The sequence below is a fragment of the Dioscorea cayenensis genome, chromosome 4, assembly GCF_009730915.1.
Source record: "Dioscorea cayenensis subsp. rotundata cultivar TDr96_F1 chromosome 4, TDr96_F1_v2_PseudoChromosome.rev07_lg8_w22 25.fasta, whole genome shotgun sequence".
NCBI lineage: Eukaryota > Viridiplantae > Streptophyta > Magnoliopsida > Dioscoreales > Dioscoreaceae > Dioscorea > Dioscorea cayenensis.
The window spans coordinates 19988902-20051559 of NC_052474.1; the positions used below are offsets into that span (position 1 = coordinate 19988902).

Genomic DNA, 62658 nt, shown 5'->3' on the forward strand with positions numbered 1-62658 from the left:
CAAATATATATCCTTGTTATTTGTAACCCAGAAATCCATATATGATGATAAAATGAAATTCTCAAGCCAGAGTAAACTCACTGCTACTTCTTCAAATAGCATAAATGCTTGAGTGAAAAATTCATATGCAACTTGTTCAAGATCACAATCATTAGCAGCCTAATGTAGGGGAAATTATGAGCCAAAATGTTTCACCATCAATATATATTATTTAATTTTTACAGAAATATTTCTAATTTTATATTATTTAAAATATATATTTATGATGTCATCCGGTCCAACTGGAATGGGTCACCCGGTCGGACCGTTCAACCCATGACCCAAATCTGAGGCTGGTTCGCTTCCCGGTCCAGTTTTAAAAACATTCCTCGAAACTCAGCAAGTTGCTCAGGTTGTAACTTGAAGCAGTTCTAAGCATGATGACCTGTCTTCTTACAATGGATGCAGAAGGAGTCCTGATCACTCCAGTTTGATGAGAAGCTGCCAAAACAATGTGTGAGATCACTGAAGTAGTAGCAAGAGCATGAAGACGTGTCCCTCGGTAATTAAAGCTATAAGTGGTTCAGCAAAGGTAGGAAGGGGAGTACGTCCGAGAAGCGAAACACATACTGACTCAAACTTAGAGTGGAGGCCCATCACAAACTGGAACAAAAGGTTCTGTTGCTCATGCTTCTCCTTTGCCGCACAGTTCTTGCAACCGGAGCATCCCTTCGGCACCATAGCATCCATCTGACCAGATACTTGAGTGAAGACCGTATAGAATTAATCCACTGATAAATCTTGTTGTTGAAGACTATGCAGGTTTTGTAATAGGGAGAACCAAAGTGACTCACTGGTGTGTAGATAGTGTTGGTGCTGAGGTGGTGCCGTGATTGAAGCTCGGTGCAACGCTGTTCGTCATCCAAGTCGTGGGAAGCATGGTGGATCTCTAAACTGGAGCATAACGGCGGCATGGATCGAGGATAAGCAGCATGGAGTGAAGGAAAGGCTGGGCATGGTTGCTCAGGAGAAGCAAGAAGGCTTTCTTTTGAATTTTTGACTATCTTTTTATATAGTATTTGTGTTAAGGATGTTGGCCAATCAAGTTTAACTTAATGAATCATGCTGGACAATCAGATGTAATTTAATGGCTTAAGTTAGCCAATCAGGTTGCTAGTAGTGTTTTAACATTTGGGTTTATTTTTTACTATTAATAGTATGAAGACTGATAGCTCATTGATTGGATGAGCAAGTATTATTCATCCTTTTTCTCTTGACTTGTGTTGACTGAGAACCAGTGCTTGTTCTTCTCGTTTTCTTCACAGGTTCTAATCTCTTCATCTGTGTCTTTTTCTCCAGCAGGGGATACTAACGGAGGCTTACCGGCGTCGCGATCCTCAACAAATAGCCCTATTGAAGAGAGTCCCAAATTTCCTTGGCTGATAAATAGTCAACAAAGCTCATCCTAATGGAAACATCAGTACTCATGCACAAGATACCCATGACACAATCATCGGTGACCCGCCAAGCTTTGACAACTACTGTAGTAGTCGTTGCCTCATCAGGTGTATCTTTAATGAGATGAGAGGCGAGACCAAACGATCCTAAAAACATGCTTACAAAAAATGACCACTCACGATAATTACAACCATTAAGTCTAATATCCGTGAGAAGGAAAGCACCACTGCCAAGAAACGTATCAGAGGGCTGGAATTGGATTCACCATTTTTTTAGTGTGTTTGTTACTGTAGGGAACTATGCACCATCACTGTTGGCTGTCATTATGGGACTATGCGTAACTATAAAAAAGGATAAAGTAATGCACTTGGGACTTGATGTACACGTGATCCAAAGCTTGGTTGAAGAATTCGGCAACAAAGTGAGGAGAAAAGCGCTGAAATGATTCAAGTTTTGGGACTTGAAGTGTGATGACCGGACATGGAGATCTGGCATAGTAGGAGATGACTGGAGAAGACCTGAAAATGAGATCTGGCTTGGTTGGAGATGACCAGAGAAGATCTGAAAAGGGGATCTGGCTTGGTTGGAGATGACCGGAGAAGATCTGAAAAGCTGTCTAGATGAAATCTGGCTGGCCGGAGAGAAGATCTGATGGCTGAAAAGCTATTCGATTGAAGATCTAGCTGGCCAGATGAGATATGAAAAGTTATTCGATTGAAGATCTAGCTGGCTAGAGTAGAGATGAAAAGCTATCCGAATGAAATTTGGATGACCGAAGATCCAACAATGAAGATCTAGCTGGTCGGAAAAATGACTGAAAAACTGTCTAGATGAAGATCTGGCTTGCCAAAGATGGCTGCAGAAGATTTGGCCACAGATTGAAAGATGTTTGGAGAAGATCACCGGTGGTGGCGACTTGAGTTAGAGTTTCTCAACCCTCTTTGATACCATGTTAGGATCATGAAATAAAGAAAGAATAATCATGTTTTTCACATCACATTGTTTACAAGTACATATATATGTACACTAAAATAGTGAATAGTAATGGGCTTTATATGCTTAACAACTAGGAGGGTGAATTAGTAGAAGCAAGAAAAAATGGAAAATAAAGTCTTTTCATATGAATAATGAGTTATTGGAGGAATTCACATGAAAGAGAAGGTGGAAATGGAACTATTGAAATTGGAAGAGGTCCAACTTAATGCCCGGAGACTAGAGGATGAATTAATTTCTTGGAAATCTGTGCTTAGAGAGATTCTAGATGTATCAAACTTTAATGATGTTCTTGTCAAATTTGTGGCTTTACAGAATTATTCTTCCATCCCTTCAATATAGATTCAGTGCTATTGTGTTATTTCATTTTCCTCCTATCATGACCTTGTTCCATGTTAGATTCAGGGCTTCTTGAATTGCATTGTCTATATTTGACAGGGAAGTGCTTGAAAGCATGATGAAATTAAGCTGGTGAATTGGGTGGATGTGGGTAAGAGTTGGGACTTTCTTTGGAAATGGCTGTGCTTAGCAAACAATATGCTGAAAAGATTGTGCATTGGTCAAAGAAAAAGCAGAAAGCTCTGATTTGGATGTTAAGCATCTACAATTAGTTTTTGGTTAGTGTTTGGCATGCTTACACTCTTTACCTCTTTTTTGACAATCTGTTACTTGTTTTGTTCCAAATGTAATAGATGGCACATTTCTTCCATAGTTAATCACTTTTAGTCCTGGCCAGCTGATTGCAATTTTGGTGGTATACCATTCTGGGCAAGTGATATGTTAAATTCCTCATTTGCCAAGCTATAGGCTGTTGAAGAATTGTAAGGACAATCAGGTGGAAGCCACTTGTACTCAAAGGATTGGAGTAGGCAGCAATTGCATTATGCTTATTTTAATGCTTTTAAAATGGAAGGTGCTCCATAAGCTTCTAATTAAGTTGGTGCATGATCTTGATTTTCCGTTTGACTTAGCATCTACTTCTGCATATTTCTGGTATCCTTTTTGCAGGTTCTGCTCAGGTTACTGTACTATGTTTACGAATATTCATATGTTGTGCTTATTTTGTTGTTTACCAATTCTTCTAGCATTTCTTGCACTGTTACTGTACCATGATAACAAGCATTCATGTCCTATTTTTAATGTATGACATGTTGTTTATTATTGATCAGAATGGAATTCTAGGCTGACCTGACATAATCATTATATGATGCATTTACCACTAACCGCTTGTTTGCTGATGCATCTATGTTTACTTTTCTTAATATTGTTGTTGCACTTAGTTCTGATCCAATATTCAGCAGAAAGTTCTTTCGTATTAGTATGCATACTATTGTTTTTCTTTGAACATTAACATCAATTTTGTAGGCCTATCACCATCAAACTCAGAGAATGGCTATCTGAATTTGTTATCAGGTTCTGAAAAAATTAATAATAGATCCTCCGATATACCTGCAATTCTTGGATGACTCAAAGGACAAATTGTAACCCTGAAGAAGTGAGAAGAAAGGTGAATGGTTGACAAGTATACCATAGTTCTTTTAGTTCACCAAGTCCGAAAAAATATTGGCATGAACAAATTATACAGATACAAGCCGGTTTTTGCACTAAAAATTTTGGATTTTAGAAGGACTTGCTGCTCACTTTTGGCTATAAGGTAATCATTAGCCAATTTATTATGAATGACATATCTATAGTTCACCTGTTGAAATCAGAACAGTCACAAGAAAATAATTGCTGCATGCAAGGTGAGAAATTTGGAACTAGTTGGCCAATCATCTAGGGGAGTTGTATACAGTTAGAGAGGCGGGAGAATGACAAATTCTATCATATGCTTGAGCAATGTATGTTTGTACTTTTTATACAATTGCATAATCATGACAGTGATTGCTGGTGTTCGATCAGGCATCGAGAATGTTCGCATATATATTGGACTTTTTCTTATTCATATAAATGTGGGCTTTTTCATTCTGCATTAACATACAATACTTGCACAACATATATGCATGCATCATGAATATTCACACATATATTGGTCTGTTCTGCATTAACATATAATATACAATACACCCAGAATTTGCATGTATCATGCATGCTGAAATATTGGTTTTTTTTTTCTTTGTGTTAACATACAAGACGTGCTTGCGTATTTGAAGTGTGTAATACTATTTGTTTCTTTGTTGTAGATTGTAATGGATGATCAACAATGACCTAATGGATTAATGCCTATGACAAGTTCATCTATGCTTAAAGTGATAATGAGAAGCTTGAATTTGACCATGAATATGGAACTGGAATCATGTTGGTAGGAAGTTCACTTAAATTAATTGTTTCCTCTTTATTGTTTCTTCTTGTTTTCAGACTTTCAATCATCAGTTATTTGGATTTTATGTTGGATTAAAATACTTTGTTGTGGCCTTCTAGATTTATGACTACACTTAAGCCAGAGATCTTTCACTAGATATCACCTATTCTCCTTCCTTATCTGCATTTCTTTTAAAAAGTATGCACATTGTTGTATAATGACACAGTTAAGATTCTAATATTGTCTTAGTTTTGAAGATATATAACTATCGTTATTTTCGCGAAACATGCAATTCATTTGTATCAAAGGAGCTTGCCATTGTTTTCTCCTGGATCATAATAACCCATTTTCATAATCCTTTCTGAAAATGAATTAGTGTTGGATTGAGTTTTAGAAATAGCTCAAACAAGATGTGTTGAGTGTGCTTGATGTTCATTGTACTGGTTGTTAGTGGCTTGATTTTTTGGGAATAGATTATTGTCAGAATTTGAGCTGGGAGAAGCTTAGTTTGATATGACTCTGATCAAGGATGCAAGTGTTTATAGTGGTTCGCATCGAACTCAACATCGATTACATAACCAACCACACTATTTACTGTTTGTGTAATTTTATGTTGTTAATGCATGATATGATTGTGGAACTAATTGCTGTTGAATGGAAGAATTAGAAAACCTTTATGTTTTTGCTCTCAATTTGTTTAGTTTTTAAAAGTCATGGTAAAAATTCACTTCTAATTATTTCTGCTACAGGAGAGTTTTGTATTTTTTTTTTTTAATACCTCTAATAAGAATTCTCTTTGTATTCTCTCCAAATCCTATGGCTTGGAGAGACATAAGTTAGTAGTTAATGGTCAAAATAAAAAATTCATATTGATGAAATAGTAGTTTACTCTGTATAATAATGAGTGGTAGTTATTACCTAATATATAATTTGAATGAGCATACACAAATATTAATTCTTCTTGCTGATTTATCACCAATTTGGATTAACATATAGCACATATAAAACCTCACATTTAAAACAAAAATGACATGGTACTCAATTTTTCATATAACATCTCTATCCATTTTTTTGGCCTTACAAACTTGTCAATAATTAAATTTAAAAATTTACTTGTCCACCGGGCATTTAGCCTTACTTACATAACTTAGATATTATTTAAATTCAATCAACCAAAAATATCACATATAATTTGTTAATCAAAAATGGCAAGTGACAATTTCCAAGATCATTCAAAATCATCACAAATCATCTCAAACATCTTATATCAAGTGTGTGTAATGTGTATATATATATTTAAAAATCTAAAAGAATATTTATTTATTAAGAAACTTAAAAACAAACAAAAAAAAATAATTATGTAAGCTTTTTACATAAAATATTATTATTATTATCATAATCATCATTATTAGTATTTAGCTTCAAATGCCTAATTTTCTTCTATATCTAGTGAAAGGTTAAAATTATCATAATCATTTATTTATAATTATTTAGTTACAAACGGCTAATTTTCTTCCATATTTATTACCATTGTTTATTTATTATTATTATATATTTATTATTATTTAGTGTAAAGGTTTGAGTAATTATTAGGGAAAATTACTGTTCACCTCTCGTAATTTTCAAAACTTCCCAAAAATCCCCTCCTACTTTTACACACCCCGGACAACCCTTCCGTTAGTGTTTAACTTCCCTTTTACCCCCTACCGTTCACTTCAAATGGGTCCATGTTGTGAAATCTCATTTTTGGCCTTGAAAATGGTGGGAAAGGAAAGCGCCAAATAACATCATGTTCAACCTTTTGAAGGGCTTTCTGCTTGGTTTCTGATAGACAATGCCAAAGAGTTGCATTACATCTTGTTGTTCTCCTCATTATCATACCCGAAATATATAAATCGGTTTCTCAAATAGAAAATGAAATTGATTTCCATCGGATTGGTCAAGTGCACTTCATCTTCAAATGAGCTGTAGTCGATTTTATTGTCGAGGCACAACATGTGCCATTGTCGTCTTCTCGTTTATGGTTGTAAAGTTGTATTACGACGAGAAGAACTATTGTTTAAATAATGTTTAACTATTTGCTATTATCCGTTTAAATATATTACTAATATGTTTAATAATTGTCATATCCGTTTAATACTTGCCATCTCCGTTTAACATTATCTTTACATGTATAACTATTAATATTAACGTGTAAATTATCAAAAGTCTCGCGTAAAGCGGAGATCTTTTTCGCTTTGATCTGAATTGTTGGCGGTGGCACGGGCGGTGGCAGAGTTTTGGTATCCCGTGCATAAGAATTAATGCCAGTCATTAATTCTTATGCCGCAGTAACATAAATATCCGAACACCCGTTCGTTCTCATCGATCGATGTCGGCCATCGTATGCGTTTAACTTTTTTCCGGATATGAAGAGTCACCGCTTGTGGAATTCACACCATAAATAACCCGGGGAAGAACCCTCCCATGGACAACCACTCCCTCGTCGTCCTCATCATCCTCAGTCCTCCTCCTCCTCCTCCTCCTCGTCCCTCCCTCTTTCCCATGGACAACCACTCTATCTCGAAAGGATGTTTCGTGAACCTTCTTCCTTATTTTTGAGAATCGTTTAGCGCATGATCACGCAACAGTTAAACTATCTTTTTCACCTGAAGTCGAAATGCTCTCATAATCGCTCGAATCGCAGAGGATTCTTGATTTGGTGGATGACGGGCAAGCAATTGAGCGAGCATTTCGACTTGGGTAAGAAAAGAAAGTTTTCACGTATTTCGTGATTGCAGAGGATTCTCTAGAGGAGGAAGATCAGGAAACATCCTTTAAGACGGGGTTGATATTTATCACTAGAGACTTTTACGTTACCGTTTAAGAACATTACGTTGAGTGTACAACTATTACGTTACGTGTTTAACTATCAGGATCTTCGCTTAAGTCCGACGATGACACATTGATTAATAGTCGTTTTCATGAATGTGTTTGTTTAACCTTTTTTTAATGTTGTACGTTGTGCAGGTTCAAGTTGATGCGCATGTTATGCAACCGCTGTGAGCATTCGAGTATACAGACACTTGTTTCGTTATACGAGGGTCGAGTCGTGAGTGATCAAAGTCCGAGAGGACGTTGTAAATGTTGTAAATGTTGTAAATGTTGTAAATCTTTTATAAATAAAACGAAACAAGCTTATTTGAATGTGAACTTCTGAAATTTAAACAGAGACTTAGTAAAAACAATGTGGGAAACAAAAGAACGTCATTGTAAACAATAGAAAATATGTAAATATGTTTAAACAGTGACAACGGTGTTTAAGAAAAAGTTACTCTTTAAACAATGACAACGGTGTAAACAATAGAAAAAGTTAAACAATACTCTAGTTACTCTTTAAACAATGACAACGGTGTTTAAGAAAATACGTAAAGATGTTTAAACAGTGACCCAGGAGGTACCCATCTTCAACGCGATGTCAGTGAAAGCATTCAATTTAAACAATAACATATATTTTAAACAGTTAAATAACTTTATTTAAACGGTTTACGTATTATTTACATGATATAGACTTTATTTAAACCGGTAATCGTTATGTTAAACACTATATCTATCCGTTTAAACATAAAATACTGTACGTTTAAACAGATACTCATGTCGAGCGAATGATATATGTCTTCATCGTGATAGAGTGACATATATTTTTACTTTTTGCCCTTGGGATGGAGGGAAAAATACCGCCCAATCACATCACGTCCTAGTCTAACCTCTCATGCACTTTTTGTCTTCATCGCTGACAGAATATATATATATATATATGCACTTTTTGTTTGCCCTATCCGATCACATTTTGTTGTTTACATCTTCTTCTTCTTCTTCTACTTCTTCTTCTGACTTTATTTTTTTGTTCTTCATTTCATTTCTGGTTTGTATACGATTTGGTTTTCGCCGATATATATTATCTAGAGTTTTTGTGGTATTGCTAGATTCGATCGGGGAGGAAGAGTGTTAATGTTCACGGCTCGAGACTTCTTGGGAGTTGGTGTTAGCTGAGATTTGTGGCGATGGGGTCTCGAAGTTTCTATTGTCGAGGGTTAAGTTCATCACACGGATGGATATAAAAACGGTTTGCCCAATAGAAAAAGATGTTGACTTTCCAGTCGGATGTGTCACGCTGCGACTCCATCTTCAAATGTCTTGTAGTTGATCTTGTCGTCGAGGGACAAAAATGTGCCATTCTGAATCCTAATGAAAAGCGAGTTTTACTCGTTGTAAGTTCCTTCTCTTTTTAATTGTTCCAGTTATGCAGGGGTCATTAGTGTTTAAATAATGTCCGCTCACTAGTTAAAATCTTGTACTAGTCGTTTACGTTATTAGTTAATCGCTAGGTATTTAATTTAACGTTTAAATATTGTCATTATCACTTAAACATTATATTCTCAAAAGCTTAACGTATTGATCTTTTCATTTGAGTGAAGTGTTGAGCGAGAATTCGATTACTGCGAGAGTGCTCGATTCATTCCCATGAGTGACCCCGACGCGTGGGATGTCTTCCTTCCTCGCCGATCATTCGAAGTGCTTTACGTTTGGATATTGGACAGCGTTTTGTGGGATTGTCGAACATTTTCGGGGATGTACTTGAAATCATGCAATCAAAAGGAATTTTGACTTCAAATTCATAAAAGAACGAAAAACATCAGCTATCGTGGAATCTTGCTGCCGATGGTTGTCATCATGCCTTCATGCATCAAAAGAGTATAACAAAAATACTTTGAATCAAGACAATCAACCACAGTCACATGCGGTGGTGGCAGTAGGTTCGCCGCATCGAAAGCGCCCAAAAATGGAGGTTGAGCCTTCGAGTGATTCGAAGCTGAGGACCAGTCCCTTGTATACGAGGCCATCGACATTCGGAAGGACATGTACGGGAACACTGGTGTCCACATACCATACCGCTGGCTCGAGCTTGGTTGGGAAAATAGCATGCGGTGGTCCTCGATGCAGCTGACATCTCCAGCCACGATCTTTGCTTTGGTATGTGGATAAGGTGCATGAGACAAATCCGTAAGTAGGCGATCTTGGAAGAGACGTGATCGCTTTTAAACGTGCATTCTTTCTTTGGTGCGTGTATTGTGGGATTCAAGAGGGCACACGTGCATTGTCTTTCATGGTACCCACCTCCTTGGAAAAATATCGCACACTCGGTGCCACAGGAAGATGGAAACAATGGTTTTTCCACGCCGCCTTTCGGTATAGTCGACAATCGAGACCGTGCCAATTGGACTTGGTTCATATCTAAGTTGAGGCGATGCCTTATCACGAGGATGGAGATTATCATGAGATAATCACCTTCGTCTGTGGACATGTCGAGGCCTGGCTGAGCGCCAATTGATCGAGAGTCTTCCCTTCTTCGCCACATCGCATACCGCTCTTCGACATTTGGAGGCCAATTTTATGAAAGCCAATGTCGACTTGGGAAGGCATTGAGGAGGAGGTCTGGTCTATATGCTTCCGCATTGCGTGGCATCCGCTGCGCTAAAAGATTTCGTATCGACACCGTGAACTGAGCTGCAGGCCACATCACCTCGAAGCTCATCAACCGTCGATTAACATCGGATATGGCACACTGGTCGAATTATCTGTTCGGAGGTGATCGTTGGGGTGAGATGTATTCAAGACGTCATGAGTCGTTCAATGCTTGGATCAAGGAAGCTCGCCATTTCACGGTGGCGAAAATGGTCGACCTATAAGGTGCGCATGAATGGTGGTTTCACACTTAATATTTAGTGTTACCGCTTTAAACATTCTCAATCTTTGTTTAATTAAACTTTTCCCGACTTTTAAAAATATTAATCCTTTTCGCTTAAATATTTACAATAATGTTTAACCATGTTTACTGAATTATTTAACCATCAACATCTTTGTTTAACCTTATTTGCAGAGTTCAAGTTGAGTCGCATGTTATGTAGCCGTGAGCAAAGCGAAACAAAATGGGAGACCTGCTTTATGCCCGGAGCATACATTCGAGAGGTAGAGATCATTGTTGAGGACAGGCAAATCTTAGAGTGTTGGTCGTTGTGTCGATGATCGTTACAGTGATCGACCGGTCGCGACATCTCTGTGGATCTACGCCATCGTAGAACTTGTTCAGTGTCGAGATGTGCGCGAAGTTTATGGTATCCCTTACGAACACGCTTGCGTTGGACAATGCAGAACAAACACCAACGTGACATCGATTTATTAGCTGGTATCACGTCAACAATTACAAAGCGGCGTACAAGGAGCTATATTCCCCATGCGCAGCGATGACGAGCCTTCAGCGGAAAATCACGAAGCCCGTTTGCGCTAGCACAGCGCGAGAAAGCGCACAGCGGCTGGCGAAAAAGAGGATCGAGTCATGGCGTTTGATGTCCGCGAGGTTACGTGCGGTCATTGCCATGGATCCGGTCGCGATCGTAGATCTTACGGTGATGAAGCGCCGCCCAGTGATAGGCATGTTTTAAATAAACCGGCGATGCGGAAACATTGTGTATTGATGGGCAACTTTCTATATTTAAACTCTTACTCTGCTGCGAGATTGAATGTATTTAAGCGAGGACGTTGTTATTTTAAGCGAATCTGTTTATAATTTGAAACATTTTCAAGCGATGTTTAAGCGATATATAGTATATTTAAACAATCAAAAGTGAAATGTACACAATTAGACGTAAATTAAACAATGAAATGAAACCGAATGGAATTTAACACCTTTACAATTCAAAAGACAAAACAAAAATTTTACATTAAGATATACAAGTCATGCTCTTGAACACGAAAACAATGAATTCGAATTTGTCCAGATTACATTCGAAACAAAATTGACATTCAGGATATACGGGACATGTTCTTCAAAAACAAAATTTAACCCCGCTTGTGACCACCCCTTTGTCATGGACGCATGCCCTCCCTCCTAAGTATCTGGAGTAACATACATGTCCGAGGTGAGGAACGTCATGCCATGCAGTGGCCGTAACTTCTCACCCCAAAGTAATTGCTCGATAAACGCGCATGGCGTAGAGCAGGCGCAATCCCGGCACGCTTCCTTGTTTTGTAGTGGGGTTTCTATGTCGTGCGAGTGGGTACTTTGCCGTCGCCGACTCGCCGAACTCCATATCGACCAGAAATGTCGAATAGATTCCACTGTCGAGATATGCAAGTCGAGATTAGAATACCCGATTTAAATACAAAGCTGGATATTAATCGGACATAATTAAAGAACTTACCATGTCAAACCCGTCCTTATCGTACCGGACTACGAAGAATAATGCATGTATTCTTGTTTATCATTGTCGGGGACTGCACGCATCGAGAAGTGAGTCGTTCATGATTATCGGGAGGATGACAATTTTGAACTTTCATGCGATTTCGCACAGCATCCTCGATCATGCTTATGCGTAATTGTGTCATGTGCGTCGTCCGCTTTGGCATAAGCAGTATAGCGGTCACGGTGATGGGCGGCGCTTCTTGTAAGGATATGGCTCTTTGCTCAGACGACTTTTGTATTATGCATACGAAAGCGTCCCATCACATCATCAGTGACCATCTTCTTCCCCTCAAGCAGCGTGTATAATTTGTCGCGTGTGGTGCTGACAGCGTCATTCTTCCACACTATTAGGGATATAATAAGACCATATTGTAAATATTTAAATGATATTATCAATTGTTACATGATATTATATATAATTAAACGTTAAGTAGAAAAATTAAATGATAACATAAAGGTATTAAACACTATTAGGTAATAGTTAAACACTATAATAAAACCTTTAAACAATATCATAAAAACTTTACACTTACCCGTCTATAGAGCAGTTGAGGAAGATCCTTATCAACTCCTGCTCGTATTTATTAAAACGACTCGAGGCCAACCCATTTCTTCTTCTTGAATAAAAGCTTTCCGAAACGTCGGTCCAATTTTTGATTGGCCTTGATCATCTCTCCCGTTGCTCGGTCGGGGCCTTAGTGACATCTTCGCTCGATCGCGGGGGCGATGGCCGAGCATCAGTCTGCAGAACACATCCTTACATGGTTGTTCTTGTTGTGGGATTGTGTCAAAGCTTCGATGCTGGAGGATAATGACAACATCAATCGCAGGACACATCCTTACATGGTTCTTGTTGTGGTGGGATTGTGTCCTCGCTTGGGCTGCGTACTATCGGCCAGCGGCGCGACCGCTAAAGCCAGATTCGACACGATCTTCTCAACCGTGGCCATGACAACAACATCATTTGGAGACACACCCTTAACTTGTTCTTGATCTTGGGATTGTGTCCATCTTTGATCGCCATGATCTCGGCCAGGTTCAGCGGGTCGAGATTTCATCGAGAAAGAGTCGGCGACCTTCTCAGCGGTGCAGCTACCACATTATTCTACGATGTCCTTCTTAACATGACATCGACTATCGATGGTGTTGCTATTATTTCATCGTCAGCCGGCGGTAGAGACAGAGGCAGTATTGTTCTCCTCTTTTTCGTAAGTCTATTCGAATGTGGCCGCCTTGGAATGACCTTCCCGATGATGTCGATCGTGCGTCGCATTCCGGCGCCTCGTTCGTCCGGGTGCTTCGGTTCTTTCGAGGGATGGCGCGGCGAGGTTGTGAACGTCCTTCCGGTAGCCTCGGCCACGAGGCGACAAGCCGAGAAACTTCGGTCGTCAATATCTGGCGTACTGCGTAAGAGTTCGTGGTGACATCTTCGCTTAATGTCACCGGTGGGAGTCGCCAGCGGTCGGAGGGGACTGCCCTGATCGGGGAGCTATCGTTGTCGTGGTAGGGGGTTGTTGCAATGCTAGGGAGTAGGGGAGAGCTTCTCTCGTCGAGGAATGCATGCGGCGTGGTGGGGTCGGAAGTAGGGAGAAGCAGGGCGTCCAGTAGCGCATGCGATAGGCTGCCTCTCATCCTGCGCTCGAGCAAGTGGTTCGGGGCGATGGCATCCATCCGTCGGTTAGCTGACAAATATTTTCTTCTTAGGCGTTCGCGGAACCATTTCGGGAAACTAACATATGTAAACCAGAACAATTTTTAGCAAAAATCATTCATCTTAAACTATAAAAACTATATTTAAGCGTTATAGAATATAATTAAGCGGAGAACAAAAAATATTTAAACCCAAGTATGAATAAGTTTTTAAAGCGAGTAAATACTAAAGTTAACGCTAAATAAAATGTTTAAACATTAAAGACTTATATTAAACATTGTCCATGATTTATTACCTCTTTTCCATCGAGCGATGACAAGCTCGTTTCTACCGTCGCTTGCTTCAGGTAAGTACTTTCACCATGTACAGCATCCTTGGGATCTTTCGCGAAGCGGATTTTTCTTCCCCGTTCCGGTCACTCGTAAAACCGGACGTTAAGCGACCGAAGCAACCCTTAATATACCACCGTGTTGGTCTTCTCTCCAGCGCATCTATCTTGCACTCTCAGGGCGTCTGCTTGTGGAATATCCTCCATAAGCCACTTGTCGTCGCTGCGCCTACGTGCGTATCGCCCCCATGGTCGGTAGATCATCGACGTAATCAACGATCCGATTCGAACCGAGCATGATGTATTTGGGAAGAGGGATCGTCCCCATGAGGTACACCATCGGAGTTTGACAAAATTATCTTCTTCTCCCTGCTGTCGAACAAGTTGCACCTTTGAGTGCTCTTTGATGTAGTCTCGTGTCTCTCGTGAGGTCTTTGATGAGATCAGCCGCCCTGAGCGACCGGTTTTCTTCTTCGAAGACCACTGCGTCGCCATCGCAACGCAGACCAAAACGAGGGAGCCACATCTTGAGGTCCGAAACTCAGAGAAGCTTTTCCCCGATCCTGAATTTATTGGTGCGACCATCGTACCTTTGCAAAAGAGAATCAAGAAGGGCCCTCTCTTGGTATATAGCTTCCATCTCAGTGAACGCTGCAAACGGTGTCCTTGAATAATCTCCCGAGTATCGAGGGGTCATGTTATCTTTTCAATTCAGGCTAACGTCTCCACATTACCGGGTGTCAAAATAGCATCGGCCATTAACTAGGTTGACCGCCATAATCACAAGCCTGCGACAATAACAACACATTCAACATGCGATGATTTGACAAAAAGTTTAAGCGAAAATATAAGGTTTTTAAACGGTAAACTCTCGGTTATTAAACAAAGATATAACATGTTAAAGCGAGACCCATTTTTAAAGCAGAGACGAGAATACTTAAAGCAGAGACAACAAATATTAAGCTGTAACATCTCATTTCTTAAGCGTCAGACCTCCTTTGTAAAAACGCAACTCAGTATCAAAGCGAAAGTGAAATGTACATTATAAATATTACACAAATCACTAACAATCGAAAAACTATTTCGATAGTGTATACATCACGAAAATGCAAAACAAAACAAAACCCCGACCGAGAAATCTCCTGCAGACTAACAAAACCCCCAGTAGAAATCCCCCTACGGACTTCAATATCTTCCAACAAAAAGCAGAGCACAAAAGCAAAACGGAAAAATCTTTCTTTATGTGAGCAGGTTAACATAAAACCATGCTCAATACCTTAGATCAAGCTCGGTGAAATGCCAACTAGTTGCGTGGGGACTTCTCCTTGAGATATCGGTGGAAAGGAAAAAGGCGATGAAATGCCAATTACGGAGGCTTGGCTTCGGGTAGAGACAACTCGGAGACGAGTCAAAATGGAAAAGGCGAAGGCGTGAGTTGAGAAAAAGCAAGTAAATGGCTCGATAAATTCGTCTCTGGGATTACCCTACGGAAAACCGCCCACTTCCTCTCAAATCGCCGAGATAGCTACAACCACGACTCCCATGCAAGGGCATTTTCGCCTAAAAATTTGAAACTCACTCCGTTCACATCCCAGTTCTGCAGGGTTTGGGGTTTGAAAAAACATGGAGTTTAAAGGAGGAGATTTTGGGGATTGCAAAACGAGCAGGGGTGTTTTGGCAATTTTACAAACTTAAAAGGGTTTTTTGGCAATTTCCACTAATTATTACCATTGTTTATTAATTATCATAATAATAATAATTATTACTATATATATAACAGTGGTTGTTATCGGATCCTAACCCGTTTGCCCGAATCCGCTAATGATTCATCCCTTTCGCGGCTCCTCGTTTTGAAGCGGAGCTCGAGCTCGGCATCGAGTTCAGAGGGGCGATTGAAAGAAGGGAGAGTAGAAACCCTAGAAATTCTCCGAGATGATTCTTCGAACCCCGCCGCAGAAGAAGAGACTGGCCCTAGATCCCTCCAGCCCCGTTTCCGATCGCCGTGTCGTTGTTTACAATGACCCCGCTCCCATCTCCTCTCTCGATCCTTCTGAGCAGATGGTCTGCACCTACCACTGCCGCCAGATGGTGATCCCTCTTCTTTCCTTTTCGTTTTTTGATTTGTTTTTGATCTTTTTTGCTCATCGGTTTCTGCCGTTATCTTGCCCTTTGCATGTGTTTATTTGGGGAATTTTGCGTTGCGGAACAAGATTAGGGTTTGAAATTGTGTTCTTTTTGCCTCAATTTACACCACTTTGCGAAATTCAGGTCTATATTGTGTTTGAGCTTGATTTCGTTTTCCCCTAACTTAAAATGGAGACTATTGTCTTGTTTTTGGTTAATTCTCAAATGAAGCTCTGAAGATCGGTTTAAAAGAGATTTGGAATCTCCGGGAAGTAATTTGGGCTTATTAGAGGACTGTGAGAATGGCACTTCCTATTGGAAAATATCAATGCTTTCATTCTTGATAGGTTTTACTTTCCATCAGTTGTTACATCATGTTGATTTGCTCTTTGTAAGTTGCGACAAAAAAAAGAAAAAAGGTTACCTTTGAACTGATGTAATGGGCAGTGATTGTTTTATATGCATGCGCATGCTATTTCTAAGTTGTTTCTTTTGTGATTAATGAGATAGGTTAAATCAGAATTCATGGTTGCATTGGACAAAGCAGAGAAGCAAGTGGCTGAGTATCAATCCAAGCTAGAGGCCATGAATAATGAGCTGACCAAGAGTGGTAAGCTTAATACATTTGGACTGGTTTTAGTTTGGACTTTGAATGTTTAGATTTTCAAATTATGGCTGTGAATTTCTCTTCTATTTATCCACATGGTTAAAATGCTGGTTATGTTCTAATGGAAAATGCTTTTATCCAAATGTCCATGTGAGAGGCTATATCGCTACTTTTGGCTTCTTTGTTGGTATCATGTTGATTTTGCCTGTTCTCTCTTTCTATTATCTATATTGATGTTGTACCACCATTTTCCTTTTGCTACAGAAGAACAGCAGCAGAAATGCCAAGCCCACCTCTTGTTTGTAGAACAGGAGCTTGAGGCATCCAAAGGGCGTGAACAAGCATTACAAGAGCGTATTTTGAAGGAGGTCAATGATTCTCAAGAGCGGTACATTACACAATTGAAACATTGCAGTGAACTAGAGGTATTCTTGATTCTTAGTGCTTCCCCCTTTTTTTTTTCCTAATAGTGCTTTCAACTTTGTACTGTTCTATGTAATGAAATATGAGTATACAACCATCATAATCCCTGATCATGAAAAGAGGTAGCCAATTTAGATCAATCCGTTGAAGTTTGGCTCAAATCTACTACAATATTCTGTTTGGTCATTGATTTTATTTAAGTATTAGGATATTTGTATCCAAGCCCACCTTTTTGTTTGATTTATCAAATGATTTGTGTTCTTGTATTCTATTAATGTTTGATTCTGATAAGCTGGCCTATTATTTGCTTGATACAACGCTAACCTTTGTTTTTATTGTGCTTCTTTAGTAGTTGTAATTCTAATTATGAACTGGTTGAAGGTTGTCATGGATGTTTTTGTATCCTTTTTTATGCTCTACTTTTTGCACACTGCTTCTTAGGACATGTGCATGATGTTATGACTTGTTGGACTGTAGGTACAACTTAAAAAAGAAATTGAGCTTCGTAAGAAAGCTGAATCTATAGCAACTTCAGCTAATGAGAGGGTTTTAGAACTACAAGGACAACTCACACGGCTTTCTGAAAGCACTGGAAGGGAGAAAGCACATATGGAGAAGGAACTCTCATATCTTCAAGATGATTCGGAATTTTCAATCTCAAGAATCAAAGTTGAAGTGTGTAATGTTAACTGTTCATTGTGTCAAAATTATTTACTTGTTTATTCACTTTTTTCTATGTGTTTCAGCTTGAAAAGATGAGATTGAGAGCCGAAAATTCTGAGAAAGAGGCAATGCTATTGGAAGTTCAGTTAGGAGACTTAAGGGATCAGTTAAATGAGGTAAATAGCACATGTTGATGTTCTCTCTCTACTTCAATGAAATGGAATTTGTACGGCTGCATTTCTTTTTCTCTAATAGAGACATATTACACAAGTAAACTTCTTCTTAAGCAGTGCCTTCATCAAAAAAGTGAGTTGGAACAAAAATTATCCAGTTCCAGTGCATCTTCACATGATGTTAATCTCTCGGAGAACCAAACTTTGGTGAAACATCTTCAAGAGGAGCTTCGAAGCTATGTATGTTGTCTACTCATATGCCAATAACTTGTTTTTGATTTTCTTATTTTATACCTGCGAATTTTGTGGTCAATATCTAGAGTCTCTTCACAAGCTTTAATTCTGTGTCTTATAAAACTAAGAATTTTTGGTGTGGATCTAGTTGCAAGGTCCTTTTTGTTGCAGTAACACCAAAATATTGGGGCATCGAGCCCATGTATGGGCATTTAGCTTGCAATGTGATTTGTCTACCTATGTGCTTGATGTTTCCAAGATAGTCTTACTTCTCACGGAATTTGGTCGATGCTCAATTTACTCCACCTTGAAAAAAACAGAGGCAAAAGTCTTGAAGTATATTTACTATGGTTGAAATGATATACTAATATGTCTACATGTCACACGTACAGATTGTGATTGAAATGATAGAAATTTAACTTCCTGTGGTCTGTTTTCCTATATTGTTCCTTTGGTCTGATTTGGTTACCAAGATTGTTATATATTGAAGATATTAGTCCAAATTAAAAAGCAGGTCAATGTAAGTCTGCGATACCCTAGATAACAGTGTAAACTAATAAAAAATTCTAAAATTTTAATCTATACTTTGACCGGATATTATTTTTGAGTGCATTTCATAGAATTGCTCTTGTAGGTTAGTGTGCTATGTCTAGAGGCATAGACACTCCTGCCTAACTCAGGTATTTACATTACCCAACAATCTTTTGTCCATTTTGTTTCTACTTGCTTGACATGTATAGGTCTTATAGTTCGTTGGCAATGTCTTGTTTGCTGCTCAATATAATGGGATATTTCTTGTTAAGCTTCTGTGTTTCTTGTGATGGTGAACAATAGCAGACTCTCTGTTCTCATTCTATTTGCCTTAAAAATTCTCTAATTTTTGTGTGAAAACTTCCTTGCGGGTTGTTTTACAGCATGATGGGAGGGTAAACATTTTTCAACAAAAATACCAGTTTTTATGATGAGCCATCAGTTGTGCTGCAGAGGGATATTCATGCTCTTTGCTATTTATGTGTCTAATGTTGTTAATGCATGATATGATTATGGAACTGATTGTTGTTGAGTGGGAATTAGAAATCCTTTTTGTTTATGCTCTCAATTTGTTTAGCTTTTGTAGATGCATTCATCATTAAGTATTACATAAATTTTTACAATCATGGATCTATCATCTAGGAGAATGGGTTCTTTGAAAAGATACTGTGTGACCACAATTTATTCTGTTGGCTATTAATGCACGGTTGCAATTCTGATGACATATGTGTGTGCTATCATTTTTGTGTTTGTTTATATATGATGGCAGGTATGCATTATTCTGGTCATGTGCATTTTCTTCCTTTTAATTGTTTCCTATGCAAAATTTAGGGAATTTGTGCTATTATTCAGGAATTTGTCATGTTAACTGGGTAAATTTGTTCTACTTTTTGTTTGTCCTATATGCAAAATCCTTTTGTCTTTCTTAGTTTGTGAGTTTTCTTAAATGAGTTCATGGTTTGTTTTGACTGGTCAATAGGAGACTGAATTGCTAGAAGCAAGGAAAATAAAGTCTTTTCACATGAATAATGAGTTACTGAAGGAGAAGCTATTGGAGGAAAAGACATGTAGAGAGAAGGCGGAAATGGAACTTTTAAAATTGGAAGAGCTCCAACTTAATGCACGGAAACTAGAGGATGAATTAATTTCCTGGAGATCTTTGCTCGGAGAGATTCCAGATGTATCATGCTTTAATGATATCCCTGTCAAGTTTGCAGCTTTACAGAAGTATGCTTCTACCTTCATTGTAGATTCGGTGTTGCAGTGTCATTTTATTTTCCTCCTATCATGACCTTGTTTTTCTTTCTGGTCTCATGGTCCATGTTGAGATTAGGTCATCCTTGGTATTTTTGTGGTTGCCCTTAAGACTGTTGAGCTTCTTGAACTGCATTCTCTATATTTTACAGGGAAGTGCTTGAAAGCATGATGAAAGCTGGTGAATTGGGTGCACGTGTGAAAGAGTTGGAAGTTTCTTTGGAAATGGCAGAACTTAGCAAACAAAATGCCGAAAAGGATTGTGCCTTGGCCAAAGACAAAGCAGAAAGCTCTGCTTTGGAGGTTAAGCGTCTTGAGTTAATGGTAATTAGCACGCAATCCAATCTGTGTTACTTCTTTTCGCTTTGCATTAATAGCTATTACTTTGTTCTTCACTCATTTGATATAATTTGTCACTGCATTCTTCTTTTTTCTGTTTAGAAAATTTTGCATGGAACATTTCTTTCTTTGTTAATTTGTGGCATCATTTTGATTTCTTCCTTGGAACGAGCAAGTAATGCATGATGTAGATGTCGCCTTTTGCTTCCTTGTATGACAGGCTAAAGGGGAATTATCATCTTTGTGTAACAGTCATTTCATACTTTGTGCTTTTTTCATTTGCATGGCATGGCTTCATGCTTGAAGTAGGTAACATGATGCACTTCGCTAAGTACAATGTTTGATTCATTAGATGATCTGTAATGTAACAATGACAAGTTGAATTGTGCTTTTAATTGATGACGCTAAGATACACTGAACCCTAGTATGGACCATATGGTGGGGATTGGCTAACTGTAATGCACATCACACATGCATGATCATATTAGACTGGATTAGAATTTTTGGTAGTAAATGCTCGTAATTGTGGACCAGGATTATATTTTGAGATGTGACATGTAATGTCATTCTTAAAACCCCTCTTGACTTTTGAAAACTTGATGTGCAATGATTACTTTTGATTTTATTTGCTATTTAGCATTCTCCTTGTAGTTCCATGGCACAATATGATACATTTGATGATAGAGATCTAAGACTAGCTCTTGCAATTAGGCTATTTAGCATTGTAAAACACTTCTCCAGTTTCTTAACAATTAACTTAATGGTCTCGAGATTTGCATGCAGGGCATGCATGTGGAAACTGACTTCACTTTTATATTTCCCTGTGCATTGCCCTTGGTTCAGCTTGTTATTCTTTGATGCCGGTATATTTCCTCAGATATTTTCTTGATCCAAGTTTTAATTTCAGATAATAATGCTTTAGTTTCATCATGTATAAATGGATTACAAGTGCAAATTGGTATCTATTGATTCTATCCTACAAATTTTTTTCTGTAATTTCTATTATTATATCTCTCGTAAATTGTAGCTTTCTTCAGTTACGGTAGAAAGAGACAATTTAAAAAAGGAAATTAGTGGAAGCAACAAGCCAAGAAGTGGGCATGAAGAGCACCAATTGTCAAATGATAGACTTGTTAAGGTCAGTCTTTGTTCCCTTACGTACTCTTTTATCAAAACTGTACTTTATATCCTAATTGCTGCCACACTTTGTCGTGAGGGTACAGGATCTGGAATCATCTATCACTGCAAAGGAGAATGCTATTAGAGAATTGGAAAACAATTTAAATGATCAAAGACAAATCATAAATCGTCAGCATAATGATCTGGAGCAAATGAATGATAAACTTGCCATTGAAGCAAGAAGAATAAAGTCTTTGGAGCGTGAAGGCGATAGGTTACGTTCTGAAATTTCTTTGCTAGAGTCGAAGGTGCGTGTTAGAAAGTTCATATTTTACTTTGTTGTTAAATATTTACTGTTTCCTTAGGGCTTTAATTTTCTTCTTTATTATGTTTACCATTTTAATTTGGCTTTTTGGCTGCAAATCGTTCCTTGGTTTTAATAGCAAAAGGATGCCGATAATATCTGCATAGTTTTGTTTCTTGTATATAATTTTGTCACCCACATAAAGATTGAATTTTAGTTTATTTGACAAAAACACAAGTGATTATTATGGTTTTCAATTTACTCATTTTGTTGTTGCAAAAGGAGCACATAATAATGTGGTGACGCAATTAGTTTTTGTTGGATGTTCAGCCTCTTTACATTTGTTACCTCTTCTTTGACAATGTGTTACTTGTTTTGTTCCAAATCTAATAGATGACCCATTTCTTCTAAAGTTAATCACTTTTAGTCCTGGCCAGCTGATTGCAGTTTAGGTGGTACCATGGTAGAGAAGTGATGCTAAATTCCTCATTTGCCTGTTGTTGTTTCAGATGATCTGATTCAAGAGGATTGAGCGATACTTTAATCCTTAAAGTTGTGTATACTTTAATTTATTAATTTTACCATATCACAGGTGGGCCATGGTGATTACTCTACAGCAAACACAAAGGTGTTGCGCATGGTTAACACTTTAGCAGTTGATAATGAAGCAAAACATACCATAGAAGCATTGCAGCTCTGAACTACAAAAAACACAGGCAAAGCTTCAGGCTGTTGAAGAATTAAAAGGACAATCAGGTAGAAGCCACTTGTACGCAAAAAGATTGGAGTTGGCAGCAATTGCATTATGCTTATTTTAATATGAATTTTACATTAAAAATGTAAGGTGCTCCATAAGCTTCTGATTAAGTTAGTACGTGATCTTTATTTGCCTTTAGACTTAGTGTCTGCTTTTGCAGATTTCTGGCACTCTTCTTGCAGGTTCTGTGCAGGTTACTGTTCTATACTGACTAGCATTAATATGTTGTATTTGTCAATGTCTATTATGTTATTTAACACGAGATGCTAGGTCAAATAATTGTTGGACTCTTGTAGCATTTCCAGCACAGGTTACTGTTACTGTTCCATGATAATTGGCATTCATACGTCCTAATTTTCAATGTATATTACATTGTTTATTACTTATTAAAATGGAATTCTCAGCTCACGTAATTGTTGGATGATGGATTTACGATCAACCGCTTGTGTTTGCTGATGCATTTATGCTTATTTTTCTTAATATTCTTGTTGCATCTACTTCTGATTTAATATTCCGCAGAAAGTTATTTGTTATTAGTGTGAATACTATTGTCTTTCCTTTGAACATTGATATAAATTTTCTAGGGGTATCACCATTATACTAAGAGAATGGCTATTGGAATTTGTTATCAGATGCTGGAAAAATAATGGATGCTGATATACCTGAGAAACTTGCACAACTCAAAGGACAAATTGCGACTCTGGAGAAGCGAGAAGAAAGGTGAATGGTTGATAAGCATACTAAAGTTCTTTGAGTTCATCAAGTCCAAAAAATGTTGAATGAACAAATTATACAGATACAAGGCGGTTTTTGCGGAGAAAATTTCAGTTTTTAGAAGGGCTTGCTGCTCACTTTTTGGCTACAAGGTAATGATTTCATAATTTATTAGAAATACAAATCTTTATGGTTCATATGTTGGAATGAGAACAGTCACTAGCAAAAGGATTACTGCATGTAAGGTGAAAATTTGGAACTAGTTGGCCAATCATCTAGGGGTGTTGTGTACAGTTAGAGAGGTGGGAGAATGGTGAATGTTATTGTATGCTTTACATATTGTATGCTTGTTCTTTTTATACCATTACATAATCATTTGACAGTGGCGTGCTGGTGTTCATGTATCATGAATGTTTGCATATATATTGGCCTTTTTCTTATTCATATATAGATTGGCCTTTTCTTTCTGTATGAACATACAATATGTGCACACCATGGTCATGGATATTCATTTATATATTGACCATTGTCTTTCCACATTAACATATGACATATAATACATATATAATATGCATTCACTTATATATATTGCCCTTTTTTTTTTCTGCATCAGCATACAATATGTGTGTGCATATTTGAAATGTGATACTATAATACTATTGGTTTCTCTGTTGTAGATTGTAATGGATGATCAACAACGACCTAATGGAATTCCAATAACAAGATTTACCCTCCAATCCATCTATGCCCAAAGTGATGATGAGAAGCTTGAATTTGACTATGAGTCTGGAAATGCAAGCATTTTGGTAGGAAGTTCACTTAAATAAATTGTTTCCTCTTTTATCATTTTTTAACGTTTACGGTCATCATTTATTTGGATTTTATGTTGGACTAAAATATTGTTTTGTGGCCCTCTAGGTTAATGAGTACACATCCCAGCCAGAGATATTTCACCAGGTATCACCTATTCTTCTTCTTTATCCGTGTATCTTTTGTTTTGTCTTTACATTATTGTGCAATGGGACACTTATGGTTAATATAATCCTAGTTGGAAGATGACAATCCATGTTTCTGTGACAACAATTGCTTTGGTATGTATCCACAAACTTCATTGGGGGACTCCTGAATTCAAAAGGCCACACAATCATTCTTCTTGTCATTGACATATTAAGCAAATATGCCCATTTTATGTCTTTTGCTTTCTTATACCAAGCAGGTCATAGCTAAGGTGTTTAATGACAATGCTGTGAAGTTGCATGTCATCACTCACACCTGTGTGAGTGATTGAAACTGAGTCTTTATGAGTAATTTTTTGGAAGGAATTATTGAAGACGTAGGGGATGGAGTTACCAACTTATTCAGACTATCATTTTCAGATAGATGGGCAAATTGAGGTGACTAATTAGAGTTTGGAGCAACACATTAGATAAGGTCAACAAAAGTGATGGAGTGAATTTCTTGCTTGGGCTTAGTACACACAAGTCCATTGGATGATGCCATTTGAGAGTGTTAAGTGAGTGTGTGTGAGGGAGAGAACAAAGTGATCCCAAAATATCAATCACTTACTTTCTCATTCACTAGATACTTAAACCATACAAAAACAGCACAAAAAAAGACATACAAGGCACGGCTATCTAGACTTTCATACTAACATAGTACAGTAGTATTGACTCCAAGTTAAAATAGCTGACTACTGAAGTACATTTCTCTTATTGGTACAATACCTTGCGCCCATGCATGATACTCATATCCCCATGTTGCAATCCATGCCTTACTTCGGTTGTACTCTGAATTCTAGTTCTAGACTTCATCATTGGACTCTTCTCTAAACAAGCACTCTTACCTGGTTGCCATCAGAAGAATTTCAATCACATCTCAACACCTTCCCTTGATTGAAAATCATATACACGAAGTTGTGATCGGATGAAGACATGCTTCTGCATTGGTATTGGCTTAGTGAATATGTCCGCAAGTTGCTTTTCATTATTGCAGTGTTGGAGTGATATCATCTCATCAGCAACAAGCCCTTGAATAAAATGGAATCTAATCTTAATGTGCTTAGAAATTAGAATGACCATGTATAGGATTCTTGGCAATTGCAATGGTGGAGCGATTGGCACACCATATCATAGTGTAATTCCCACGCTACAATCAGCCAACATTTTTCTTAGCCATTCAGCTTGACATGCTGCATAAGTAGAAGCTACATACTTGGCTTCGGCAGTGAAGAGAACTATTATGTCTTGTTTCTTGGTGAGCACCAGGTAATGTTTTCGGACCCCAGATTGAAAACCATGCCTGAGGTGCTCCTTCAATCAACTAATGGCCCACTCTAATCACTATTAGTGAACCCTTCTAGTATATAAGTTGCACTTCAAGTGTACCAGAGTCCGGGTAATTTTTTTGGTGGGGTACCTTATTATGCCCGTGCTTCATTTTGAGCACCTTTTTTCAATTCATATCAAAATGAGTACTTTAATTTAATTTGCTTTCACAGGGAGGGCACTGGGGCTATTCCGGTGATTAAATGCTGACGTGTCTATCAGAGATCTGACATGGAATACTAATTTTCACTTGACTTGCACAAGTGGAAAAGCCACGCGGACAACTTATCCACACCACCAAAAGAAGGACAAGTGGATGAGCCCCTTCTTCTTCTTTCTTCTTCTTCTTCTTTTGCAACAAGGCTGGTCGTCCATTTTAGGGCTAGCGAGTTGCTCCGATGAGCAAAAAAGAGCACTCGCTAGACTTGTGAGTCATGGAGGTCAGCTTTATTCTACTAGATCTAGTGGTGCCGACGGAGTTTCTACAGGAGAAAGGACATATATAGATGTTGAGCTCGAGTGTTGACACCACCACCAAAGCCGGAGCTGGATGTCTTTCTTGTCACACGGCTTCTATCGGACACTCGAAGATGTCTCTTTCGAGCATTTTGAAGAGGAAGGAGAGGACGCTGGAGGAGCTAGGGTATGGAGAGGATGGAGGGGCATAATCGGAGGGTGGGTGGTAGTGGTGGGGATGGAAAGAGAGAATGTGAAGAGGAAGAAGAACAATAATACTCCTTGCTTTTTCTCCATAGAAGGGTTGTTTACCATCCATGGTGAAGAGGAGGAAGAAGAACAAGCTCATCCGTGGTGAGAAAAGTTGGGTTCCAACATAGAAGGGTTGTTTACCATCCATAACTCAAACTCACAAGAGGAACAATACTCCTTGCTTTTCCTCCATCTGTTTTGCCTTTCTTCTTCTAAACTACAGTCCATCAACAAGATGAAGATGAAAATCAATTAAGCTGAGAAGATGAAGACTTATGTGTGTGTGTGTGTGTGTGTGAAATAATGGAGAAGATGAAGAGGAATTAATGAAGGGTTGGAAGGATGAAATATATGGAAAATGAGGAAGTGGTTGAGAACTTGAGAATGTGGCAAGCTTTAGAAGAAAGAGAGACACATATGCCTCAGTAACTTGGTTTCCGTGGTAATTGTGCTTTTCTTTTTGAGAACTTTGGGTCTGGAGTCATGGTTGATGGCAAACAAGTCTCACTCGTGGAGAAAGGATATCTCTGCTTTCTCAGGGAAGAAGAAGAAGAAGAAGAAGAAGAAGAAGAAGAAAAAGAAAAAGTGGAACTCTGCTCTTTCTGTGAATGTAAAAAGAAAGCGCAAGAAGTACAAGGGGAGAAAGAAGGGGCTAGCGTCCACGTGGCTTTCTTTTGGTGGCGATGGATAAGTTGTCCACGTAGCCTTTCCAGTGGGCAAGTCAAGTGGAAATTAGGATTCCACGTCATATATCCGGTGGACATGTCAGCATTTAATCACCGGAATAGCCCCAGTGCCCTCTTTGTGAAAGCAAATTAAAATAAAGTACTCATTTTGATACAAATTGAAAAAGGGTGCTCAAAATGAAGCATGAGCATAATAAGGTATCCCACCAAAAAAATTACCCACCAGAGTCCAAACCCAGTTGTTCCTGCTAAATACCTCCATATTCGTTTGGCAGCACCAAGATGATATTTGGTGGGGCAATTCATAAACTTGGACAACATGCCATCTGAGAATGAAATGTCTGGTCTTATGTGAGTTAGATAAATTAACCTCCCAATTAGGCTTCTTTACTTCTTGGCATCTGTTTTCTTAGCATTTAGTTCAAATTGTAGGTTGTCACTAATAGCAATTGATGTAGCTGATGCTTTGCATTGTTGCATGTTGAACTCCTTAAGTAAGTCTTCAACATACTTTCTTTGGGTGACAAATGCCCCGTACACTTCTTGCTTAACTTCCAAACCGAGAAAATAATTTAGTAGCTTAAGACCAATCATCTCGAAAGTGTTCATTATGTCTGATTTGAATTCATTAATAAGCTTTTGTGAAAAACTCATATTAACAATGTCATCCATGTAGAGACATACCCATAGCACCTTGTTCTCTCCATGAGTCTTTTTGTACAATGTATGCTCATTTAGACTCCTTACAAAGCCTTGTTGCTGAAAATTCTTGTCGATCTTGCTTTACCAAGCTCTAGGAGCTTGTTTCAGGCCATACCGGGCCGTTCTCAATGTATAAACTTTATGCTCACTGTCTTTCACTGCATAACCCTCCGACTGCTCGACATAAATGTCTTCATGAATCTCACCTTTTAGAAATGTAGATTTTACATCAAAATGGAACACTGGCCACTATAACTAAGCCGCAAGTGCAAGTAGGATTCTAATGGTCGCCATCCTTGCAACTGGTGAGTAGACCTCATCAAAATCCACTACGGGTTACTATGAGTAATCTTTAGCTGCTAGTCGTGCTTTGAACTTCTAGATCTCTCCATTTGCTCAATATTTTGTCTTAAATATCCACTTTAAGCCGATTATCTTCTTCTCTGGAGGTAGGTCAATCAACTTCCATGCTCCATTTCTTTGAATGGTAGTGAGCTCCTTAGCCATTATATCCCGTCATTCCTTTGTTTTCATAGCTTCTTCAAATGTGATGGGATATGTGACATTAAGGTGATGTTTGGTTAGATGTAATTGTAAATGTAGTGGATTTTCAGTTATAATTTAATTGGAAATACTTGTTTTTCAAAATACAGTGCAGTAAAATCTTGTGTTTGGTTGGGTGTAACTGGAATTACTGTATTATAAGATTTTTTTTGTTTGTTTGGAAAGATTTGTAAATCTGGAATTGGAAAACACGTGTATAAGTGTATGTATATGTGTATATATATGCATATCTATGTACATGTATATGCATATGTATATATGGATATATGTATGGATATATGTAGAAGTGTATGTATATATATGTACGTATATATAAACATACCTATGTATATGCATGTGTATAAGTGTATATATTTTTGTATATGTATGTGTATGTATATGTGTATGTGTGTGTATGCATATACATTAATATATATATCTATATATGTATATTCATATATATATATATATACATCACCTAAGAATTTTCAACTATCGAAATTTCGACTTATGCCCAATTTGGGTGTAATACCAAATCCTTCATTGGATGTAATTTGAGTTACATGGCTTTTTAAAATCATGTGAACCAAACATTGGATTTCTAAAAACCAAATAACTCAAGTTACATGTAATTCCAAATTCTTCTAAACAAACACTACCTTAGTAAAGGAACATTTATTATAAATTTCACTTAAGGATCTGATTTTTCTGGGAAGTGACCCCTCTGTTGGTGCAACTTCAAGGCTTAAATCACTTTCTAATACAACTGCATTCAATGCACATGTTGCACTGTTCCTCCTTATGAACGAGTCTTCAGCACTTGATGTATTGCTTCTGCTTGGAGTTGACTTGGACGATGTTGCACTCGTCATTGAGTCATCCAGAGGGATTAGTGGGCTTGTATCTGCACTAGCCTATAAAATTATGTTTTTCTGATTTCTCAACTTAAGGTGTTTTTGTGATGAGATTAGAGAAAAGGCAATGCACCCAAATACTTTCATAAGACTTACCGAGGTTTCGCACCTCACCAAGCCTCGTATAGGGTCTTGTTTAGCACTGCACGTGTTGCCTATATATTGATCAAATACATGGCTGTGGCTACTGCTTCAGCCCAAAAGACCTTGGGAAGGCCTCCACATTTCAGCAGGCTATGTGCTATTTCAATAATTGTACAGTTCTTTCTTTCAACTACCCATTTTGCTGAGGGGTATAGGGTGCTATTAGTTCTCTTATGATTCCAAGCTTCTCACAACAATCCCTAAATGCATGAGACAAGAACTCACCTCCCCTGTTTTGCGCATAGGGTTTTAATCTTTTGCCTTGACTGTCTCTCAACTAGAACTTGAAACTTTTGAAAACATTCAAATGTCTCAACCTTAGCTTTAAGGACATAGACTCAGCACATGCATCTAAAGTCTTCTATAAACAGGAAGAAGTACTTACTCCCATTAATCTATTCTGTATGCATAGGACTGCAAAGGTTTGTGTGAATGAGTTGAAGACATGCAGAGTCTCTCTAAGCTCCCCAGTTGGAAATGGTCTTCTTGTTTGCTTTCCAAACACAGTCTTCACATGAGTCAACTGTTCTTAGTCCGGTAGTTCATGTAAGATGGCATGCAAGCATGCATATTACATGCTTATTTCGTAGAATGTTAAACTGTTAAGAAACCATCTGCAAGAATGTTGGCACCTCAGCCTCAAAATCAACATGAGACATTATAAATTGTTTTTTATTCCAAGGCAGTGGAGAACATGCTGATTTTTTTGCCTATGAACTCTATAGCTTCTTGAGCAGCAGAGGCAGTGCCAAGTATATTTTTGGCAGTAATTCATCAACTCTCAAATATTAGTTCTTCATCTGATATCTTGCTTATATAAGCATATGATGGTTCCACATGTTAAAAACTCACTCTGTCCAATTCTCAGTACATGTCCCATAGTTGCCTTCTCCAATTTCAGATCATGCATCTGTGTTTCCTCTTGCTTAGGCACATGAAGGATTGCTGCATAACATACTCCCATTCCAAATTGACAAGTTATGCCATTGATCCTGAGTGTACCTGGTTTTACATACCTTTTTGATGCTTTACATCTTTAAACGAACTAATATGTCTTCAAGATATCATGCTTTCAAGCAGTGCATATGCCACTTTTACTTTCTGGTTTGTATTGATAACGTTTATTGATTATCATTTGATGTTCACTTGTATATAATATTGTCATCATGAAACATTGAAATATACTCAATGCTGTCAGGTGGAAATATTCGTCAAGAAATGGAATTCAATACCTGCTTTCACTGCTAACATAACCATGGAATCCTTCAACAAGCGAACCTTATCATGAAGTCCTTCCAAATTCCAAGTAACACAATAAACCATCTGGTGAGTTTTGTACTTCATTTTACTCTGAAAGCATGGATATGAAAATGATGGTACAATTCCTTTTGAGTTTTCTTTTCCTCACCATCATTGGTTCCCTGTGTACCTAAAATGTTTCAACTTGAGAAAAACATGTGTCTTTTATCTTCTCCTCCATTCATTATTACCTTTTCTTTTGTTGAATCTCTTGTCATTATTTAATTTCTTTTCCACACTCTATTAATTACTGTTGGATATCGTGTTGAATTTGAGATTGAGGTCTTTTTTTCCCAATATTATTAATTGTCCTCATCCTGCGGTCTTATTATGTGTATATATATATATGCACACACACTTGCGTGAGGTGTGTGTGTTGAAACATTGGCAAAGAACGTGTGGAGCCAACCCTTGCTTCATGGAGTGGTAAAGCACTTGGTAGTACAATGATATATTCGAGATTTTCATTTGATGTTTGTATTCTGTAATAGTACTGTTTATATATAATCATATTTTTCTTTTTTTTTTTAAATTATATATTAGAAAATTTTTATTATTGTAGAGTTATCATTATTGTGATAGATTTTTATTGTTTCATATAGTAGTTTGTTGTAGGGAGACATTAAACTACTGTAATTGTTATATTTTCATACATACATATAAAAAATTAAAATTAAAATAAATAAATAAAAACATGGGGAAAGATAAGTCAAGAAAATGAGGTTTAGTTTTGGACATTGGTGTCACTTGTAATGATGGAGCACAGACAGCGTGAATGAATTTGGCACCTGGTACCTACTAACCTACTACTACTAACCTTATCTTAGTGCCCTGTTTTAAAGTTTTTTATTTGGTTGACACGTGGTAAAAAAAAAAGTATATTAGCAGCCCTACAAATCTAGGAAAGCACGCCGCCTTACAAGCACTTGCTTAGCTGTCTCCTTGCTCTCTATGATGGATACCATTCTTTCAATTTTACCATTTTACCCTTCTAAAATTCTTCACATTTTATTTAATTGATTATTATATTAATTCATCCATGGCCTTTTCTTTTCTTGCAGGTGTTCTTTCTATTAAATGCCAAACCGATAAGCATATACGATGTGTACTTTTTTTTCCTTTTTTTACTTAAAAAAGTATTTGTTTTGAAGTTCTAAATTTCATTTAAAATGTCATTTGACCAATATGTACAATCTATTTATGTATCATGATGTTGAACTGCGTGCAGTGCCAGTGATGTTTATCCTTGTATTCTATTCCACTTCCAATAATTCATCATCACCCATCCTCTAAAGTCATAAATAATACATTTATAAAGTCAAAATAATAATAATAATAATAATAAAGAAAGGTCATAAATCCTGATAAAACCCAAGGGATAATTGAGTAATTTCATCAAACCACACTATACTAATCTCTTGGAACATTATAGTCTTTTCCACATCCATGGGCCCACCTGCCAGCTGTTCTCCCAATCCTCTCCACATTACAAATAGCGCGGGAACCTTTAACGTTCTCCATTGACTACTTTGACTGCTCTCCAATGCCACCCTCTAAGAGACCCAACTCCAACGATTCCCCTCCAACTCGGCCGAGTCAGCGCCGAGTCACCCTCCCTACCGTGGCGTTCGCCGCCGCGCTTGGGGCCGTTACGTCTCCGAGATCCGGCTTCCAAGAAAAAACACCCGAGTCTGGCTCGGATCGTTCAGCTCGGCCGAGTCTGCCGCTTTAGCTCATGACACCGCCTCGCTCTTCCTTCACGGACAACAAGCTACACTTAACTTTCCCGGAGCTCGCCGGTCTCCTCCCTCGGCCTCACTCTTCTTCTCCTCAGGCCATTCGCGCCGCCGCCGCTAAAGCTGCGAGCTCAAAGACCGATGACCGAGTTTTCACTGAGTCATGATGAATCGACTCAGTTTCTTGAGTGGGTTGAAGAGTGTTTTAGCTTTGATGACTCGGAAGACCTTGTTCAGCTTTAATTATGTGTTCTATGCTTGTGCTTTGTGTGTTTATTGAACATATCTTTACTTGTATTATTATGTTATGTTCATCTTAAAATTTAATAATTTGCATAATATTTTTTTTCTTTTTTTATAAATGTAGAAAAATCACAATATCCAACTCTCAGCCTTTAAATTATGAAAGGAATGAAGTATTGATAGTTATGAATCTTATGATTATGGTATCATGTGAAGACTTTCTCCATCCTTGAATTTTCTTGAATATTTCATATACTGAAAAGAAAAAATTATTATTATTATTATTATTATTATTATTATTATTATTATTATTATTATTATTATTATCCATTAGAGCTGTTTGTTTTGCCCATCGTTATTTATTTATTTATATATTTTTAATAAAATCCAAAATTTCACCTAACATTGGGAGATACAATTAATTTCTCAGCCAATCACTTGCCAAGAATGAGTTATTATTTTAATGTGAGGGTGCTTTCATATTTATTTTTTAAAAATAAAAATAAAAATGAGATCTAGAATTTTTTTATATAGAAATCAGCAGGTGGCAGCTGCCAAAATAGCCCACAGGTTCGTACAAGTGATTAAGATGTGCATGGCACACTAGTAGATATCTTGTTCATGCACTGTATATTAAGCCCATTGATACTATAGAATTCTATGTATAAGTCACTGTGAAAGAAATCTTATCCTTAACCCTAAAATTATATAATAACATGAAGATTTATTGGTGTGGGTTATATTTGTAAACGCACATAATATGTCTTCATTATTGTTAGCCCGATTCATATAGTAAATTTTAAAAAATTATTAAATTATCGTAATTTATATATTTTTATATATGTCTATTTTTTTAACAATATTTATCATTTTTATTAAAAATAAATAAATAAATAATATAGTATAATGTAGGTGACAAATAATGTAGGAGAATATAAAGAGATATGTGAACAAAAATGGAGCTCAATCTTCAATGAGCTTAGCTATGAATGATCTCTTTTCTCACTGAAAATAACTATGTGTTCAACTGTCACCTTAGAACATGACATGTTAATTCATATTCAGAACAAATGGTTTACAAGTTAGGCTTTCATCACTGTTAAAATATCCACCAAAAGCCTCCATTTTTGGCCTTCTCTTTATTATTTTGTTTGGTTTGAGTTACTTTCATTAATACTTTATTATTATATCAAAATATGTTTATTTAACATTTGACTTTTTTCACTCTAATTAATTAATTAATTCCAAAATGAAGCTACACAAAACTCACAAAAGCCATGAAGTAACAACTCTTATCCTTGTGATGAGACTAATTAAACACACAAAGAGTGTGACTTAACTGTCACATAATAAGCTCTTCAAACTCAAATTGAACACATTGCATACTATATTCGTTCAAAACATAACTAACACTAATGAGATGATTTTTATCACTACTCCATCTCAAATTTGTTTATCTTGTGATTCCTCCTCTTCAAGTTTTCTGCTTCTGATCATTCTGCTAATCAATTTGAATTTCCTTTTCAAACTCTCTCATCCCTTTTATAGCTTATATATCATTAATTAAAAGCACAAACTAAGAAGATGAAGGTATGCTTATTATATAAATTCATTGACATTATCTTAGTGTGAAGCTTCAACTAATATTCTAATGGCAGTCTTCACTCGTTCTGTATTGAAGGCTACGGTAGGCGAAAGGCCGCCACAGTCGGAGAAGAAGCTCCGGGGACGAGCAATGCCGGCAAAGGCTATCATGGTGCTTTGCATGCTTAGCTTCTTCTTTGGTTTGCTCTTCAGTGGTAGCATGTGGGTTACTCCATTGCAGAAGAAAGAAGAAGCAGCCAATGCCTTGATTGATCCTAAGCTCTCCCTCATAACTCATGTATGTACATGTGTTTTTTCTTACATGGATATTTATATACTCTTCATTCATGTCAATACTCCCTCTATTTATATGTCTCTCTTCTGTTTTAGAGGTTTAGTTGCAGTAGGTGATCAATATTATAATATATATAAATATATGTATAACTTGTGTCTGATTCAGAGTAGGTTTGGAGAGGGTGATTAAATATATATATATATATATACTCATTCATGCAACTTTATATATATATATATATATAGCTTCAGTCATTTCACTACTCTCTCTATGTTGTGTCTTTAATTTGTTTGATTTAGAGGTTCAGAGTTGGCGATCAGAACACCTTGTATATATGTGCTTCTTTGTTATCTATTAATACATATATTTATTCATGTCACTCTATTTATATATATATATATATCTATATATATGTATATCTCTCTTATTTTGATTAATTTAGAGGTTTGGAGAGGGTGATTAATTATAACTCGTTTATGTTACATATGTATGTATCCATGTATGCATATGTATATATGTATAGTATATCATTCATATCAGTACTCTCTATTTATATATATATCGTTTGATCATTTAGATGATTGGAGAGTATGATCAAACTCTATATATATATATATGTTTCTTTGTTATCAATCAATCTATTTATCTATATACACTCATTTATATCATGAGTATTGTTTATATACTGAATGAATTCAATGATTTCTTGTGCTTGAATAATCAGAGGTTTGGAGAGGGTGATCAAAGGGACATAATTGGAGAAGTGGCAAAAACTCATCAAGCAATTCAGTGAGAGCTTGCTTTTATACTTATTATTAAATATTTCATGTAGATATATATATAACCTTTATTTATATCTCTCATTAATCTAAAAAACTAATCAAAGTTTTTTTTTTTTCCTTAATTTCAGATCATTAGACAAGACTATTTCAGCACTAGAGATGGAACTAGCTGTGGCCAGAACTAGCCAAACAGCAACCTCATCTTCTTCCCTTGATGGCTCATTATCTACTAACAAAGTCCTCAAGAAAGCCTTCGTCGTCATCGGCATAAACACTGCTTTTAGCAGTAAAAAACGTCGTGAATCCGTTCGCGAAACATGGATGCCTAGAGGTACATATATATATATATATATATATATATACACATAAATGAATGAATGAATGAATAAAACAGTGTTTTTCAAGTGATAGGCATGCATAATTAAGATAAAGAGATGCAAATAATGTATATATATATATATATATATATATATCTTGGTTGCAGGGTCTAAGCTGAAGAGATTGGAACAAGAGAAAGGGATAGTTATAAGGTTTGTTATAGGACATAGTGCTACACCAGGAGGAGTTCTAGATCGAGCTATCGACGGCGAAGATACTGAAACAAAGGATTTCCTTAGACTAGATCATGTTGAAGGTTACCATGAACTTTCTATGAAGACAAAGATTTATTTCTCAACAGTTGTGGCTATCTGGGATGCTGATTTCTATGTCAAAGTTGATGATGATGTTCATGTTAATCTTGGTATAATAATTCATTCATTTATAAGTTCTTAATTAATTGATTAATAATTATAGTCCTCTCAAAATTAACTTATAAAACAATATTGCAGGGATGCTTATAACAACACTTGCAAGGTATAGAACAAAGCCCAGAGTTTATATTGGTTGCATGAAATCTGGACCTGTTCTTTCTCAAAAGTATGTTAAGTCTTTTAATTAATCAATTAATTAATTAATTATTATATATATTATGATGATGATGATGATGAAAATGTTAATATATATATATGATGGGTGTAGAGGAGCAAGGTATCATGAACCAGAGTTTTGGAAGTTTGGAGAGGAGGGAAACAGGTATTTCAGGCATGCAACAGGACAGATCTATGCCATCTCCAAAGACCTTGCTGCTTATATATCCATTAATGCGTAAGCTCCCTTTTTTTATTAATTAATAATTATATATATATATATATATTATATGTATTAACTATAGTAATGCTACCAAATATATATAATGATTTTGATTGCACATTTTAGGTTGGATTAAATTAAGTTAGTAATCATTATTACCTTAAACTTTTGGTTAAAGGATGAAAATGTTAATTTTGGTTAAAAAAATATTTATTTGAGCTTTTAAATTTTGTAGTTGTTTTTTTTTTTTTGTTCTGAATTGATGTTGCAGTTAACATGGACAATTACATGTACATAACTTTGCCACATAATTATTAGATTTTTTATTTTAAAAAATATTTGTTAAAATAAATATAGTTATATAACAGTTGGTGTGGCACATTCTGCCATGGAATATATTTTTTTATTTCTTTTATGATGAATATAATAAAGTGAAAGTCAATAGGACTAAAATGAATATTAATTCGTTAGAAACTTAGAATACAACCATATATATATATATATATATATAAAGAAATGTTGTATAATAGAATTTTAATAAATATGGTAATATTTAAATATGTTTTTATTTTATTTTTATTTTTATTTTTAATTTTTTTTGTGGTTTTCAGGCCAATATTGCATAGATATGCAAATGAAGATGTTTCTCTGGGTTCATGGTTCATTGGTTTAGATGTTGAGCATGTTAATGATAAGTCCATGTGTTGTGGAACTCCTCCAGGTTTTTTTTTTTGTCTTTTATTATTATCTAAAAAAAAATTTCTTTTCATTTTAAATTTTGACTACTTATATATATATATATATATATTCCTTATATATATTTGTTTATTTATAATTAGGTTTTATATTATTTTGTTTTTATATATAAAATTGTAGATTGTGAATGGAAAACACAAGCAGGGAATGTGTGCATTGCATCATTTGATTGGAGTTGCAGTGGAATTTGCAAGTCTGTTGAGAGGATGAAAGATGTTCACAATAGTTGTGGAGAAGGTGATGGTGCTATTTGGAATGTTCTTACTTGAATTCCCTTTTCTTTTTCTTTTTTCTTTTTTTCTCATTTCTTTTTTAAATGTTCCTTTTTTTATTTTTATTTTCCTATTTTTATTTTATGTTAAATGTATGATGGTGTTTTGAAAATGGAACAATGTTTCTTATTTGTGCCACTCTTCAATTGAGAATTGTGTCGTGAGGACATTTAGTAAACATCTCTTTTTCTAATTCTTTTAAGATCATATATATATATATATAATGTGTTTTCATTGTATTGATTTGAAATGAAGTTTAATGATTTATAACAAAATATTTTTTTTTATATATTTTTTTACAATGTTCTTGTTGAATAGGTAAATTTAATTATGTAATAACATAACAATGCCTTGGGGGGATTTTAATCCATATATGCTCCTTTTTTTAAAAAAATATTTTTATCATAGATATAAAAAAATAATTTCCAATAGAGAATAACAGGCAAAGAAACCAATGAAGGAAAAAAATTAAACATTTATCAAGATAGAATTTTTGAAAAAGAAAAACTTAATAATCCCTAAGGTTTTGACATTCCAGGTAATTTCTTATTTTTCAAAACCCCCATAACCCAAAGATAAATATTTTTTTAATTGCCATTTTTTAAAATTAGTAAAATTACTTGACACTTCCTCACTTTCCATAAATACCTACTAATTTTCATATTCTAATTTTTATATTACTTGGCCCATATATTTATTAATGTGGGTTAAATTTGCATGTCAATAAATAAATAACTCATCTTAACATAAAAATCAAGAGATATATAATTCATTAGAAATATGAAATTATAGATTTTTCTCTCATATTTTATATATGTATTTTCAAAAAAAAATTATGAACTATTATAAGGTGGTAAATAAAAACCCCAAATTACATCTACAAAATAAGATAAAAAAATCCCAACACACAAACAAATTAAAAAAATATATAAATAATAAAGATATTAAGATAATACATTGAAATTTACATTGAAAACACTTTTTCAAAATATGACATCATCATTGAAGATTGAACCAATAAAAATGTGCCACGTCATGGGAACAGCAAACTAAAATCACAGCGGATCCAGATAAAGATAATACGGGCCAAGCCCTTCCCATGATTTACTCTCCCGCTCAAATCCCCTGCCAACCCGCTCCAATTTGCGACCCATTCCCTCCTACTAATTCAAACCAGGGCCCTTTTCCGAATTTTAACATTCCCCGAGGATCTCCCTCGTAATTATACCCCTCTCGAATTCCCCAAATCACCCTTCCCCTCACCACACTCTTCCAGAACTTTCCACTCTATGCCCTTAAGGGTATTATAGTAATCTCGTATCACGAAACCCGAAATATCACAAAGCCCGAGGGGTTCTAAGTAATTCTGAAACAAAATTCCTAATTTTATCTGTTTTCCCGATATACCCTTGACACAACAAACTTCTCAGTAGATTTGAAGCGGTGTTGAAGGGTATTTTGGTACTTTCCTCGCAAAACCCAATAAAGCCATCCCCCTTCGCCTCCTCCTTCTCCGATCTCGCTCTCCGTTCTCCACACCAAACCCTAACCCTAACCCTAGAGCTCTGGAATCACTGGATCTGGCGATGGCTGTGGGAAGCCGACCGCTGAAGAGGGCGAAGCGGCGGGTCACGGCGGGGCTGCATGATTTCCTTGCCGGGGAGGCGATGGAGGGGCCGTTCCGGGAGTGCGTGCGTGCCTTCCTCTCCCGGCACGGGCTTCCATCCCCGTCGGCGCCGGCCGCGCAACACCTCTCTGTCTGGCGAGTCGCGTCCCGAGTCGGTGACTCGGTGGAGCTTGGTGTAGTCGAGGAGGACGTCGCCAGATCTCGATCTGTGTACTGCGATCAGTGCCGAGTTGTTGGTGAGACTTCGATCTGGAAAACCATTTCATTCTAGAATTTTCCGAGTTCTTCGTGATTATTGGCTGCGTAGTTGATAAATATGTTCGCCGGCGCCGGCGACCGGTGGTCGGTGAACCGGGTTCGCTTGGAAGTGGAACTTTTTTTTATCCTTTTTTTTTTAAAAAAAGGAAAGAAATAATTAAAAGTTATTATTGTCTTTTGCTAAAAGCACCCCCAAAATTACTTTTTTTTAGAAAAAGGTCCCATCTTTTGGGTGAAAGAAGTTCTTCTTGTTTGGTGGATATTACAATTACATGGACCACCTTAACATCTTTGAATATTATATTGTTGTTTTTTTAATTTTTTTGTGTGTGTGAAATATTGAACTTTTGTGAGGTGTTGTTTGTAAATGGGAATGCTGGTTTTGCAGGATGGAGTAGTCACCCAGTTTGTGGGAAGCGTTACCATTTCATTATCCGAAATGACAGCGGAAATCCTGCCTTCAATTCTCAGCACACTTGCATTCGTTGTGGATCCTTGATTTCCTCATCCTGTTGGAGGTGAGATGTGACACTTGTGGTATTTCATTTGTTTTTTTATTTTCATTTTCATTTTACAAGGTTTAGTTATTATTTTAATTGTTGTTTTGGATGTGAATGTCTTGAAGTATAATTAATGGTGGTTGAATGGTAATTGCTTTTTATTTTTATTTTTTAAAAGTAGTTTGAGGAGTTAGTAATGTAGTATTTGATAAGCTTAGAGTGTGAATGTTGATGTATTTATAACAAAAGCTTGAGGCTTTTCAATGGTTTTGAACTAAGTGATTCAGTCAGTTAATACTTGAAGATGTTTCTTCTGTGTTGAATCTTGCAAATTAGATTCCTTGGAAGGTAGTGAGTTGGGTCCTATTTGTTTGATGAGGTACTAGTTATAAACTTTTCATGTGGTTCACACTCTGCTTGTAAGGTGGGGCAGTTTCACAAGGATAATTTGGACATTTGTTGTTTTGTCTGGACGGCTATATCTACTTCACTTTGGTTCATTGCATTTTTTTTTTTCTGTGTGGCATTGGCTTTGCCTTGAAACCTAAATGTGTCTTATTTGATTAGGTCTTTGTTGGGAAGGATGTTTGAAGAGTAATAAGGTATTAACTTATTTCTTGTCTGATTGAAGAGTGATAAGATATATTAAGAGACTTGCGGATGAATAAGTATGTATTTGAACAGAAGATGTCAAGCTCTAGATTTATCATTTGTATGGTTTCAAAGATTGGTCAGATGTCCTTTTCATAAGTTATGACAACCTTTATTAAATTGTATAGAATTAATTGTCAGTGGAGACTTCCAAGCAAGTCCGTCATGGTTTTGGATTGTACTCAAGTGACCAAGACATTTACTTTGAGTTGTTCTGGCTATGTTGCTATGGAATTTACTTACTGTTAATTTTTAGAACATTATCATGAGCCTTGGTGTTGTGGTTTATTGCCATAGGACAATTATTTTCAAAGTAAATAGACTACTGATATTATCCCTTTGTTGATTGTTTTGGTTTTAAACTGCTCGTAGTTTATGATCTTCATGTGAGTTTACCGAGTCTTACATCAGTTTGCTTTGCAGCTTCAAGAGTGAATATAGATGAAGATTTAGGTAGGATGTTCCATGAATACCAAATCGTGTAGATTGCACTTACTTTGGAAACTGTGTGATGCATCTTTTATTTTATTTTATTTTGGAAAATCGTTGTGATAGATCCCTCATGTTGTTGTTGGTTTTTTGAAGATCGTGGAGTTTCTACTAATTTGTTCTGTGTTTTAGATGCAAATACCTCATTCCTCTGCTGTGCTTTCTTGTTTGCTTCTCAAGAATATTTTACTCTTTCTTTGTGAGTAATATGGAAGGTATTTTGTGTAACAGCGATGATGTTCAAAACTTGTCGATCGTAATAGCCCCTTCTTGTGATATTTTACCTGATAGAACAATGTATTGTCATTTCAGATGTTCTTCATGCCACTATGAGATGACATCTGATGATCTAGAAGACCAAGCATATTTTCAGTTGGAAAACACAACCCATTTGTTGCATGGTGTTGTACATGCCAATGGTTTTGGTCATCTTCTCAGAGTTAATGGTCGTGAGGGTGGTTCGAAATTTCTAAAAGGATCAGATATCATGAGCTTCTGGGATAGTCTCTGTAAGGTGCTCCGTGTCAGGTATGAATATATTTGGAATTGTTTTCCCAAGTTATCGGAATTTTGAGTAGTATCCCTTACTGAACTTATAGCAATGCTTTGCATGAAATGACAACAATTCTCACTGAAATTTTATAGCTTTGCTGATAATAACATAAGCTTTGGAGCGTTTTGGGATGAGATATTTGGATGTCTTAACCTTGTTTGTTTCATGAATCATAACCCTATCAAGAGACACAACCCATGTTCTGTCAATGGTTTTGAGAGATTGAAACAACTATAAAGTGTCAGTTCAATATTCTAAGGCTCTTTGACTATCAAAGATTTTTCGAGATTGAGAAACGTTATTTACATCTCAATGCATGATCATTGAGCCCATCTTTGTAATATATGACAGAAAGGTGACTGTAATTGACGTCTCAAAGAAACACGGGTTGGATTACCGTCTCCTTCATGCAGTTACTGCTGGCCGCCCATGGTACGGTGACTGGGGGTACCAATTCGGTGCCGGGAGCTATGCTCTTGATGCCAATGCCTATCAAAGGGCTGTGGACACCATCTCTAATGTCCCCTTGTCTTGTTTATATTCGCATACCCGATCACCACGCACCCAATTGCAGGACATTATCTCATTTTATCAGTCCCTTTCCGACTGTGATCTGGTTACTGTGAGGGACCTTTTTTGCTGTTTGACAGGTTTGATAAATGATGTCCAATCAGATATTTGTGGATCTCATAAGAACAAGAAGACCACAGAAGCCGGTGGTGGGGTTCTTTCTGCATGGACAAGAGATGACATTACACATGCAGAGGAAGCAATGATCAAGGTTCTTCAAGCAGTCAACGGATCTAAGTGGGTAACCTGGCGTGCTCTCAAGGGATCAACCTTCCGTAGTTTAGGTTCACCGGAGCTTCTTGACTACTGCCTCAAGGGTTTAGCGGGCAAATTTACAGAGGATGGTAGATTTGTGGCAATGCAATGCAATGCTGAGGCAAACACAATAGAGTTTCGGTAAATGAATGTTTAACCTTATTTGTGACGTATATCGATTGTGTAGTTTCTCTTTTATGTGATTGCCCTTTGTTTGCTTATGCAGGCTTGAATCCAATTCGGAACATGCATCATCAACTCAAAGTTCAAGCAAGCCTTCTCGAGATCACCTTCTCTGTGATCTCAGATATCTTTATGATGCACTCCTGAACCCTGTTACATCACAGGCCTACAAGCCGCCTATAACAAAAGAGACAGTTCTTGGTGCAGCAAAGAAGCTGTTGGACTGCAAGCAATTCATCAAACACTATGACCAGGAGGCTGAAAATCATATACCTTCTAATCCATTTGCGTTTCAAGTATGGTGTCATGTAGAGTTAGTAGACCAGCAGAAAGACTACACTGCACCCCCACCAGAGCTTTTGATTCTGCCATCGGCAGCCACTGTTTGGGACCTCAAGATCCAAGCAACAAGAGCTTTCCAAGAGACTTATCTTATGTTTCAGAGATTCCAAGCTGAAAACCTTTTAGGCCATGGTTATGTCAGAGACATGTCTGTCAAAGACACCATCCAAGTGCAAGCACTTGACCGGAGTAAACATGTCTGTTTGCATAAGAGGACGGTGCTTACTAGGAGAGGGGAGGACTCTTGAGCACTTTCGAATGGAGAGGGGGATTGAAATGTGGACAGTTGATTGCAGTTGTGGTGCCAAAGATGATGATGGTGAGAGGATGATGGCTTGTGATGTGTGTGGGGTATGGCAGCATACTAGATGTGCTGGTATTGATGATCATGATGAAGTGCCCGCCAAATTTGTCTGCAGAAAATGCTTGGGCTTGGGTAAGTCTACAGGTCATAGTGGTAGACTGAAGAAGGGCAGAAAGACTGTACTTTGGTGTAAGGAAGAAATGGCACCTACTATAACTGAAGATACTAGTAGATATGGACAGCTAACAACCGTAGGATAACCTGCCTGTAATTGTAATTGTATAGGGTTATTGTTTTTGTACAGAAGGTTCAATTTTTCCTGCAGCATGGTAAGAGGAAATCAATTTGTGGCGGGTGAGAGATAAATGTTCGACTTTTAACCCCAAAAATGGATGGAAATCTCACCCTTCTTGTCTAGTGAATCACTACAGATCAAATGTTCTACGGGAGAATTAAGGAGCTGAAATTCATGCGAAGAAAGCTTATGCAGGGTGTTTGATAGCTTTGTGTACCTTTTGACCAGCTGTTTGTATGAACATAGCAAGTCTTGCACTTCTGATAGCGTTAGATCCTCTGCCTCTGTCTCCATAAATGGATATTTGCCTTCTAAACCAATTTAAGACATCAGGAATTAGTGCCAACTTGACCAGCTTTAAGGCTATAAGGAAATGAAATAGAGTTCCATGCGCAAAACATAAATAATGTATCAAAGTAAAGAATTGAAAACCAGTAGATACTGATGGGCACTGGAATTTACCATCTAGTATAATCTCCTTGTCACAATGCATGGTGGAAATAATATCTTTATATGTCTCTACCTCCGCAATGGGTTCACTAGAAGGCCCATCAATGGCTAGTTTCGCTGATTCCATACTCTTCTGAAATTCTGTTTCTTCCATGGACAATGATCTAGCATCTATATTGATTATAAATAGCTCTGTTGAGATCATACTTGTCAGGTAAAATTCTATTTCCGATACAAGCTTTGACTGCCTCCTGAAGAGTTGTATAAATTTGAGGTTGGAATGCAACTGGGGAGGATTCGCCTTCATCATGTTGCAAAGTATACTGAAGTAATTAGTGGTTTACTTGGATAATGGAATGCCATTCTAAACAGAGCATGCTTAAGTCATGCAAGTTGACAGCATAATGAAAGCTCTTTATGGTATAGAATGTCAACTGGTAGACAAATACCTGTCCTGCTAAAGTTACATAACAGAAAATATGGAAATTGATAAAACTACAAACAGAAGATTCTGGTGAAATATGAGGAAATTTTTGGAACAAGTTTCTAGGAGCAACGTATAGATCAAAACCATAGTTTCTTCTATGACAGTGACAAAGACGGATAAAAATGTATTTGGCACATACAAGACCTAAGGATGTTATAAAAAATTAACTGATCATGACCACATGATATTGGGAAGCCTCTCAAAATTATAACATAATTTCACAACAAATGGTATAACCAAAAGCTTTTAAACCTTCAAAGAGAAATGGCTGAAAAAAAAGCGGCCTATCTCACAATGACCGTTACAGGATTCTAATAAGTGTTTGCCGAGCACGGGTTTATGTCAACCCAGCCCCTATCTGTGAAATGCTGATAACAACACTCCTAACTAGCAATTATTCTGTTTTAACAATTAGTGTGCACCTACAAGAAGACATCCATATAAAACATTAGAGGACATTAACCATAAAAGCCATTTGGCCCCTGAGAAATCTGCACCTCATTTCCAAAGCAAGGTTTGCCAGAAAACTGGGGAAAATTGCCAGCCAGAAAAACATTCATTTTCACAATATATCCCCTTACTTTTCTGAATCTATAAAATGCAACCTTATTTAAGTATCTATAGTATATCACAGAAATCCATTAGGTAATTAAGATAATGCTCTATACGATAGTATAAAAACACTCGCATTTCAAACTACAATAAACTACAATAGGACACTCGCATTTCTCGCTTACCATGAATTTCAATCACATAAAACTTTATAGCTATGGAAATACAAGGTCCATGGAAAAAATCAATCTCCAAAAGGGAAATGGTTACCATGACTGATGTCACCAAGAAAATCACCTTACCTTGATTGTAGCATATATAAGTATTGGAAGGAAAACATCAGCTCCAACAGGAGAGCTATTTGCTGACTTTGAAACTTCTAGCAACATATTGCTAATGGCATGGCAACAAGCCATGATGCACTGAAGCTTCTCATAAGGGGATCTGAAAGCATTGATTTTCTTCAATTCTTTTGCTGCATTCTGAACTTAAAAGACCTAGTATTAAGAGAGATGTAGAAACATTTCTTTTATGAACTATTATATTCAGAAGGCAAAAATTAAAACATATGATATTTTTCATCTTAAAAATTCATGAATTCATGCGCATAATAAACCTAAGTAGGATTTAATGGCAAGGAAGACATTATACCTCTAAGCAAGAGATTGATTTTTCCTTGCCTATACTAAGAGCAGGGCTATGTACGAGTAGGTTGTCTTTCTACTTCAGTAAGGGAATGAAATAGCAGTCTCAAGGAAAGTGTAACATACCAACCATGATGCTTCGATCTGAAAATTTCCAGGCAGATCTAAGTGATCAGGTTTGACAAAGTGTTGCAACAAAAGAATTTTCTTTGATATCCTTAAATCTGCTTCGGCATCTTCAGGAGAGGCAGCAAAGACACGGTTGAATAGTTTTAACATGACATACTTCTCTAGACCCTGCACAACACGTGAATATCTCAAAAGATTCTTCTGCATAAATTACATAACAAAGTTCAGAAAATCAGATAAAACTTATGAGATGAAGACATTAAAATCCACACAACTAATTGACGCCAAGCACTCATAAGCTAAGAACCCTCACCACCTTCACAATAGAAGGATGGTAACTCTACCATGGTCTTATTATTACTAAGTCTCTTTCTCTTCATGCGCTTACCCTTATAAAACCTAAACTATGACTTTGTAATAAATACATTTCACTTTGCATATTGAAAAATATAATATACTTACAAGCTCGACGTTTCTAAATTTTGAATCATGAAGTCATTTTCAAGGCAAATCAAACAAAGCCATTTTTAAATTGAGGGAGCAAAATACCACTTCTTCCATGTAGACTTATATCAACAAGAACATAACATTTTCAGTTCCAGCTGCAGTACATTTTCACATAACATGCTTATTTAGGTGCCATGATAGAGATAACTTCAGAAGAAATAACTCAAATAATGCCTATTTTCAAAACTTGAGGATTAAATAAAAAATATGCTGGTGGCATTTTGATTATCACAAACCATTTTTTATCATTATTTCTTGTCACATAACATGAAGGAATATAAGAAGAAAACCAGTAAATGCCCATTAATAAATAAATTTCCTCAAGTGCATTTTCGATTTCAGCATCAGAAGCATGAACCCACAACGGATGCTCCCGAATGATAGTTTCTATCTTTGCGAGAAATTCTTGTATCTTGCTGCTACCATTTTCGGCATTGGTCCGACAGAGAGAAAACGACACAATGAATCTGCAATGTAGATATGCAAATCATAAGATCATATTAACCTAAAATCCATCCACACTTCAAATTTCAAAGACAGAAAACACATGATCATAAGACACAAATGAAGAATCAAATCAGCATCACAGAAAACTTAAGTCATTCCTCAATTCAAAACCCCAAGTGCAACAAAGAATCAAGAACAATATTCTAAGGCCCTGAAATCTTGCAAAGAAACAATCTAACAACAACCATGAACTGCACTTGCAGCTAAATATTATCAGGATTACATTGGAAAATTCCATGAAACTAAAGCTAAACCCTAATTGTCAATAAGGAAAAGATTGCAAAAACACTAAAGGATTGGAATTACTTCAGAAAATAAACCTAAAAAGAAAAAACTAAACCAAAATAGGATTAAAATCAAATTCCACAAGAGAATCAAAACCCAATACCATTACTTGAATTCAAAAGGAACAGTTAAAAGATAAATATCCAAACTCTTTACAAATTCCAAGACATCATAGCTAACACACCCCCAATAATCAACAAGAAAAACGATAAAAACTAACAGCATAGAAATCAAATTCAATCAGAAAAAAAAAGGAAAACCTAAGAAACAGGGCGTGATCTGGGAGAACCTGTTAGTGAATCGAAAGAGATCAGCAGATGCAGGGTGGCGCATGCGAGTGAGGAAATCGGTGAAATCAAGGGAAGACGATGGCGAGGGTTCCATCGGAGAAACCCTAGATGGAGATCGATGGGGATCGGCATCGACGATGAGCATGAGACTGTGAGATATAAAGAGAGACCACGATGAAAGAATGTTAGGTACTTAGCATTCGCGCGTGTGCGGTTCTCTTTTTGTTTTCATAAAAACCCTCGGTTTTTATTTTATTTACAAATAAGTCCTTCTTCTTGAATTAGCCAATCAAACGATGCCACATGTACAACTTTGGAAAAATAAATAATCATTTAACTGAATTTTTCTTTTTATAAAGAAAATATATTTGTTAAAATTTAGCAAGCTGACCAAATCACATCTCAAAATATTATTTAAAATTTAGTAAAAAAACCAGTTTTAGAGCATTATTTTCATTATTTATTTTTCTCACAAGTCACAGGACATGATACATGATACATTAGAAAAGATGTGCTTTATAATTGAGAGAATTCAAACTTATGCCTCTCATATTACATCTCATATTACAATTTACTTTTTTATCATGTCAGATATTAACTTTTGACCTATATATATATATATATCTGCTGTATTAATTTTTTTTTAATTTATTTTGTCTTTTCAAAGTGCACAAGTTTTTGGACAAGAAAACACTGCATAAATTTATATATAACAAAAGTTTTTAAGTGTACAGTGAAGGTTCAAATTTATAAAATTTATATGAACCAAGGACAAAAAAGGGAAGAGTGAGCTCCAGCTTGCCAGAAGGTCTTGCTCAGCAACGGATCATATCTGTTCTCTCAAAACCCTAACTTTTGTTGCTTCACAAGCAGCAGCAGCAGCAGCAGAACCTTTGCATTGATACACTGAATAGAGTGAGAAATACAAGTCATCTAAATCTAAATAAGGTCATACAACTTACAATCTGAAAACAAAAAAAGCCAATTCTATCCTAAAAAGCCAATCCAATTGTGGACCATTCTGTGTCTTTTGTTCTTTCTTTTCACCTTCGAAAATTCATGCATCCTTAACAGAGCCTTTTGACTCGAAGGTTCGGAATCCTTGATCCGAGTCTCTATTATAACTCATCATCAGGTAATAACACTGTCAACAATGAATACTTAACGCGAAGTGAGATCTTGCCTCGATCTAAATGTAGCTTTGCGCCGGAGACCACCCAGTAACCGGGCAAATCCTGCGGGCCTCTTACCATCTCGGTAGTATCAATGAATTTTAGCAGTTTTGGCGCTTGCACTGGAACAGGAGGACCGCCGGGGTAAACTGCAGAGTTTATGTTGACATCTGCAGGTCGAGGGGGTGGTTTTTGAATGGCGGCAGTGAAATGAGTACTTATCAGGGTTGAGATGAGGCCTGATTTGCGAGCCAAGCCTGGAGATCCATCCCACTCTGGATTCTTAACCAATGCAGCATTGGAGACACTGGAGAAATGGAGGCGAAGGAAGAGGATTTTCTTGAGGCCATGGTGGCTGACATGTAATTGAGCCCCAGTGACAATGGAAAGGTCTTCGTCGGACTCCACAGGAGCAGTGCAAATGTGGGAGAAATGCCTCCACTGAATGGGCTCATAATACTTGCGATCATAAGATTCACGAGAATAACTGCTGCTGGGGTCGTCACAGAGCTGGAAGACTCGAGGAAGGGTTGAAAGATGTTGGAGGTGGATTGCCAGTTTGTTGCTTTTCCTCCCTTCCAGGTACAGTCGAAGACCAGTGACTGGCCTCTTGCCTACATCAACCTACATCATGACAAATGTATGAGATACATAATGATTAATGCCTTGAAAACTCGCATTAAACAGGAAACAAGACTTATGTCCTATAACAGAGTGTGTTTACTAAAATCTCTGTAAAACTTCATTTTCTCCCATACAGTGTCTTGACAAAGAAAAAGCTTGGTTGGTGGTTGCATTTGAATGTAAGGTGTGGACACAAAATAATGAGTTTTTGATACTCTATCAATAATCAACAAGTAAAACGTCTCGAACTGGCTATTCCAGCAGGAGATACACCTTCATTAAACATAAGGGTGAAAGTTCCAGCATTATGAGTGATGTGTGTATCTATGTGACAATGTGTGGCTTCCAGTTATAAACATTGCATAGAAAAGGACTGCTCAGAGAATAGAATAAATTACCACAGCAGTATTGACAAAAAGCTTGGGGCCCATGGGTGAGAATTGTAGAGATGCACTGCTATGTTGCTTTCGTTGGGGGCCGAGGGGTAGATCACTAAAAACTGGAGCCCACTGCCTTGGTAATTGGAATTCCAAAAATAAATGGAGTTCTTCAATCGGTGGTTTATCTGAAACCATGAAAAATAAATTTCAATAAGCAGTGAAAGGTTGCCTAGAAACAATCTCCTTGTCAAAGAAAAGGGAATGAACATGCACTGGCATATGGGCACATATGCACATACTAATGCATCCTTAGACAAACTTGAATAAGCTTGACTTTCACAATGAAGGATAAATTTTACCAAGGTATATTTTTTTGAAGTTGAGAATAAATTATAAATTGAGATTTCATACTCACAGCGGAGATATAAATTGATGGCATGACTTAAGAAGCCACTGCCTGGTACTCCATTCAAGAGAGAAGTGATTGGCACAAATGACATGGATATAACATCTGGCTCCAACTGAACTGTGTTTAGCCACTCATGATGTAACAAGTCCTTGTTATCATTTCCACCTCTTCTCTTGAAAATTCTCCTGATATCCTACTCGGAGAAAAAAGAAATTGAATGACACAGCATGGCCATAACCTTTTCATGAAAGCAACTTAATTTGGCAGCAGAAAGGCATGATATTTTTAAAAAGAATACCTCCTTTGTAGTGCAGGAGCTTGCTGGACTGGATTCAACGAATCTTAGGCGTTGCTCTCTCGCATCAAACTGCATTAGATTATATCACATTTTAGTATCAGAAAGAAAGATACCAAGCGACATTATCTAAATTGGTATGGTATAGTCAAATAGATGGATCGATGAAAATTTAGTATGAAACCATCTACTCAAAGAATATTGTTATCAAATATGCAAACCCAAAAGTATCTCAAGCTAGCTAATTGTAACTTGTCAGACATAGGAATTAGCAGAATCAACCATTTTCTTGCATTCAATGGAGAACAATATTATGGTATTACTATCAAAGCACAATAGTCAATAACAAAGACATATACTAGATATCTAACAAATTTTCCTTGGTGTTGCATTGCAAAAAACAAGTTGATAGCACCAATTCATAAAAATCAGCTTTGGATCTACTTGTTGATATAATGAAATTAACAAATCAAGAAGAACTGGACTAGTCTTTTCCTGAAGCAATTGTCTCCTTTCAGAATGGAATGACAAGAATGGCTAAATATATGGAAAATAACCTTGTCATTCCCATGAGCTTCTTCGGAATTCACACCATATTGGCCACTTGCATCGAGAAACCTCCTATCAGCCATCTCCTTTAACCTTTTCTGAACTTCAACAGGTTGGAGATTCGATGAATGTTGCTGTCTAATATAAATCACATCTTTCCCTCCCATCTTTATACCAACAATAACATGGGTGCCAAATCTTTCAATAAATCTGAAAGTTAAAATCAATAAAAGGTCATCAAACACTCATTTTACTGAATGATATCATCACGGGGAAATAATCAACATTAACTTTGCCATCATAACAACAGGAGGAAAAATAAGAGTTTTAAATCGTAAAAGGTTATGAAAAACTTCAGCTCAAAAGGTTTACTGTTCAGGGGTTACATATAGCATGACATCATTCTTGCACAAATATGTAAACTGTAATCAGGGTGTCACATATCACTGAATAGCAATAAGCTGGAAACAATAACCATATACAATAGCATTATAAGAGTTCAGAAAATGCTGAATAAGTACAAGACAATCACAACCACATAGCAACAAGAATAAGTTCAAAAAACTTGTTCACGTTTGTGTTTGAGAGGTAAAATACAAGTTTAAAACAGTAAATTTAAATTATAGCGCTTCTGCTATAGTAGTAAGAGCAAATTCAAGCAGTGATGATTCAATAAACAATACACAAAAATAATTAGAGCCAGCTAAGCTGAAACTCTGTCTCTTGTTAATCTAATGAGTAATGCATACTAACAAACCTGGCCAGAGCTGCTGGATCCCACGCTGATGGAACAGCTTGCTTGACATGACCACGAAGCACAATCTGGGACTTTGCTAGAGCTATGGTATACAAAGTAATGAACCACCCATCAAATGCTAGAGATTTGGTGTTTGCTGCATCTTTTTGCCAACTTCCAGAAAATTCAAACATATGATTGAACAAGCCTGACGGAATTTTGCCTGACAATGATAACTCCTGGTTGAATTGCTCTGACATCTGTTCAAAAGTTGATAAAGAAGATTTAGGTTTGATCTACCATACAAAAAAAATTATCTTAAGTGAACACATGAATGTGACATATAAGAGCAATAGAATATCAAACCAAGGAGCAAATTCAAGTTGCTGAATATACCTGCTGAAAAGAGAGAACATCAGACCTAAATCGCATCCTCTCTCCCTTGTCACATTTGATGGACTTGGGAACATTTGCAACCGATATGCCACCGGGAAGAACCAGATCCTGGACCTGATCGTGATCAAGCTCTATCAGACATGGATCTGCACACTCTTTCTTGCAGTACTTGAGCCTCAGATCAGCGCTGATGTCGTACCCCAACCCAATGGAATCAATAGCAATCTGAGCTGCTTTCAGAGGTGATGCCCTCAGTGCCATTACTTCACATTCCGTGCCAAACCACCAATCCAATCAAAAGCCCCCAATTCTCTCCTCAAACCCACAAATCCCACATCAAAACCCTACCTTTCTATCAAAACTCACAGAATTAAAACTCACAGATACCTCTCCCCGACCAAAAAATTCCCGCTTCCTCAAAACCCTAGTATCACAGCTAAGCGATTTCAACACGAACCTTGAATTAAAAACACGCAGAGAGATTCATCAACCACCAAAGATCACAAACGTTTCCGAGCAAAACACTTCAAAAATTTCCAAAATAAACCAAGAAAAACAGAGTAGAAACCCTAGATCGGCCGGGAACTTTGAAACGGGCACCAAAAACAGCGAAATCTCCGGAGAGTTGCGGTGAATGGGACTAATCAGAAGCACAGGAAGGCTAGAAATGGATCTTCTTGGGTCTTTGCGAGGGTTTGTCGTGGCTGAATCGATGGAGTGGCGTGCGGGATTGGGGGAATGGATCAACACCTCGCTCTTTTTGCCCCTTTTCTCTCTTCGGTCTATTTGCTGGTGGGTCAAAAGGAGTGCTAAATGCTTTTCAACGATCAATGACGTCATCCGTTGACCATTGATCTGTAAACGCGACCACGCTGCCGACCTCTTTTTTATTTTTATTTATATTTTTAGTTTTTTTTTCTTTCGTCTTATAAGAAAAAAAAATAGTGACAATGCACCTACATTTGATACCATAAACCGAAAAATTCATTTGTGACAAAAAGGTTCATTCCCCATCAATCTTGACTTCGGTATGAGTTCGAGTTCAAATTCCATTTGATATAATAAATGAAAATTTAGAGGTTCTCTGTTGTGAATATGGATTTATAGTCCAAATATTGTGTTATCAGTTAAAAGATCCATGATATATTGTATGAATAATTAAACTTTTAAATCTGAGCACACCGGATTGTATTTATTTTTATATTTGTAAAAAAAAAATCACGCCTTTCCCATGAAATTATCTTGAAAGATCTGGCTTTGTGAAATAAGAACAAATGGAAGAATTTATATAAATTGTTTTTTTTTTAATGAGATAGTTTATTTGTAAAAAATTATTTACATTGAATATATGTTCTACGATATTAAAATTTTAAAAAATGATTTAATAAACAATTTATTATTATTATTATGGGTCAATTGCAATTATTGATGTGCAACTATATTAGCCAAATTAGTATGTCTCAGTCACTAGAGGAGATTTTTAGTAATATTGTCGGTATTTGCAGTTAATAAATATTAAACTCACAGTTACATAGAGAAAGAGTTATTATGTTACCAAAAATTGTTATTAAATCTTTTGTATAAATTATATTAGTATCAACCAGTGATACCTAACTGGAAGCTACATATATGCTGCGTTGGGTTATATAATGAATAAGGAAACACATATGTAAAGTGGATATAGAGAGTGCCCATTGATAGTCTAATCATTTCACTTATATTGAATATTTATTGATAAAGGGGCTACTATGTAAAATATTATATTGGGATCTCTTATATAAATATCTATAATTTTTGGATTAAATTACAATTTATTAATTAGTATAATTGTAATTATTAAAATTAATAAAGACTACTTTGCTAAAGATGTAAAGATTTAAACACCTCTGACATCCCACTCTAACCTTATCAAATTACTCCATACATATATATATAAGCAATAATTATTGCTATAAAAAAAGCTACAAAAAAAAACACTAATATTCAGATTAGTTGTTTGAAGAAAAAACAACCATCACTTCTTCCAAATCAAGAGTAGAAAATTCAAGACCATCTCTTGCACACTTGTAAAATCTTGGTGAGGTAATTTTGATCTATCACATATATTTATGTGTTCATGTAATCAATAACCTGATATTAAATATCAATTAATAATAATTGATAACCCTAATTCAATTACAACGATTTTTCCAACAATTATATCTATTCAATCATGCTTTTTGTAAAATTGTTGTTGTTGTTGTAACATATTTGTGGCATTAGAAATCTGTTAAAACATTCAATGTAATAGGCACTTATTTTATTTTATTTTTTTACAATATACATAAACTATATTACATATATTTTTATTTTATTACTATCATGCATTGAGAGAGCATATAACCCTCAACCACTCAACCTCCCAAGTTAATACAATGCATGTAAAACAAGTTCCATGTGTTTCTAAGGTTGACTCCATTCCAAGTAATACTTTGATTCATTTGTATATTATTATAATTAGTAATATATTATATGTCCAGTGATACATGCCAAATTGGTTTAGCTTTCGTCTTTATATTTTATATAAGCGTTCAAAATTTGTGACCCTTTTCTATTCTAGATTTTATTTTATTTTTAATAATTATTTTTTAGTTTTAATTTATTTTTATCATATACTATTTTATTTTTTACATAAAAATTCTACAATTAGTATCCAAATTATACCAAATTAGTTTTTTTTTACTTTAAAGAAACAATGTTTGTTTTCAAATTAAGAGAAAAGGACTTATTTGTACTTCTAATGATGATTGTTAAGTCCACTTAATTACACACGTACTTACAACAACATAACTCACTTATCACTAATTAATCATAATTAAAACGACACGCCACGTCATACATGCAAAAGCCAGATTTGCTGTCAAGACCTTTGCACCAAATCTTTTATATATATATATATATATATATATTTTTTTAAAAAAAAAAGGCTGCTGACGTGGCACGCGCTTCCAGATAAAGCTCAAGCTTTGTCGGTCCTCAAAGCGCGTTTAATTTTCACTAATTTAATACTAAATCTTTAATTAGTGTCGTCCTTTTTTAATATTTGTTCATTATTGACCTCAATGTTTCAGTTCAAACATATGTTTTTTTTTTCCTTAAAGATATATTCTTGTAAAATATATTTTAATAGATTTCAGTTCAATGAAGCAATGTAATATAAAAAGAAAAAAAATAGCAATTAATTAGTCTAACAAAAAAATTATTCAACAATGGGTTATACATTCTGAATCTATGTTTCAGTAAAAAAAAAACTACAAAAAAATACAATAAAATCTCAATATCTACTTACATTCATCTTCAAACTATGAACCGTTGATAGTAAAACAACAATGTTGTGGAATTTGAACATCTGGGAAGCATTCATGGAGCTTCAAATTCTCTCCTGATCATCTCCACCAGGATTTCATTCCATGTATCAACAGGCCCTGGCATGCACCAATGCAGACAGTCCTGCGGTGGGGGCTCGCCGTTTGGTCCCCGCTTCGTTATCTTGTTTGGGTCAGGGCTCCGGTAAGGTCCCGGGTGGCCGTCGTGACGGTAACTGAAAGCCTCGGTGATGTCCATCAGTCTCAACTTCGAACCCGGCCTTGCTTTCTTGACTGCATTCCTGAATCCAGCCACCTGTTTTTCGTGCATTATATCGGTGAAACCATTCCTTTCGAACTTATCAGCCGGTCCGGTCTTTCCGGTGCATGATCCTCCTGTATTCCAAGCACCACCTTCGTAATGATCCGGTGAAAATGAGCGAACGATAACTAAACCGGTGTAGTTAGGGTGTGCTGCTATGGCAGTGAGGGTTGTTTCCACTGAAATGCCAAAGGCTTTGATGTTGTTGATTTGCATCTTGCCGGCTCCTTTAGGCCACCAGAGCTGTCCTCCGACGATGTTACCGTTGAGAACATAGGCAGATTGTTTTGCGAACCAGTGGCCGGAGGAGAGGATGACAACGTCAAACTTTGGGAGATGGTTCATGAAGGTCTCGTCAGGGATGTCTAGGTGAATCTTGACCACTTCCTTTGGAGCTAATTGGAGAGGCTCTGATGATTGGTGGACGAGCCATGAGGACCATATTCGACAGAGAAAGGTGTTGGTGGACTTGAAGTGCCATCGCTGCATCAATCTGTTGCCACGGTTCCGGGGAGTTTCAACCTGCAGAAAGATCATTCATGGTCATTTATGAATTAGATGAAGAATGGTCCATTCTACGACAATTGATGAGCAACTCTCTGATTCAAACAGAGTACTGTAAGTGTTTTCTCAAAAGGGACCAGTTAGGCAACCAACTTCAATTTAGTTCAGAAAGTGAGCAGTAAGACCTGCTTATCTAGCTCTTAATTAAAATCTAGAAATAAAAGAACTCACAAACGTGCTAGATATTCAGCCTACAAGTAACTGTTAGTTACATGGTAATAACTCCTAAGCATTCTTGAATGTTCTTAGTTTAAGTGTACACACAATGCTTCAAAGGTTGTCAATGATCACATTTTAGGTTTCGCTTGATCTCCTCCACAAGTTGGTCAGAGAAATGAGGATACTGACCGATAAAATGAAAACAAGGATTCTTTTACAAGATTATATTCATAGAATCCAGTGAAATTTATCAGTGCCACAGTTGATTCGCAATTACACATTGTCAAGCATTTAAAAAAAACACATTTCATGAAAACGGATTATTAAGATTGCAAAGGATACTAGGCAGAAGACCTTAGTAATGTATATATAATCATCTTAGTGACACATCCAAAATGAGAAGGAGGATAAAGAGAGCTTGCCTGTGATAGAATGCACAGCATTGATTCAAACTGATTTCGAGCAACTGAATCCCCAACGAAGGCCACTGTTTTATCCCTCATCAACTCCAAAAATTTCCGGCCATCAAATAAGGGAAGGTCACAATCGTCCGGCTTCCATCTCCAGTTCTCGTACTCTTTATCAGGTCTCCCATTCCCCTGACAATTCTGCATCTGCGTAATGAACATGCATGTGTTGTTTGTATATAATGGTCCAGCAGGATGATAGATCCATTTTCCCTTTAATAAGTCACAACTCCCTGCCAAACATAGTCCAAAATAAATATCAATGTATCTTCTTACCTCTCGAAGTCAATGGAACATCTACTAAGCATTGCAATTGAAATAACAAGAAAAAGCACTAATTTTGCAAAAATGATCACTTTATCTCAAAATACAGTAGAATATCAGCTGTTGCAAGAATTAGAATTTGGACAATTACAAATCGAAAAGTATTAGGGCATTACCTCACACTTGCCAACAGCTAGTATAGAACAAAGTCAGAGACATGTTAGCATGAACAATATCAATCTTTTTCCTCATATGCAATTTTATGACCAAGTCATAAGTCATAAATAGTGTGCTAAATTTGGATTTCTAAATTACCATATAATACCCTGAAGAAGTTCATGCACAATGAATGTTCAAAGCATCAATTCTATAGTTGACACCCACAACACATAAACATTGCTTCTAATTAAATAACTCCCCTGAAACTCATTCAAAGATTTCAAGGCTGTATAACAATGAAAAATATGGCAACTTAAATTTTAGTACTCCAAGCTTCTATATCTTTGAAATTTACATACAGACTTGTGGATGTACCCCAAAAATGTTTAGTTTTTCACAAGTAATTCATCATTTATCACAATGCATTCTCACTAGATGAAGCAAGTTGGTAAAGAATACTGAATCAAATGTAAAAGCATTTACCTGAATCAACCTTCTGAATGTCACCCACAGGAGAAAGGTTCAATGTTAGATTTGAAGAAGCTGCCAAGTTCTCATCAGTATCATTTGAAATGACAGAACTCCCAGAAAACATAGAACTCTTTTCCTTTCTTGGCTCTTGCATCTCATTAGAAGAAGTAGACCTGTTTTCCTTGATCTGTTCTTGAATCTCATTAGAAGGCATAGAACTCCGCTCCTTGCTCTGTTGTTGGATCTCATTAGAAGACACTGAGCTCTTTGAATCACCCTTTTCTTGCATCTCCTTTGAAGAAATAGGTTTTACAGTAACCTCATCTTGCCCTAGATCCGAAGACAATATTTGAACTTGTCTGGATGCATTCCACTCCTTGGAACCAGAAGTACTCTGCTTAATGAATATATCTTCTTTAATATCCTTCAAAGGCTCATTCGCAGGCTTCCGCCATTGATACACAGGAGAAGAAATCAAAAGCTGAGATAAAACGAAGAGCATCAGACCAAAAGCTCCAACCATGACAATAATGGCAGGAGCAGTACGTGCGAGGGCGAATGCACTGAAAAGACTCTTCTTTGAAGCCATTGTCATCTTCACAAACAACTCTAGAGCTTTGAATCAGACCTCAATGCATTCAAGTCCCTTCATTTCTTGCCCATTTCGATCTTGAACCTCCATTTCTCAACCTAAATACCAAACCACACATTGATCAACATGTTCTTCTCCGATCCAAGCTCATAATCAATAAATTCTCCGCAAAATCACCAAATTATATCAACAAAAAAAAAAAATCTAACAACACAAAACCGACACCGAATCCTCAGATGCTGACCTTGAACTTCATCAAAATCCAAGACGAAACAAAACACTCACATCCACATGAAAAAAAAAAACCAAATTAAAACAAAAAAGGCAAGAAAATCCCTAAAGCTACCAACTTTAGATCAAGAAAGCAGACAACATCCCCAAATCCACTCCCTTTCCAAAAACCCCAAAATTTAAACAAAATTCAGACAAACAAAGCAAGAAATCTCCAAAACGCTTCACAACTCCCTCAAAACTCAAATAGCCCCACTAAAAGAACTCAAATTTCCCAAACTAATCAAAGAAAAAGGAATCAAAACGCACAGAAACAAGAGACCAATCGATCAAGATAAAGCCAGACCTTCACTGATCAAACCAATTAACTATTTTTTTCCCCCATCAAACTAAACCAAAAAAACTAAGAATCCTAATAATGTCCACCGGCCCGAAAAGCACGCAGCGCTATTGGACGAACCCAAATGAAAAGACCATTTTAACCTCCATTCAGTAAGTAAATAAGTTTAAAAATTAGGGGTATTTTGGACTTTTTCCATGTAGAATACCTAATTTTGTGGCACTACCAAATGAAAAGATTTGAAAGCGGTTCTTTTGATGGCCATTTTGGGGGTTGTGACAAACAGGAAATATGGGCCGTTGATTATCTTTGTCGGACTCATATCAACCGTTCATCTTGAGATCAGAGCTTTCATATGATGGCTGTTTTTTTATCTTCACTTCAGATAAAGACGTATAAAAATATATTTAATTATTTTCCCAATTTAAATAAATAAATAAATATATAAATATATATATTAATTAGTGTGACCATCTACTAATTAATTAAATGTGTCTGTTTGCGAAAATAATAAACTAACTATTACTAGAAAAAAAATAAAAATAAAAATAACAACAACGTATAATGAACAAATAGTAAAATATTAAAAAAAAAACTATCAATTTGAGTATTTTCATAAGATCATTTTCTTTTTTAGCATGTTACTTCTCATAATTTTTAACATAAAGTAGTTGATGTTGACAGGATTGACTCTCAATTTTTTATACGGAAACATATTTTTTTTAACAGGAAAGTCATATTTTAAGCGGAAACTCTTAATATTAAATGAAAAAATAAAATATATTAAGTGAACTTATGTGGTTACATGTAAACGCACAAATGTTAAACGAAAACTATAAATATTAAGCAGAGAATATGTTATAAGATAGAATAAATTGACAGAGTAGGCTGTAGTGACGGAAAGAGAAGTGTACTGAAAAAAAGTGGTAGATAGTCTGCTTGCAATGTTTTGAAATGATTTATAATTCATTTTCCTAAAAACAATGAATATAAATTAATGTAAAAAAAAACATATTCATGTAAAACCATTATAATTTTATTATATTAAAAATTAAGTATAATAGTAACATTTTTATTAAAAATATTTTTATTATAAAATATATTTAAATATATTATTAGGTTGATTACAAATTAAATTAACTTGAATTCAATTAAATCTTGCCGGATCCCTCTACTACTATCATAAATTCCAAAAAAAAATAATTATAATTTAAAAAATTACATAAATTTTTCATTTCATATCGAATAAATTTAGAGTCACAAGCTCTTCCAGTGGATGTGATGAAAGGCCCCTTTGAGAAAGATACAAAGTGATAATGCTCTTTATGTGGGTTGTTGGAAGTGGCTCATCCTCTGCAAGTTCATCCAAACATAATAACAGAAAAATTAGATTTATCTCCAAATTTTCTTATCATATAAAATGAATTTTTAATCACTATATACATATAAAATTCTTAATTGCTTCTTAGATAAATAATTACACATCATAGAATACACATTCATAGAAAAATACATCAATTTATTTGAATTTATTAATTTTTTGTTTATACCTACCTTTAAGGTATGCTATGCAAGAATTTAAACGTACATAATCTAACACATCTCGTGTAATGAAAATGAATAAATATTAAAAAAAATATAATATATATATATATATATAACTAGTCCATCATCTACATAGATTTTAATACTACGAACATTGACCGTGACTGTTGGATTCAAATCTAACTGTTTTCCTCATTGTATAAACATTGCTTATATTCAAATGATATGCAGTGTTACTATATTTATAAATAATAGTACAATGAAAAGTTGGATATACAATATTTTTTTATATGAACCGTTATATCATGATCGTCAATCAATCGCTTTGATTTTTACTGGACTTTCAAAAAAAAAAATCCAAACACACATGTTCCAACCCAATCGCACAGTTGATACTACTGTCCACCCAGTTTATCTCAATATCTCTTTTTTTGTTTCTCTCCCTTACTTTTCTTAATTTATGAATGTTTGCAAATTACATTTACTCATAGATTATGTTTACATATATATATATATATATATATATATATATAGAGAGAGAGAGAGAGAGAGAGAGAGAGAAATTTACACGAAATTATTCTTTAGCCAAAAGATTTATAGGTCAACGACATTGACTTACTACATAAGATATTAGTGAGGAGATTTAAAAGGTCCCAACTTTAAGTCCCATTAGATGTTGTATGTGATCATAAGTCCTTGGTTGTGAGTGCGGATTTGAAGCTTAAGCCTCATGTCACTGTATGAGGACACATGAGCTAGATGATTTAATTCACAATCTATGCGCATGTACCTGACTGTATATATGATTGTCGCATTTGTAATAATAATAATAATAATAATAAACACATTTCCTTAATCATATATTCATCTCCAGACATATATTGATCTTCTTCCATGCATTATGTGAGAAAAGTTTTAGATTTGATCAAACTAGAACCAATAAGCTTGAAAAATAAAATATTTATAATTAAAACTTTGGTTTATTTATCTCTCTCACATCATTAACTCTAATCAGACATGTTGAAACATAATTTAATCATAATAAAATCTTTGTAATTAAAACCCAATCGAGGAAACATTAATCTATGTTAATAATAATATGAATATTATTTTATTACTAAAACGTTGTTGATAAGGATTCATTGGACGGATTGGTATTCTCTAATTTCAACATTGTACCAAAGTTATTGATATAATTATTCTAAAATTTAAGTACACCTAATTTTTCCATTTATTAATTGAATTAATAAATGAAGAATTACAATGCAAGCGAGGATGTTGGCAAGCGAGAATGTTCAACCAAAAGCACATTATATGGAGGAGCGTGTGTTTAGAAAATTCAAAATTGGATCAGTGAAAGCATGGGAAATAAGAACAACCAATAAATAATATTTCATTGTAGTTTGACTATTTTATTTTTTTAAAGGTATTCTAAACTTATAAGTTTTTTAATATTTTAAAGGTCAAAAGTTAGAAACCCAATGATATTGACCCACCGCAAAAGGTATTGGTGTAGAGAATTTAAGTCTCATTGAATACTAATAGTAATAATTTTCAATTGTGACTACAGATTTTTAGTCCAAGTTTTGTGTCGACATGTTCCCAGATGAAGAGGCACGGATCGGATGGCTAATTCTCGACCTATGCCCATGGCCTCGGCGGTACTTATCAATATATATATATATATATTGAGGTCTTTCTAATTAAAATTTATATAGACTAAATTTAATTATAAAATATATGGTTGGATTGAGGTTTTTCATCTCAAGTTAGTTTGGATTATATATAATTTTTATGAATTAGTATAAACTTATTTTGATCTAAATCTAAGGTAATCTAAGGTATTAAAAAAATTATAAATAAAATTAAAGAAAATTTGAAGAACAAGCACACTTAAAATATAAAGCTTGAAAAAAGTTAATTTTATGATACCCATTTTTATTTTATTTTATTTTTTAAAAAGAAAAGCAATAAACGGATTACTCTAACTCTTCCAAACTCTTAATATATATATATATATACCTCAAATTATTTGTACTTTTAAAAAAAATTCTGTTTTTTAAATAATTTATTTTTAAAACTCAATTTATATAAAATTATTAAATTATTTCTAATTTTGCCCATTTACAACCCATTAGTGAACTGTTGGGCGGAGAGCTTTTGATTGGACACAAGGAGGTGCCCTTTAGTGATAGATATATTTTTGATATTATAAAAAATATTAAAATAAATGATTAGAAGTTATGAAAAAATATTTAACGACTAATTAAAGAAGTTATAAGTGGTCATTTACACAATAGCCAAATAATTAAAGATATTTTATTCCAATTGATCGATTTACCTATTTTATAAAAAATTATAAAATTGATGATTATTAACTTATACAAATTTAAACATGAACGAATCA

The 62658-nt window shown here is 35.9% G+C and overlaps 6 protein-coding genes across 8 annotated transcripts; 3 read left to right on the forward strand and 3 right to left on the reverse strand.

The window, feature by feature from the left end:
- Positions 1-15816: 15816 nt before the first annotated feature.
- Positions 15817-30830, forward strand: LOC120258393 (mitotic spindle checkpoint protein MAD1). The gene is given in 17 exon segments (XM_039265779.1): positions 15817-16081; positions 16628-16727; positions 16989-17149; positions 17625-17822; positions 17894-17986; positions 18101-18223; positions 19728-19975; positions 20155-20326; positions 21369-21479; positions 21565-21768; positions 22357-22458; positions 22460-22520; positions 23154-23241; positions 23318-23387; positions 23913-24041; positions 24154-24192; positions 30455-30830. Coding segments are annotated over 17 exon segments (2145 nt in total). The 5' UTR covers positions 15817-15925; the 3' UTR covers positions 30545-30830.
- A 3116-nt stretch (positions 30831-33946) lies between these two features.
- LOC120258394 (probable beta-1,3-galactosyltransferase 8) lies at positions 33947-37534 on the forward strand. Its single transcript, XM_039265780.1, has 9 exons — positions 33947-34124; positions 34216-34416; positions 35138-35202; positions 35324-35526; positions 35680-35937; positions 36026-36113; positions 36216-36341; positions 36938-37047; positions 37203-37534. Exons 1-9 carry the CDS (start codon positions 34119-34121, stop codon positions 37349-37351), a joined length of 1206 nt encoding a protein of 401 aa, XP_039121714.1. The 5' UTR covers positions 33947-34118; the 3' UTR covers positions 37352-37534.
- Positions 37535-38857: 1323 nt separating this feature from the next.
- Positions 38858-43172, forward strand: LOC120258008 (PHD finger protein At1g33420-like). The gene is made up of 5 exons (XM_039265343.1): positions 38858-39217; positions 39628-39757; positions 41192-41407; positions 41784-42398; positions 42484-43172. Exons 1-5 carry the CDS (start codon positions 38941-38943, stop codon positions 43028-43030), a joined length of 1785 nt encoding a protein of 594 aa, XP_039121277.1. The 5' UTR covers positions 38858-38940; the 3' UTR covers positions 43031-43172.
- Positions 43173-43230: 58 nt separating this feature from the next.
- On the reverse strand, positions 43231-47410 carry LOC120258009 (vacuolar protein sorting-associated protein 9A-like). Of its 2 annotated transcripts, none has more exons than XM_039265344.1 (7): positions 47232-47410; positions 46470-46617; positions 45641-45811; positions 45173-45352; positions 43844-44132; positions 43492-43692; positions 43231-43405 (listed from the first exon to the last, which is right to left on the reverse strand). In XM_039265344.1, exons 1-7 carry the CDS (start codon positions 47375-47377, stop codon positions 43374-43376), a joined length of 1167 nt encoding a protein of 388 aa, XP_039121278.1. In that variant the 5' UTR covers positions 47378-47410; the 3' UTR covers positions 43231-43373. The 2 variants fall into 2 exon arrangements, with proteins under 2 accessions (XP_039121278.1, XP_039121279.1); XM_039265345.1 differs by having other exon boundaries at positions 43264-43405; positions 43599-43692.
- A 497-nt stretch (positions 47411-47907) lies between these two features.
- LOC120258895 (MACPF domain-containing protein At4g24290) lies at positions 47908-52567 on the reverse strand. The gene is made up of 7 exons (XM_039266358.1): positions 51794-52567; positions 51419-51657; positions 50670-50871; positions 50116-50184; positions 49824-50010; positions 49427-49593; positions 47908-49028 (listed from the first exon to the last, which is right to left on the reverse strand). The coding sequence occupies exons 1-7, from the start codon at positions 52052-52054 to the stop codon at positions 48351-48353; spliced, it is 1803 nt and encodes a 600-aa protein (XP_039122292.1). The 5' UTR covers positions 52055-52567; the 3' UTR covers positions 47908-48350.
- A 2507-nt stretch (positions 52568-55074) lies between these two features.
- LOC120259183 (protein YLS7-like) lies at positions 55075-58746 on the reverse strand. Of its 2 annotated transcripts, XM_039266739.1 has the most exons (4): positions 58713-58746; positions 57556-58233; positions 56605-56882; positions 55075-55981 (listed from the first exon to the last, which is right to left on the reverse strand). In XM_039266739.1, the coding sequence occupies exons 2-4, from the start codon at positions 58136-58138 to the stop codon at positions 55193-55195; spliced, it is 1650 nt and encodes a 549-aa protein (XP_039122673.1). In that variant the 5' UTR covers positions 58139-58233; positions 58713-58746; the 3' UTR covers positions 55075-55192. The 2 variants fall into 2 exon arrangements, with proteins under 2 accessions (XP_039122673.1, XP_039122672.1); XM_039266738.1 differs by having other exon boundaries at positions 57556-58744.
- Positions 58747-62658: the final 3912 nt, after the last annotated feature.

Excerpts from the sequence above, each read along its gene's own strand:
- LOC120258895 (XM_039266358.1), bottom strand. The coding sequence starts at position 52,054 with ATGGCACTGAGGGCATCACCTCTGAAAGCAGCTCAGATTGCTATTGAT. Across the intron at positions 51,658-51,793 it reads ATGTTCTCTCTTTTCAGCAG|ATGTCAGAGCAATTCAACCA; the intron begins GTATATTCAGCA and ends ACTTTTGAACAG. Across the intron at positions 50,872-51,418 it reads GATCCAGCAGCTCTGGCCAG|ATTTATTGAAAGATTTGGCA; the intron begins GTTTGTTAGTAT and ends TTTAACTTTCAG.
- LOC120258009 (XM_039265344.1), bottom strand. The coding sequence starts at position 47,377 with ATGCTCATCGTCGATGCCGATCCCCATCGATCTCCATCTAGGGTTTCT. Across the intron at positions 45,812-46,469 it reads AAATCGAAAATGCACTTGAG|GGTCTAGAGAAGTATGTCAT; the intron begins GAAATTTATTTA and ends CGTGTTGTGCAG. Across the intron at positions 43,693-43,843 it reads CAAGGAGATTATACTAGATG|AAGGCAAATATCCATTTATG; the intron begins GTAAATTCCAGT and ends AAATTGGTTTAG.
- LOC120258394 (XM_039265780.1), top strand. Across the intron at positions 35,938-36,025 it reads TGATGTTCATGTTAATCTTG|GGATGCTTATAACAACACTT; the intron begins GTATAATAATTC and ends ACAATATTGCAG. Across the intron at positions 36,342-36,937 it reads GCTTATATATCCATTAATGC|GCCAATATTGCATAGATATG; the intron begins GTAAGCTCCCTT and ends TGTGGTTTTCAG.
- LOC120259183 (XM_039266739.1), bottom strand. The coding sequence starts at position 58,138 with ATGACAATGGCTTCAAAGAAGAGTCTTTTCAGTGCATTCGCCCTCGCA. Across the intron at positions 56,883-57,555 it reads CATTCAGAAGGTTGATTCAG|GGAGTTGTGACTTATTAAAG; the intron begins GTAAATGCTTTT and ends TATGTTTGGCAG. Across the intron at positions 55,982-56,604 it reads TGCTGTGCATTCTATCACAG|GTTGAAACTCCCCGGAACCG; the intron begins GCAAGCTCTCTT and ends ATCTTTCTGCAG.
- LOC120258008 (XM_039265343.1), top strand. The coding sequence starts at position 38,941 with ATGGCTGTGGGAAGCCGACCGCTGAAGAGGGCGAAGCGGCGGGTCACG. Across the intron at positions 39,758-41,191 it reads ATTTCCTCATCCTGTTGGAG|ATGTTCTTCATGCCACTATG; the intron begins GTGAGATGTGAC and ends TTGTCATTTCAG. Across the intron at positions 42,399-42,483 it reads GCAAACACAATAGAGTTTCG|GCTTGAATCCAATTCGGAAC; the intron begins GTAAATGAATGT and ends TTGCTTATGCAG.